Raw genomic sequence first — 60,948 nt, 5'->3', positions numbered from 1 at the left:
TACCTCAGCGACTTCCTTAGTGGTGTAGGGATGCTGTAATGTGACGAAATGGCTATATTTCGAGAGACGATCGACCACCACTAGGATAGTATCTACCCCTCTAGCCTTCGGAAGCCTTGAAATGAAATCCATAGATATATCCTCCCAAACTTGATTTGGAATGGGTAGTGGTTGCAACAATCCTGCAGGACTCAAGGCCTCGTATTTGTTCTGTTGGCAGACCATATAAGCTTCCACAAAATTCTTGATATCCTTTCTCATTCCCTCCCAATAAACCACATTGCCAATGCGTTTGTAGGTTCTAAAAAACCCGGAATGCCGCCCCATAGGTGAAGTATGAAACTCATGTCGAAGGTTTTGTATGTGAGGGCCTATTTTAGGGACTACTAACCTGCCCTGATAGAGTAAGTGGTGGCCCACCAGTTTGGAAGGGAGGTCGGCCCTTTGGATCAATCAGAAGTTGTTGAATAATGTGACTCATTTTCTTATCCTTCTGAATAGCTTCTTCTAAGTCTTTCATACCTGCAACAAAACCCACAGTTATGGCATTATGTTTTGCCTCTTCTTCCTTATGAGACAGTGCATCAGCAGCCCTATTTTATACTTTGGATCGATATTGTATGACAAAATTCAATCCTAGCAGCTTGATGGCCCATTTCTGTTGACTTTCACTCAACAATTTTTGGTTAGTCAGGAAGTGTAGGCTCCGTTGGTCTGTTCGGATAACAAACTGCTGTCCCAAGAGGTAATGATGCCACTTTTAAGTAGCTAGAACCACGGCCATGAGTTCCCATTCATAGACTAACTTTAACTGAGACTTTATCGACAATCCTTTACTTATTACGCGAGTGGCCGTCCTTCTTGCATCAAAACTGCCCCTAATCCATTACCCGAAGCATCTGTTTCTATCACAAACTTTTTGGAAAAATCAAGCATAGCTAGAATCGGAACGCTAGTCATAATCCTCTTCAACTCTTCGAACGCGGTTTGGGCTGCTTTGTTCCATTCGAAAGCATCTTTTTTAAGTAAAGCTGTTAGGGGTACTGCGGTCTTATCGTAATCTTGGACAAAACATCGATAGTAGCCTATTAAACCGAGAAACCCGTGGAGGGCTCTCACATTCTTTGGTACTAGCCACTTGATGATGCTCTCTATCTTGGATGGGTCAACGGCTATGCCTTCGGTTGAGATGACATGCCCCAAATACTCTATCTGTCGCTGCCCGAACAAACATTTTTTTCTGTTCACTATCAACTAATGTTCCAGTAGAATCTGAAGGATGGTTGCCAAATGTCCCGAGTGCTCGTTCATCCCCTTACTATAGATAAGTATGTCATTAAAGAAAACAAGTATAAACCTACGCAAATGCGGCCTAAAAATTTCATTCATCAATGCTTGGAAAGTGGAAGGTGCGATTGTTAATCCGAAGGGCATAACCAAAAATTCATAATGTCCTTCGTGAGTCTGGAATGTCGTCTTGTGGGTGTCTTCAGGAAGGACTCGTATCTGGTGGTAACCGGACTTCAAGTCCAGTTTAGAGAATACCGATGCTTCTCCTAGTTCATCAAACAATTCATCAATTGTCGAAATTGGAAACTTATCTGGTACTATAATTTTATTCACGGCCCTGTAGTCAACACAAAACCTCTATCCACCATCTTTCTTTTTCACTAGCAACACGGGACTTGAAAACGGACTCACACTGGGTTTCATGATCCCGGAAGCCATCATCTCTTTAATAATACGCTCTATCTTATTATTTTGATTGTATGGGTATTTATACAGTCGAAGATTTGGGGGTTGGGTTCCTGGCACTAATGGAATTGAATGGTCTTGAGTTCTGACGGGGTGGTAATTTGGCCAAGGGTTCAAACACCTATCTAAACTTATCTAGCACCTCCACCAATTTTTTGTCAATTCTTTCTTCGTTTCCCGTTTGTCTCTGAGTCTCCCCAAACTCAATTAACACTCCTTGTCCTTCCCTCTATACAATCTTAATCATGGCCTTCAAAGGCACTAGTGTTTTGCTTAAGGAAAGATCCCCTCGTAGTTGTACCATTCGCTCTCTTGATCTGAACTTCATAGTCTGCTTCTTCTAATTAATTACTGTTTCCCCTAAAGTCTCCAACCATGCCATCCCGAGTACTACATCAGTGCTCCTCATTTCAAAAGGAAAAAAATCTTGAACCACAACCATTCCTTGCAATTCCAGCGGAACCGCTTTACATTCCCCCTAACATGTCACCCAATAACCATCTCCCATTCTGACTCTGAAAGACAAGGTCGTAACCACTGGTAATTCTAACCTACCCACTACCTCTAAACCAATGAAATTGTGGGAAGCTTCACTATCAATCAACACAATTAATTCCTTACCGTGGACACTCCCTTTAAGCTTTATCGTTTTTGGCCCCTGTATTCCTACCACCGAGCTGATGGATAGCTCCACATGGCTTTGATTTTGTTCAACTACAACTTCCTCTTTTTCCTCTTCTTCCTCTTCTTTCTGTAGCTCTAGATTGTCATCTTCTCCCTTAAGCAAAACAATCTAAAACTGTTTCTCACTGCACCTATGCCTAGGTGAAAATTTTGCATCACATCTATAACATAATCCCTTTTCTCTCTTTCTCTGGATCTCAGATTCTATCAACCTCTGGAAAGGAAAATCTCGTCGAAAGTTGGAAGATCTGAAGGTGTCTGCTAGAGTTGACACGTAACTGGAGTTGTTCTCGATGGAAGCACGCCTGAAGTTTGTGTTTTAGGGCTGAATCTTTGTATTGTATATTGAATGTGTTTGGGTGGTTCTGGGTTGGGTTATGTGGGTTTTGTAAAACCCCCCTCCAGTCAAGTATCCTCTGAATATCCCTCAATGAGAATCCCGAGGATACATGTCTGGAGAATGAGTTGTATTTAGAAAAAATCTGTGTAAGGATAATAATAATAATATCCAAAACATGCATATAAAATGTCACGCAGGATCCAAACTTATAATTTACAAACTTTAAGAAATTATACAATCAAAACATATTTATAGGGTGGAAGCTTCCAAAGGTATTTCACAAATATTTATCATTTACATTATTTACATCAAGATAAAAACATCGAGATGACAATAAATCATCTCCCCTCACGTGTAGTCCCGCTGTCTCTAGCATCCCTCGCTTCTAGTCTACCTGCAAAGCAATCAACAATGAAAGGGTGAGCGCTAATCGCTCAGTAAGGAATGATCCGTTTCATTCTGAATGTACTATTTGATCTTTATTTAAACATATTTATTAACACATCACTTATCTTTTACATCTAGGGATACTTCCCCTTTTATTACTAATTCATATGCTTTTCATCATTTTATCCCATGGCTATATAAACATCAATGTGTACACATACAAATAAGTATGTAAACATAGTACACACACATCACATGTCATGACATAACATCTAAAATCATCTAACATGAGTATAAATCATCTCATGATGTAAATAACATCATAACTCATGTAATGCAACTAAATGCATATGAAACATTTAACGTCTAGCCGATCGGACCTTTCTTAGCATCTTAAGCACTTCATATCATCTAGCCTCAAATTTCATCTAGAGCTCATATCATCGGGAGGCGTGCTTACGCGTTATTTAGCATCTAAAGCATATATTCATCTTTCCTCAACCGATATACGAGGATATGCTTACGCGTTTTCCATCATGTCTATATGCATCTCTATCATGTCTATTTGCATCTCTAACATCTTATGGCATGTAAATACATATTTTGGTGAGCTTAATACTTTTAATTCATCTATGGATTATCAATCCATTTACATTACCTCTTGCTCACATACATCATCTTAAAACATGTATTACATTGCATCTTCATGCCATTTCATAACATTAATCATGCATTGACATCATGACCATGTATATCTTTCAAAGATCATCTAACTAATGGGTAAACATTAGTACATGGCATAATTACAATAATACATTAATAATCAATTCATAATCATAAGAATTGATTATGTTAAATCTTAAACTTTAATAACCAGTTTATGCTTCAGGCCATTTTCCATCCTTTTCTCAAACGAATTGGCTCTTGGCATAAACATAAAAGTTATAGGTCTGTGTCTTAGCTTTCTAATGCTTCAAGAATCATCTCATTTCGATTTTTATAACTCAAGTTATGGTCGAAATACAGAAGCAGGGTTAACAAAACCCCTAAGCCCATTAAATCCGAATTTTCATATTAACTATGCCACATCAATTCCTATTGACATTAACCAATAGGTTAACTTATGGATCAAATAAACCTCCCCTTAATAGTCTTTAACATCTTAAAGGAAGTGTAAAATCTCATTTCCATAATCATCCATTATTGCTATAACATTGTAAGCTAATGCAAACAACACATCAACACTTCTAATAGCAACCATTCAACACCATGTGGCCTCCAATACTACAATTTTTGCCACAATCAGTATCCACACTTCATTTTCTTCAATCAAACATAACAACTCATAAAACATAAAGAGCAATAACTTCATGTATAATGAATTCAAGGCAATAAGTAGAATAAATGAGTTCAACTACACTTGCCATCAACTAATTCTATGCCTTAAAGCCTTAATTTAAGGTTTCATAAAAATCTACAAACCCTAGCATAAACCCTAAAGTCATGGGAGGTTCTTCCTTACCTTTTTAAAGACTTCCTCCAACAAATCCTTTGCCTTTGACTTCTTTTACACCTTAATCCTACATATATAACATTATACCTCAACATCTACCTCAAATCTTCAAATCACATCAAAACTAAAGTTTTTAATCCTTACCTTAAACCCTTCAAATTGAAGATCCAAGGCTCCTATCTTGTTCTCCTTGAAAAATTAAGCAAAACTCCTTTAAAACTTAGAGAAAGAAAGCTTGTTTCATGGAAGATTTGAGAGAAAATGGAAGAAATGTTGAAGAAAGGCTCTCTCCTTTGGCTTGAACGAATTTCATCTCATTTATAGGAAAATATTTCATTTATTTTCCAAAATTATGCAATTGGCCCAATTATTTTAATTGTATAACTCATAAGTCCTTAATTCTTCATATAAGGGCATTTTGGTCATTTCACACTAGACATAATTATTACTTAATTAATGCCATTAAATGCAATGAAGCCTACTCATCCTTGACTTTTTCAATGCTTATCCATAGGCAAAATAACCATTTTTCCCTAAGCCTCTCTATGGATAATTAATTCATACCGTTGCAAATGAATTGACTATTTTGCCCCTAGTTAGATTTTATGCTTTTTAACATAAAATTAACATCTAAAGGACTATTTTGAGTTAGGAACATACCTTTGATATCTTGGGTATTACAGGTTTGGGTTATGTGTGTTTAGGCTCTTTTTTGTTCTTCCATTCCAGTTGGGTTTAAGTTAAAACATGGGCCATGATTAATTTCCCCAAATTTTCCTTGTCGGCCCAACCCTCATTTGTCCTCTTCCAAGATTGAATTTCTTTCTTCCACTCTTTGGGCTAGAACTGAAATTTGAGTTAAAGAATTTGGCTGACCCAAAATTTCTGGTTGCTAGAGCTTTACTTCAGCTCTGATCTCAGGTCGTGACCCATTCAAAAACGCTGCAGAAAGCATATCCTCCCTTTCTCCTACTGTCATTGCCACAATTTCTTCAAACCGCCGGCGATAATCCAGCATAGTTCTCATCTGCCTCGTCGACATAAGCAGTTCCAGCGGGCTGATTTCTTTTGCCTGCTAAATCTTTGCAGGAAAGCTACCTTGAACGCAGCCCACGTCAGTCCCGGTGTCCTGGATTTGTTCCATTGATACTAATGGAGGGCCTCCCCTTCCATGCATAATGCCGTGGAGAGGACCTTGTTCTCGTCGGCAACTTGGTTAAGGGCGAAGTACCTTTCCACGCGAAAAACCCAGCCATACTGATCTTCGTCGGAAAAAAGTGGGAGCTCCAATTTTCTACCTCCCCACTCTCGTCGGTTTCCTCCTTCGTGGTGGTGATAGCCTCCGTGGTAAAGAGAAAGTGGTGGTGGTGGTTCATCGAGGTGGTTGCCCGTGCCTGAGTTGTTGTCTTCTTCTTGCCCCGCCATCCTCCGGTGAGTCTCTTCCTCAACCTTCCATCGTCTTTCTTCTTCTGCTCTATGGTGAGCTTCATCCTGTTCATTCTTACGCCTCATCCAGTTTTGCACATCCATCATTATCTCCCTCTTGGATGCCACTGTTTCTGTCAACTTAGAAATGTCTCTCTTCACCCCAATAACTTCCTTCTCAACAACATCCATTCTATTTTCCATTCGAGTACTAACCATACCCTAGTGAGCAACCTCGCTCTGATACCAATTGATAGGATTCAGCAACTCAACAAACCCAACAATGAAATATAACAATTAAAAAAGAGAAATGTAACAGAAAATTCAAGAACTGAAGGTTGTATTTGAATGATCCAGACTGTGTATTACACTTTTGGAAATGCAAACAAAAACCAGAATAAAAGCTTACTACGTACTCAAAATCAAGGACTCAAAATACTCAAACAGATTCAAAGAAAAAAAGATAACACTGCTGTGCTTCGAGGACCAGCTGCCTCCCAAAATTCCTTGTGCCTCACTATCTGCTCTCTTTTTGTAATGCCTAGTATAACAGAATGTTGTACTACTCCTCTCCCATATTGCCATCTGTCTAGTATTCCAATAACAGAATGTTGTACAGCTCCTCTCCTATAGTGTCATTTGTCTTGTGCTGACTATCCTTTGTCCTGTTGCCTTCTGTCCTGTACTGTTTTGCTAGCCCAGCTTGTGATCCTCTGCTATGCTTCCTTTGCCTATTGTAGACCTGCATTGCATGTGATCTATCAAAATCCCTAAGTGAAACAATGTGGCATAGTAAATTTGAAAGAATCAAGACTTTTCAAAAATTTAGTCAACACATAAAGTGCAGTAAGATCAGCATCTTAACTGTCAGAAGAGAAAGCATCCTTAATTGGCGCAAGTGTACATTTGTAAACAAGCAATAAAACTGTTAAGCATTCTAGCCCAGATTTACCGTTACAACAAATAGTACAACAAAGTATCAATAAATGGAAGTTTAAACTATTAAATGCGGATGATCACATTTTATCCAAAACCATCCATCCTTATCTAAGAGCCTATAAGAACCCGCTATCAATATCTCCCAGCAGGATAGAAAACTTCCAATACAATGCATAACACTAATTTAAGTTTGATACATCATATAAGCATATTTTCTTACAAAAACTAACATAACACAGATAGATTCTGACTAAAAAGATCTTATTTGATGCATCTTGATAGAAAGGATACAGAGAACTTAACTCCTCATATTCAAAGTTGAAATGTGAATATACAAGAAATTGAATTAGTCAATTGAAACAGTTTAGAAGAACTAATAAAACGCCAATAAAATCAAGTACCCCATATAAGTTTTTGTAACCAATAGGGAATTTGCTCTTTCTTCTTTGTAAAATGTGTGTCATTGAAGAAGACACATACTTATTGCGATTTTCTATATGCAACTTTCTCCACTTCAATTCTCTTAAATGCTTCCTTTATTTCCCCTCACTTTCTTTCTCTCCAAATATTCCAAACTAGAACAAAACCAAGAAAATAATTTAATGAATTTAACATCCTTCCCATGCCAACAATGCAATATATCAAACACATAATTTGCAACCATACTTAATAAAATAAAATAAAAATAAAAAAAAGTGGGTATTGAGTCAAATGAGAGAAAAAGAAGACCTTCGAAGAGATGAAGCCAAGTCAGAGGATTTTTGAACTTGAAGAACAACGGATTTTCTAGATAAGTAAAGTTGGATTTGTGGTTTTTTCAAGATTTGAGTGTAGTAGCTGGCGTTTGTTCTTTGACAACAATTTTTTTTTTTTTTTTGTTGTTGTAGCGGCAGTTGCAGAGTCATAGGATGGTCTTAAAGTGGGAAGAGACGACATAGCCGAAAAAGAGAAGGGCAATGGAGAAGATAATACATGAGGAAATCTTGTGCTAAGGTTTACAGATATCTCCATTTCTGAGCTCCAAAAGACTGGAGAGTTGTTTCATTCACTTGAGTTTGGGTTTAGATTGCTACTTTCAAAGCCTCAAGATAATTTGTTTGATAAAATCTATCAGGGTAATACAGTCTATAGATAGGAGCAATTTCACCTAGCACCCTCAATGTCTTGAAAAAATTGGATAAAGCTTTTCAAATTATGTTACTAAATCGCCCTTCAAGTTTCAAGAAACAGTTAAAACTACCCCTGATCCTAATGCGGTAAACTTGTAACTAACTTTGGAGGGATAAAGTAGTAGTTTAATACTTTTTATAGGGTAAATATACCAAGGCTAAAATGGTAAAATTACATGGGCCTTACTAAGTCCATCATGTTAAAAAAAGGTCCAGTGAAGAGTAAGAGTCCAAAACAAGACAAAAGGTAAGCCCAATGTAAGTTTGACCTGGCCTAGGAACCATAAGGTGACCAAAGAGTTAAGGTAAGGCTCGATAAGCTAAGACCCCATGAATTGTGATAAAAAATGTTAAGTCTACAATCTTATCTCACAACTTTCTCTTATAACTTCTATATGACAGTTTGTCATTAGTCAGATTGTAAAATGGGTTCCATCCACTTGTATGAGTCCCGTTTGCCTAGTTGTGAGCTAACCAATGACGAACTGTCACGTCGAGGATCATAAAAAAAAGTTATAAGAGAAGATTGTGAATCTAGCATTACTCAATTATGATAGGTAGCTTGCCCCAAATTGACAAACTCAATATGTTAAAAGGAAAGCATTAAGATGGTTCTAAAAACATGCAATTTGCCTCTCCTGGAAAAAGAGTAACCACCAATCCAGGAGTAACCTCCACTCCGAGCCCGAGGGCACAAAGTTATAACAAAAGAGATCATTAAAGGGCAAGAGGCTAATTGATGCCTGTTTTACTACAACATGCAAAACTAGCAAGTGCACTAGTCGCTCAAGTAATAGAGTGATGGGTAGGATATCGTTCCCATGAGGACTGGTAGCAAAGCACTAAGTTTCCTAACGTTAACAAGTTGAAGCAACCGAAAATCTTGGATTTGTGGGAACAATTTACTATTAAACGAAAACAAAATAAAATTTAACAAAGAAGTAATTCTTAAAAGGAAAGCAAATGAAACACAGAAATTCAATTTAAGTAAAACGGGTAGGGTTTTGACTTCGTTTGGATTATTTATGGGTTAAACCTAAGAGTTACACTATTTTCACATTCACGTGCAATGGTTGTAAATCGGATTCACTACTATGATAACATACCCTCTCGGGCTATGTTTTCCTATTCATCATTATTAACATTCCGCACCCAACAAATTGAAGGTTAATAATTCTAAATCATGAAGCACAAGAATCCTAAATTGATTTCATTAATTCTTGAATCTATCTCTAGCATCCAATACTATAATGGTTATTACCCATGAAGCTTAACATGAATTATTTCTCAATCTCATCATGTTCATCACATACAACAATTAATTTCAGAGTAACACACAACCACAGCTTATTCACATGGAAATAGCACAATCACATACTCAACCCATTCCAAATCCAAACTACAATCAAAACCCTAACCCATAGAAGATTAGTTCATAGCTAATTTAACAGAATAAAAACGGAAAATAAAAGTAAACAGAATAAACATAATGAAACTGAGATGAAAGAATAGAAATCTCCCCAAAAGATGAATCTTCCAGTCAAAATCTGAACCTTCTCTCTAACAATCCGAAAAACTCAAGCTTTTTCTCTAAGGAAAATGTAAAAGACGGCTAAACCTAACAGCTCGGAACCCCTTCTAAAAAGTTAAAGTTTTTCTTTTATACCTAGTCCTAAAAACCCAGTCAAAAACACGCACACACGAAACTGTGCGTTTACAAAACTGAAAATTTTGACTTTCGCCGCGGCGAAGAATGAAAAATCCAAATTCGACTCTGCCCAACTTCGCCGCGGCGAAGACAATTTCTTCGCCGGGGCGAAGCTTCTTCAAAAGTTCTGAAATTTACAGAACTGCCACTCTGCTTGCCTCTTCGTCCGATTCTTCGATTTTCGACTCTCCACCTTGGAAACAAGCTTCATCGTGCATTGTCCTACTCCGGAACTCTCCTATCTTCTGAAATCCTTCAATTCTGAGTCAAAACTGTCAAATTTTGTCTTTATTCGCTAAAAGAGTCCATTTTAACCTGAAACACGAAAAGTAGAGAATTACGCACCAATTCAGGTAAAAATGCACTAGAAAGTACCTGAAATCCGACAAAAAGATCATATAAAAACTGTATAATTTACGGATTATCACTAATCAACATTCAATTTTGACAATAAGTGTCTCATGGCACTACATTTATTATTCCACTGCATTTTAATTATTGTTGGAGTCTCACACCGACAAAGCACGCTCAAGTCGATTGGTTTATAAAAGGTGGTAATCTTTCCATTCAACAAGGCCTTATTGGGTGAGGAGTCAGGCCCACCTCAAATTTTATCATAGTAACACAACTATGCCTTGCTAAGCTGAATGGTTTACCAGCGGGTAAGGAGTTTGAGTCAGCAACTACCTCCATTAATAGGCATGACCCAATATATGGGCTTGACCGTGAGGAGGAGTGTTGGAGTCTCACACCGACTAAGCACGCTCAAGCCTACTGGTTTATAAGATAGATAATTTTTCCATTCAACCAAATTTTATTGGGTGAAGAGTCATGTCCAACTCAAATTCTATCAATAATGACTTCTATCAAAACTAGTACATTAAAGTTATTAAACATCTTTTTATGATTTTCCATTACCTTTAGTCCTTTACTAAGTTCAACATTTTAAATAACTTGTGTCCACCACATTTTTTTAGTCCACTGCATTTGGATAATGGCTTGAATCAAAACTAGTACATTAAACGTCATTAAGATTTTCCATTTTCCATTATTTTTCCCAACGTCAACATTTTCCATTGCTTCACATGTGTTCAGATCAAACAAACCTATAATTTTCGAAATCACAATGATGACCAAACCATACCCAGAACATGCACCGTCACAATAACCTACATTAGCCACCATAGAAAAACCACCAGTACCATACTGTCCCATAAGTTATTTTAAAACCCAACTAAACAAAATACAAGTACTATATCAATTTTTAAACACAGCTTGGGCTAAGCATCTAAACAATAACATTCTCATTAACATAAAATACAGTACATTTCCATTACAATACATCCCATTCCTATAGGCAAAAATTACAAATTAAATCCGGATAACAAAGGAGAAAGTGCTTATAGTGGAATATGTCTACCAAGTTCGTAGCCTCAGGTCCAAACATAAAGCCAACCTAATAGACCAGTGAATTGCACTATCAACAAGAGAAAAGTGAACTATATCCAATCGACAAGACTCACATGTCCTACAGCTACTCGGCCATTGTGTATAGTCATTTCTGCCTTCCCATATTATTCAAGGTAGAAATCATCATACCATGACCACTATAATATTCGTACACATATCATGTATAATTAACATCAATACAAAAGTAAAAATATGTTGCTTGCGCACACAAGAGACAAAAAGAAATAACTTGTTCAAGAATTACTGACCTTGAGGAGATACGGCTTCTGAGTTCGGCAGGCCGTAATAGACGATTCAAATACTTCGGGCATTGACTCTAGACTTCTTGCCTCTGTTCGAATGCAAAACTCCTCCTGACCTTGTTTTCCCTTCCATGCCATGTGATCAACAAAATATACATCTATGGGACATGTGGGAATGTAAACCCAATACCATTTCAGTAACAAACACAGCAAAAGATCTAAGGATTTATGTGTCCTTAGACAGCAAATATTCATATAATTACGAGACAAAAATATTTACAACCCGGTAAACTTTATTATTTTAGGGGTCAAAGGGTGGACGGTCACTCTTCAAGTATCCACAAGACATATTGCCTCCTAAGTGTCTCCGAAAACCCCATGAAAACATCAATTTTATGCTCATCCTTGCACATAGCATCAAAAATGTTAGAGTAGATGCCCTAGAGCCAATCAGTTATTGTAGAATTGACTCTTTGTAATAATGTTCATTAATCAATAAAAGGCATTTTATTCTATATCGCGTAAATCATTATTATTGCAATATGTATTGATATATGTCGTTAGAATGGTAGAACTGTAACAAGGGTATCAAGTGTTTCAAATCTTGATAGTGAGAACCCTATAAGCACATATGGTAGCCATTCTAGAAACGTCCGTAGCCCTAGTATTATTCTAAAGTAAGGGCACAAATAATACGGTAAGGCTATCATAGTGTTGAACGACCCTGTCGAAAGGCAGTCGATCTCACTTGTCAAGGTTGTTTGGTAAAAACCTAGTGCAACACATGGGTGCTTGCTGTAGGCGGATATACCACAGCAAGTTCACTGGACTGACCCACAAGAGGATTCCATATGGATGGTAACCCCAGTGTTTATGGAACAAATCCTCTAACGAATGGTGGTGTATGTGATCCTTAGACTTGAGATCACCGGAGTGCCTTGTGCATCTATTGGTGCAGTTTGACACGAGCCCAACGCAGTTCTATTCAGAGCTGTCAATACGATGGTGATTAGCTACATCAAGGAGTGTATCAAGACTATGGTGGATTGACAGACGATTGATCACTCCCGGGTATGGGAGAAGTTATCTCACGGCGCAATTCAGTACATGGCAATGACACTAAAACTGTGGCCGCAATGGGATGGAGTTGTTGCTCTATCCGGTTTATAATACAGGTCATTGGTCCAGAAACTGAATACATAATATCGAGAGTAACTGAAGGTTGACACTATTTCTATGCCTTTGTCTCATCGAGATAACGAATGATGAAAAGATCGAATTGTACGATAACCATATCGTTGACAGGTAGCTACTTTGCTGAATCCGAATCTATCGGGTGGCCATGATGCCTTGCTAGGGGCCAATCTTGGTCTGTGTATTAGTGAGACGATTAATTGGTATTAATCGCGATACTATACACTGCCCATATGATGAGGAGCCTATGGGTCACACACATAGAAGATAATTTAAGAGCCAGGAATAAAGAAGGGTGTTTTCGTCTTTTTGGGTGAAACGGTATTTTGGTAATTTCACAATGCAATTAAATTAGCTAAGGTCGTAGCCTTTATTTAATTTATTAGAAAAATTAAATAAGTGAAATTACATTTAAAAATGTGTTCGCATATATTTAAATAAATTATCATTATTGTTAAATATTAATATATATATTAAATATATATAAATTGATTTTAATTGAAGATAATGATGAATTAAAATAAATATCTAATTGGGAGTGTTTGGAAACATGGGGTGTTTGGTTGGAGCCCAAGCCTATTCCATAAGGGAATAGGGCAACTAAAATATGACTATAAAAGAAAAAGGTGTGTGTGTGTTTTAATTAATGATTCATTCTTTGATTGAGAAAGAAAAACACACAACCCCAAAAACACTCTCTCCCACGCCGCATTGCTTATTTGCTTTGAAATCAAATTCTTTTTTATTTTTCTTCTTTGTTCTTAAGGCTAAAGAGGATCTAGCAAATCCCTCTTTAGTTCCTTGCGATTGTGTTCATGTGGACTTCCTCGGTTCGATCCTACACTTGGGTCGCTAGCAAAACACGTTCAGAGACAAAATTGGAGGAGCCTCCAACATGGGTATGGTTCTTAAACCTTGAACTGATTTTTTTGCAGATTTGATTATTTTTGTATAAACTGTGATTTTGGTACCCGGATCTTGGTTCTAAGGAACGATCCATGTAGTTTATGTTTTTGTTTTTTGCTGTGTAACTGGGTCGTTCACTAACAAAAAACATCAATCATCTCTTTTGGGTTTAAAAGACCTAACCCTTCAAGAGCAGTAATCAAACGCTAACTTCGATCCTTTGCTTTGTCGAAATATGCGGCAATCTTTTCAATTCTCCGAGAAGCTACCTCATAAGTATCCCTCCACTTCCTAATTTCTTCCACCATTTCGGAGCAGCCCTCTTCACTTCTTTTTCTCTTTCTGCTACTGGAAGCCTTATGAGTTTCACTAGCTCTTGATCCGGCCACATCTTCCTTACCAGGAACATTACTTGCACCATCTACATCAGCATCAACATCAACATCCACTGATTCATTGTTGTTTTCAGGAATCTGTGAATCAAGATCTTCCACAGCATCAGCTAGGGTCTCCGCTCCAGCTCCACCTACCCTGCCTTGCCCTTACTGAAGACTGTGACTAACGTGTCATAGTAAGGAAAAGATATGTTCCTTAATCCTTTTGCATTTGGATGGCTCTGTAAAACAAAATAATAATAATAATAATAATGACATGAAAATATATAATTAATATCAAAATGATAAATGACAGTGTATAGAAGATAGGAACAAACTTACATTCTCCCATTCTTAGAAGACATTAGTAGCAGTCACACATTTATCAACATCGTTCCAACCAAATCCACTTCCATGGTTTAACATATCTGATATAGCATTGTATTGTCTTTTCCATAACTAACTCACGAATCAATGTGAGACGTTGCCTTCAACCCAGAAGATGGAAGTCTTTCTTCCATCATATTTCTAGTTGGGCAAGATACCCAACTTTGAATGTCCCATTGTCTGCCCTCCAATGTGGGTTATCCTTTAAAATGAGTGGACATTCAGCTAAGATTGTGTCCTCTTCCTTTATCCATTGTCTTTTAGAACCATTTCTTGTGGCTCTAGCCTTCCCTTTTTGTCCCATGCTAGGGTCATGCAGCGTTAAAGGCAAATCGTGACTTCTAGGAGCAGATGATGAGTTACTCATTCTGGAACAAACTAATAAGGAGAAGCAATGAAACATATAACAGCGAAATAAATAAAGCTTACATGATAGTACCCATTACAAATAAAATTAAGTCTCGAATATTGTTATACATTAGAAGATTCACAAACGAAATAAACATAATCCAAGGGCAAAAATGTACATACTAATGTCCAACATCAAAATGCCAAGTAAATTAAACATCAAGATTTCCAACACAATACAGAACACCAAAAGAAATGAATAAATACGGCAACTAATTATGACTACCGCGATCTTTGTCGACTGTCAAAACATCTGCTGCACTATACTATGGGGGTGTTTGTCTAAGCTTATAAGCTAGTCAAACTAGCTTATAAGTTCTAAAATTAAGTTGACCTGTTTGTTTATAACTTTTTTGAGCTTATAAGCAAAATAAATAAATAAATAAGATGGGGGGAGGTACTTTTTATTTTTTATTTTTTATTTTTTTGCTTATAAGCACTTTGCTTATAAGCTAGTTTGACAAAGTATATTACCACATTATCCTTGTTTAATTTTAAAATTCCATAGTATATCCTTTTTTAATGTATTTTCCTTTTTAGTCATTTTATAATAAAATGTACTTATAAGCCACATTTTACTAAACACGTCAATTACTTATTATTTTCTTATAAGTACTTTAACCAAACATGTAATTGCTTAAAATTTCAAATGCTTATAAGCTAAAATTAGCTTATAAGCACTTGTTGCTTATAAGGTAAAATTAGCTTATAAGCACTTGTTGCTTATAAGCTAATTTTCATAAGCTCAGACAAACACCCCTATAGTATGCTTCCATGCAGTCTAAGCATCACTTGGTTCCACATGCCTTATAAGTTCAGCTTCAGAACCGGCGTCCTGTGGGTTATTGTCCATCTCACCAGCCTAACTTTCAACAGGGTCAATAGGCATCTCTGATCTAATGTAATTACATAGAAGGTAACAAGTGGAAATTATTCTGCATTGCATTTTGATTGGGTAGAAAAATTTCTCCCTAAGGTTAGCTCACCTGGCTTTCAGGATGCCAAAACATCTCTCAATCCAATTTCTTGCTTGAGAGTGTTTCATGTTGAAAAATTCTTGTGACGTTGTTGGTTGGTGACCTTTTCTCCAATAATTCAAATGGTATCTTTAACCTCTATAACGTGTCAAAAACCTTTCCCCATCGGTGTATTTTGCATCACATAAACAGTAAAACTTTATCATGACAATTAAAATGTCAATTATGAAAAATTCATCTAATCTTTTACTCTAACCCATAGTATAATGGAAAAATTGGGTATAATAATTACCTTGAGGGATTTTTAATCCATTTCTCCTACTAATGGCATCTTTAAATACTTTGCCATTAACAGTTGAACCTTCCCACCCTAGTAGAATATAAATAAATTGCATGCTTGCTGTGTAAACACCAAGAACATTGGTTGCAATTTCATTTTTCCTAGTGCAATACCTAGGCTTATCACATGCATCCACTTGCACCCGTATATGTGTTCCATCTAATGCTCCCAAACAATTCTAACAGCAGGAGAACAATAATTAAATAACTTACTGTGGCATATAATGTACTAGCGCAAAGATAGGTAGAATAAACTTTGGAGGTCTTAATTATGTACCTTGAACCATTTCCACCTTTCATTTGTTGAATCCTCTGGGATAGGCTCAGGTTTTTTAAGTAAAATTGTGTGAAGTCATATCACAGCGTGCAATACTATAACGTCCACTTGATGTACGTAGTTAATGTATGTAGCATTGCCTAAATGTTCATTGATTTGCCTTTAATTGAGTTTACATGTTGTTAATATTGTTTGGTTGGCCCTTAGTTGAATTAGTATTTTGGTTTGGTTGAGTGGTTGCCCTGAAAATCCTAAAGACTTGGCAAAATCCTGGTGTTACAAACTTCACCGAGGCGAAGAATAATATTCGCCGCAGCGACGTAGATTCTGTAATTTTTCGTCGGGGTGAAGAAAGAGTATTCGTTGCGGTGAAGAGCTGGCTGAAATGTTGGTGAAGTTTCTAGAGAATTTTCCATAGGAGCAAAGTGACCATTATACCCCCAATTAGTAGCTAAAATGGGGAGTGAAATGTAAGAAAATTTTATGGAGAATGTATTAGAGTTGGGGGTGTGATTGCAATGAATTAAATGACAAAGATGGAATTTCCAACAAAGTGTAAAGGCAAAATGGGAAAGAATGTTTGTAAAAGGAGATATTAAGGACTTAGTCTTAGAACAACCCCTCATTTCTCTACTTCCACAGCCATTCCCATTCTTCATATTCTCTCAACTTCCCACTCAATTATCTAAGGACTTTTCGAGGGTTTTTTAGTGGTTTTGGTAAAGAGTTAAGCCAAAGCATACTAAGGTAAGATTTCTTGCTATATATGTGAGATTTATTTATAGAAGTATTGAAGTCTTATAGTATTATTGTTTAAGGTTTTAGAGAAAGGACTATCTACCAAGGGAAAAGAGATTCTAGTGGAGTCACTCAATCACAAGGTAAGTAAATCCAATTCAAGTTAAGGTTTAAGAAATCACTTGAGTTCTTTATGTATATATATATCTTATGCTTGTTGAGAAACATAGATGAGATGTGTACTTATTTATGGTTGTTGGATATGTTTAAAGTATGAGAAGTGTTTTTGGATGTGTGATGAGAGATTGAGGTTGGGTTGAAGTTGGAGGAGTTTTGAGTAAACTTTTTGGGAGTTTTTTCCTTGACAGGAATTATGATTATACAAGGGAGTTTCCTCCCATTTTGGATGGTTAAAGAGAGAAGTAGAGTTATAATTAAAGTAGAGTTTTTGTATGCACACTTATTGTTTGATGAAATGCCTAGGAGAAGCACAAGTATGAGTAGGGAACCTTAAATTCTTGCAACATTGCATATTTGCATTTCATGAGTGCGTTTAATGAGCATAAGCCATCCACATGCATATATTTTGCATTTGTGTAATAGCTTGAGAAATAGTATAGAATTCTAAGAATAAAGCACTTTAAGAGTAAAGAGAAAGAAAGAATAAAAGAAAGAGAAGTGCTAAAGAAAAGAATAGGTTATGCGATGGGGAACCCGTGAGTGATGGGTAGAGTATTCCCGCATGTACGCCGCATTGAGAGAGCAGCCTGAACATGAGAGAAAGAATTGGTATAGCCCGTAAGAGTACATGCGGATGAGGGCTATACCCGAGAGTATCCGAGAGAGAGAATACACTCACATGGCCAAGGGTTCTGAATCCATGCATAAACGAGTCCAATTGGCAAAGAGTAAGAGATCATGAGAAAGAACAGAGAGACAGAAAGAGAATTAGTAGAAAAGAAATTGTGAGAAACAGAGAAACCGAGATAGAGAATAGAAAGAATAAGAAGAGAAAGAAAATTAGAAGAGAGTAACGTAAGGAAAGAATTAAGAAAAGAGTTAAGGGGATAGAGGAGTAGAGGATTTACTTACTGAGCCCTGTTGTTTTCTGTGTTTTTGCAGGAAATAGGTGAGGATGCGGTCGGATGGACGTCGGCAATCGAAGAGCAATAGTTACACTGTCTACTATTTTTGATGGTTTTGGTACATGAGATTTTGTACTATGTAAAGAATGTATATATTTTAATAAAAGAAAAATTTGGGCCCAACTACTTTTGTTACTATACATGTATTTTATTATGTGTATTTTATGAGTATCTTTTTAGAAAGCAGTTATTACAAATACCACATGAAAATTTCTGCTAATTGTCTCACCGGACCTAGCTATTTGGCTTTTAAGCACCCTATTCTTGATATGGTACGAAATTATGTGAAGAAAACTACCCACCATTACTTCTACAAATGTATTTCTACTTGATTTTAGCCCGCTTCATTTTGTAGTAACTCACATAATTTGAAAAATGCTCTCCTATCCATTCTACAATTCTCTAAACAATGCCTATCACTTTCAAAAGAAAAAAAATTATGTAAATAGGGTCCTAATGTTCTGTTTACTACTAGATTCACTGACATATGATATGCCACGTCTATGTCTACTCCTATTCTTAAGCAGCATGGCAAATGCCATAAAAACTAGCATGGTGTTTAAGGTTTCCATCAAATGTAAATACAAAATCATAAGTGTGACCAAATGCTTCTACCTTTGAGGTAAATGAGCCATTGTTGTTACACATAAGCCATAAAGGAACAATGAATTACTGTCTTAATAAAAAGGAACAAGACATAACATTATGTTCAATACAAACCGCAACCCATATCTACACATGGGATGAACAATATACCCACTTTTGAAGCCAAACACTTTGCCTTTTCTTTCATCACCTACATCAAGCCTTATCCATTCAACCCAATTCTAAGCCATATCCTATAGCACTTGAGAATGCCAAAGTGATGAGACAAGTTAAGAAGGCTAAACTCCGTATAAAAAATATGGTGAGTACAATAGAAATGTTTGTTGTTTCTTCATTCAAAAGAGAGAGAGAGAGAGAGAGAGAGAGAGAGAGAGAGAGAGAGAGAAGAGAAAAAAAGTATAGCATCTTGGTCACCAAAATGAATTCAAGAAGGAGAGCTTGCCTTTCAATTACAAAGAAGAGGAAGCTTTGGTATGTTTCAAGCTTTAGTTTTCCCATTCCTTTCTCTCTTAACCCCAACCAAGCCTCACGTTACAACCATAATAAAGACCACTGATCTTTTGGGAAATCTTTCTTGGAGATAAGGAATGTATGTCTATTCCTTGTACTTGGTTCTTTTCATGAGACCTATTTTGTGAACGTATGAGCATTTATTGATTATACCCATATTCATGTTCGAGAATATTTTATTCACTATTCTTTGTCTATATAACTTATACTCCTATATGCTTGATGAGTGTGTAAGTCTAGGATCGGTGTGATATAATGAGTGAATCTTGTGACATCTAAAGTTAAAGCAAATTCCTATTCTTGACATTAAGTTTGGGGGAGATTGAGACAGATATGTTTTGAGCTTTGGAATATGGTAGTGTGGTGTATGGTATTTGCATAAAATGCTTTGTTGTGCTAAGATTTTGAATACAATTGCGTGAACATATTTAGTTGCTAATTATAGTGTACTTTAAGATTTGATGTTTTAGTTGAGTTTTTCTTTCTTTCCTTCATTGTTATTTTGCCCGAGGACAAGTAAAATCTAGGTTTGGGGAAATTTGATAAACCAATATTTTCCCAAGTATTTTTGTTCAGTTTTTGGCAGTTATATGCGTGTTTTACCTTAAGAATATGTTACTTTGAGGTGGTTTTTACTATTTTGAAGGTACATGATCTTTTGGGATGCATTTGGAAGAAATCATGTAAAATGGGTCGAGAATCGGAGTTGAAAAGAGGAAGAAAAATGCGAAGCAACTGGATGGTACTGCGACAAAGTTTTTTTGCACCGCGGTGTTAAAAAGTGACCTGGGTAGAAAGTTAATGCCACGGTGTGAAGAATTTGGTGCTGCAGCATGAAAGAGTTTAAGGTTTACGGATTTGGCATCGCAGCACCATAAAATCACACCGCGGCATAGATCGCGGAGAAAATAAAATTCTTACCTTTTCTAACTCCTACTTGAATTTGTGCTTTCCCAAAAATACCCCTAGCAAAGAAAAACTATAAATAGGACATTGTAATTTATTTTAGGAGAATTCTCTTTGACCTAAATTGAGGGTTTATATTTTTGAGAGTGTTGCTTCATTGAGAGAAATTATGAGTTTTCAACAAGGGAGAGAATGAAGAGGATCAATCTACTTCAATTCCTAGGCGATTTCTTTTTAGTTACATCTTATTTTGCAATATGATTAGTTTTTCATTCATTGAGTTCATTGGTTTGAGTTTGATTATGAACAACTAAATATATTGTGGGAGTTTAGTTTAACCATCATGACTGTATTGGGTATTGGGTATTTGGTGATTCGTTTTATGAAAATTTTAGATTGTTTCTTGTTTAATTGTTCTTCATAATATTAATTATAATTTGTTGACTGGCCAATTACTTTTTATAATTAAAATTGAGAATTAGGGTTCTAGCGATCATCTTGCCTTAATTAAGCTCTATTAAACAAGAGTTCAAATTGAATATATGATCATTGTTTTGATTTGGATGGTTGTGTGATTTCCTAGTGCAGATTACGATTAATTAGTTAACAACTTAACCATAGAAATTAATTAGTTAATTATGAATATAGAATAAACATGATCATTGGAATTCTCTATGGCTTAGTGGAAAAATCAACAATCTAAACTTAGGATTTAATTGTTTTATTTGCCAAATATTCCAATACATGATTGAGGAGTTAGCTAAATCCCCACTATCACTCTCATTGATTTAATTCACATTTAGCCAATTGCATTCGTTAATTTTAATTAATTTACAGTTTTATTTTCGATTAATCTCATCAAACTTTTGGTTAGAGTGTTTAGGATTTTATTAATTATTTAGTTCAGTTGTTAAAGATAATAAGTTAAGAATTTAGACCACTACAATTCCATGAGAGATCGACCTTAGGAGTATACTTATCGCTAGCTATTAGTGATTCGTGCGCTTGCAAGTATTAAATTTGCACATTAGAGCACCTACCTAATTAGCATCAGAATACACGAAAATCTGTGTGTGACCCCTGTTTTCATATAACAAACCTTTGCCGGATGCACCCTTGATATACCTTAGAATCCGAACAATTGTGTCCCAATGACTATCACATAGAGACTATAGGAATTGACTAGTGACACTGACAGAGAAGGAATATCACGTCGTGTGATGGTGAGATAATTAAGATTACCAATCAGTCTTCAGTATCTTCCAGGGTCAGCAAGAGGCTCTTCCTGTCCAAGTGAGAGCTTTCAATAGGATCCATAGGAGAGTCTATTGATCTGCAATTTGACATCCCTGTTTCTTCCAAAGTATCTAGTGCATACTTTCTTTGAGAGATAACAATACAATAGCTGAATTACACAACTTTTATACCAAGGAAGTATCTAAGTAATCCAAATCTTTGTCTGAAAGTGGCTGAACAAGTGTTTCTTCAACTATTCAATACCATCTTGATCACTTCCTATAATGACAATATCATTGACATAGACAACTAGATAGATACATTACTCTGGTGATGTATGTTTATAGAAAACCAAATGACCAAAGTCACACCGCACCATACCAAACTCTTGGATGACAATACTGAAGCATCCAAACTAGGCACAAGGAGACTGTTTTAAGCCATATAGTGAGTGACGAAGTTTACATACTAAGGCAAACTCCCCCTGAGCAACAAAACAAGGTGGTTGCTCCATATAGATTTCTTCCTGAAGCTCACCATGAAGAAATGCATTCTTAATGTCTAATTGGAATATATGCCACTAGCCATAGATAAGAACGAGCGCACAGAAGACATCTTAGCCGCAAGGGAAAATGTGTCATGATAATCCAACCCATAAGTCTGAGTGTACCCTTTTGCTGCCAAACGAGCCTTTAATCGATCAACCTGTCCATCCGAACCAATTTCGATAGTATAAATCCAGCAATAACCAATAGTAGAATGTCTTCGAGGCAAAGCAACCAATTCCCAAGTGTTATTATTATGCAAAGTAGTCATCTCTTTGATAATCCGTAAATTATACAGTTTTTATTTGATCTTTTTGTCGGATTTCAGGTACTTTCTAGTGCATTTTTACTTTTGTACTTAGATTCTGTTTTGTTTATATGTATAGTAAATTTCACTTGTTTGTTTAATTTCAGCAGGTTATCGAAAAACTATTTTAAATCCCACTGGATTGGTTCTGTATTATCCAGTATGTACAGCAATCAAGGGAAATTAAACAAACAAAATGAGTGATGTTCGAAAGGCTTGTTGAAAAAGTTATTTCTAGTGTGCAGTAACCTTCAGAAATCAAACGGCCTTTTTAGTTGTTTTAAGTACACTGACTTGAAATAGAATACAACTTTAACAGGAGGTGGTTTCAAAATCATGGGTTTCTTATTCTTTTTTATTCGGTGAAAGCCTTGAGATGACCTCAGACGCAAAGGTAAGAGACTAATTCTCAATCGGGGTTTGGGTAAATGCCCGTGATCACAAGTTGCTTCTAGTGAAATATGAATCATTGAGATTACAGGTAAAGTTTGGGTAAATGCCCGTGATCACAAGTTGCTTCTAGTGAAATTTGAATCATTGAGATTACAGGTAAAGTTTGTCTATTGGGAATCTAATTACCAGTTAGATCACAGCTCATGGGTTTCTTATTCTTCATTTGCATGTATTATGACATAGGAAGCAACTTCCAATTATAAATTTAAATTGACTGAAAAGAGAACAGTGCTAAAATGTAAAATCATTCCAACGAAAACCTATAACAGAAACCTTACCGCTTTATTTGGCAAAGAGCAAGAGCAAGAAGATTACTTTCACATAATGAACTTTATAAATCCAGACCAGATCCTTGAAACTTCTCTCGAGTAATGTCATCAAGTCGGTCTTTCATTTCAGGTGTTAAGCAGTTCTTCCAGTCCCCAACATTGCCAAGTCTGAAATATGTCTTGTAAGCTAATCCATCCCAAGGGTCTATCCCTGATTTGTTGACTTCCAAATTCTTCAGCCTTTCCAAGCTGCACCTCCATAATATCTCATCTACCTCTTCTTCATTAACAAAAGGCTTTCCAAGGTATGAAGCTAATTTCTTGACTTGTCCTCTTGTGTCTTTCTTCATCTCTTCATACTTTAAGAAGAGAATCTTCTCAGGTCTCTTTAGACTCTCATTCCAGTACCCTAAAACATGATCATGGAAAGGCCCGAAAGTATGAACCCCTTTGCAAAAGCTGTCGAAGGTGTCGCCTATAGAGTGTGGCTCTTGCCCTGCTGCTGCATTTGCGTTCATCAAGTGCCATAAGGAGACGAATGCGTCCTTTGGGTCTCGCGCAATATACACAATCTTGCAGCCGGATTTTTGGATGGTTTCTGGGAGTATTGAGTATGGCAAGTGAGTTCGGAATAGCCTTGGAGAGAGCATACCTGAAAGATCAGGATTTGGGTTTCCACTGTAAATTTTAATTTCCAAAGATGGCATCAAGGCGTTGGGGTGGTTTGTGACTAAAGGGTCATCTTCTTCTTCTCCTCCTCCAGTAGGATTGATGATGGATGGTATAAGAGCCTTGAGCCAAGTGGTGCCCGTCTTTGGACAAGAAGCAAGAATAATATCATCATCACGTGCCTTGAAGTGTGACCTTGCAGCCATGGCAGCTTCAAGATGAGGTGGGTAATACCAGAAACCTTCCCACTGATAATGCTCAAACATTCTCCAACATATCGCTCTTGGAAGTTCATCAAATAATACAGAAGAAGAAGAGGAAGAAGATTTCAGCGTACTAGAGGTTTCCATTGGAAGAGAATATGGATTGGAATTGGAGTCTTTCTCTTTTAGGTTTTAAAGGAATCACTGGCCAGTGGCCACCGCATTGAACGGCATTCTCTCGCTATTTACTTTGCATTACAGCTGGATTCCAGGACTTTGTCTCTGACTGCAACAAAATATAAGCAAAGCTGTTCATATATTAATTATATAGACTTCGAAACTTGAAAGATTGAATTGAGAGGTTGTCCTAATTATATATATATATATTTTTTTAGAAAGGTTAGTGCTACAAAAACTCTTTGTACGAAATGCCGTGGCAAGTCTAGACACATAACTTGCCCCGTCATCACTTTCCACATCACTATTTTATTAAATATTTAATAATTATTAATTATATTAATTAAAATATTTCAGTTTTCGCCAGCCGCCAAGCCACCCGAGGCCAAAGTGCGGCCAACTACCAATCCCTTGTCTTCCTCTTCCTGAAATTTTAGTTTTTTCTTCTGTTCTCTTTTTTTCTTACTGTCAATAAAAAATACATTATAAAACATAATTAATTATAAGCCTTCTATCTTCAAATTCACCTAATCCAATTTCTTAAGAAAAATTAATAATAAACTGAAGAAATAAAAAATTGAGCCAAACACCAGATCTGGGCCGTGAAGACTCTTATTTCTGAATTTTTTTTTTTTTTTTTTTTTTTCCTTGGAAAGACTTCTTATATTAGTATCGTAACTTCCTCCATCTTTCAAGCTAAGCAATCACGTTGAGTTAACAATTCAAGAATAAAATAAAGTGAACAAATTTCTTATTGCCATCAGAGTACTAAAAGTTGACAAGCAAATTAATTGCTCCAACAGTCGAGAGATACGAGAAAGAGGAACCACGTCATGCCGTGATGGGCAAAGCCCAGAATATCGGACTGGGATAATCATCTGCCCAAGTTTTTAGACCGTAGACTTATTGAATAGGTGAGCTCTCAGCTTCAAAAATTCCAAGTCAGGGCTTGATTAGTCAATAACATAAGAACAAAACTTTAACAGTACTGTATATTCCATATCACGGCTTTCTTATTCTTGAGTTACATGCATTACAATTAGACGAAAAGTATTATTCATGATAGAAAAGTTAATCTGTTAATTGAAAATTCTGCAGCTTGTATATAATATGTTCAAGTAATGATTACAAAGAAATACAAGTNCGCAGCCTTATTTTCTACTCCCGATCGATACTGTATGACAAAATTCAATCCCAGCAGCTTGATGACCCATTTCTGTTGACTTTCACTCAACAATTTTTGGTCAGTCAGGAAGTGCAGGCTCCGTTGGTCTGTTCGGATAACAAACTGCTGTCCTAGTAGGTAATGACGCCACTTTTGAGTAGCTAGGACCACGGCCATGAGTTCCCGTTCATAAACTGACTTTAACTGAGACTTCATCGACAACCCTTTACTTATGTATGTGAGTGGTCGTCCTTCTTGCATCAAAACTGCCCCTAATCCATTACCCGAAGCATCTGTTTCTATCACAAATGTTTTGGAAAAATCAGGCATAGCTAGAACCGGAATGCTAGTCATAATCCTCTTCAACTCTTCGAACCCTGTTTGGGCTGCTTCGTTCCATCCGAAGTCGTCTTTTTTAAGTAAAGCTGTTAGGGGTGCTACGATCTTACCGTAATCTTGGACAAAACGCCTATAGTAGCCTGTTAAACCGAGAAACCCACGGAGTGCTCTCACATTCTTCGGTACTGGCCACTTGATGATGCTCTCTATCTTGGATGGGTCGACTGCTATGCCTTCAGCTGAGATGACATGCCCCAAATATTCTATCTGTCGCTGCCGAACAAACTTTTTTTCTGTTCACTATCAACTGATGTTCCAGTAGAATCTGAAGGACGGTCGCCAAATGTCCCGAATGCTCGTTCATCCCCTTACTATAAACGAGTATGTCGTCAAAGAAAACAAGTATGAACCTGTGCAAGTGCGGCCTGAAAATTTCATTCATCAATGCTTGGAAAGTGGAAGGTGCGTTTGTTAATCCGAAAGGCATAACCAAAAATTCATAATGTCCTTCATGAGTTCGAAATGCCGTCTTGTGGGTGTCTTCAGGGANCTTATTGAATAGGTGAGCTCTCAGCTTCAAAAATTCCAAGTCAGGGCTTGATTAGTCAATAACATAAGAACAAAACTTTAACAGTACTGTATATTCCATATCACGGCTTTCTTATTCTTGAGTTACATGCATTACAATTAGACGAAAAGTATTATTCATGATAGAAAAGTTAATCTGTTAATTGAAAATTCTGCAGCTTGTATATAATATGTTCAAGTAATGATTACAAAGAAATACAAGTTAAATAGGTACAAGAGGCTAACATGATAAGCCTCAGTCTATACACAAAGTTAATCACCAAAAGGGTAAGTGTCAGTCAATACACAAAGCTAATCACCAAAATACACAAAGCTAATCACTGAGGGAAAGTACAAAAATACCCTATCTATAATATTATCTAATACTCCCCCGCAATTGAAGCAAGAGATCACGAAACTGCAATTGGAAACAGAGCGACTGAAAACGCTGACGAGAAAGGCCCTTAGTGAAAAGATCAAAAGTTGAGAGGCCGTGGGAACATGCCAAAGATGAAGAGCACCTCGTGCAACAAGCTCATGAATAAAGTGGAGGTCAATGTCAAGATGTCAAGTACGAGCATGAAAGACCGAATTCGTGGCCATGTGGAGAGCGGACTGATTGTCACAAAGCACTAACAGAAAAGAAGTCAAAGGTAAGCCAAGGTCTTGAAGATTGGGGTGAAAAAAAAATCGAAAACCAAACCGAACCAAAAAATTGGAACTAGACAGAACCAAAAATTAAATTTTTTATGAATTCGGTTCGGTTTAGAATAATGGGTAAACCGAATATTTGGTTTGATTTCGGTTTTTAAAAAAAAATAAACCGGTTAACCAAAACCGGATATGAAACCGATTTTTTCAAAAAAAATAATTATTTCCTTTCATTAAATCCCTCTCTCTTTCTGGTTTCTCCGCATTTTATTTTATTAAATACCACTCTCTCATTTCTCCACCTTTTTCTCTTATTAAATGCCTCTCTTTCTTTCCCTCGATTTCTCCATTTTCTCTTTTATTAAATGCCTCTCTCTCTCTTTCTCGATCTCTTCAATCTCCATATTTCACTTCCATTAAATACCTCTCTTTCTCCTTCTCATTTTTAAACTCTCTTTTATTAAATTCCTCTCTCTTTCCCTCTCTCTCTCACTCTCTTTGCAAATACGCATCCACCATTTCTCTATCTTTTCCTTCTCTACAACTTCAGTTTCAACTTTCAATGTTCCTTACTCTACATGATAAAACTTCATCATCAAAACCATAAGCCTATATACTTATATTCTTTACCACCAGCGGTTGTTTTTTTGTTTGAATTTTCAGCTGTCTTGATTGCCATATATAGTGGAAGGCTTACAGCTTTTGGAAGCTAAAAACTTACAAGGATGTTGAGCTTGCCATCAAACATCAAAGAGACAGTTTCCATCAGCTTCTCCCGCTCAGCTCTAATTTTATGTCACAAACTGAGCCGCTTACTTTTAGCCCCTTACTCTTCCATTCCTGAATTCTGGCATCGAGCTCTGTTTGGTTACGTGAACATGTGTGTACTATTGCTCCAAATCCTCCTAGTTCTTCCACTACAGCATATCTGGCAAATATCAACTAGATAGCAAAAACATAAATTGGGCCAAATTGGAAGGTTATATTGAATTTGGCTGACTGGTCCATACCGTTTTAAAAAACCGGTTTAAAACTAGACCGAATTTTCGGTTCAGTTATAAACCGGTTTAAGTAAAAAATCGGTTCGGTTTTTTACTTAAACCGGAATTCAGTTCGGTTCATATATAGGATAAATCGGTTCGGTTAACCGGTTTTTTCCACCCCTACCTGGAGAAGAAAACAAAACCACCGCAAATCAGCAGTAACATGACCAAGAGCACGATACTCAAATTCGGCACTAGAGCGAGACACAATAGCTTGCTTCTTGGTAGTCCAAGAGACGAGATTCCGACCAAGGAATGCACAGCCACTAGTAACAGAGCGTCAAGTAGACACATCAATGGCTCAGTCAAAATCAGAATATGCCAAGAGATGAAGGTCAGAGGCACAATAAAAAGTGAGACTACGAGTGAGAGTACCTTTGATATACCTGAAAATCCGTTTAAGTGCACGTAGATCATAGTGAGTAGGAGCAGACAACCGTTGAGCAACCTAATTTACAGCAAAAACAATATTAGGCCAAGTGAGAGTAGGGTACTGGAGACCCTAAACCATACTCCTATACAAAGTAACATCAAAGAGGAGATGCTCATCAGTAGGAAACACTAATTTAGATGGACTAATAGGCGTAGCACACGAGGCACAAGACTCAAGCTGAAAACGGCGAAGGAAATCCACCATATACCGACGTTGCGAGAGATATAGCATGTGCAGTTCTCGAGTAACCTCTAGACCCAAAAAGAAACCAAGAGAACCCAAATCACGGCAGGAGGTGGAACATAGGTCAGTGACAAAATCAGCAAGATCCGAGGATGACGACCTAATGAGAACCAAATCATCCACATAAACCAACTGAATAACCATGGAGGAAGAGGAGTGGTGGATGAAAAGCAAGGAGTCCAACCTACTATTAACAAAACCACAATCCAGGAGATGATGGTACCATGTCGGTGGAGCCAGTAGCGGATCTAGAAATTTCTATTAGGGTGGGCCAAAATAAAAACTAATTGCACATTAATATTTTTATCTATTAATATTTTTGTTTGGGTGGGCTAAAATCTAGAAATTATACATATTAGTATTTAAAAAAAAAAATTGAGAGTGCTAGGCTGGATCCGCCCCTGCGTGGAGCCTGCTTAAGACCATAAATGGCCTTAGTAAGGTGACAAACATGTGATGGCCGACAAGGATCTGTAAACCCTAGAGGCTACCCCATAAACCCTCCCTCAGTCAAGAAACCCTGAAGAAAGGCATTCTTGACATTAAGTTGACGCAGAGGCCAATCAAACATTGTGGCAAGAGCAAAGATCATCCTAAAGGTAGTGGGCTTGATCAGGACTAAAAGTGTCACCAAAATCGACCCCAGGTTGCTGATGAAATTCCTTAGCCACAAGACAAGCCTTGTAACAATCAACAGAGCCATCAACACATCGTTTGACCTTATACACCCAACAACACCAACAATATTCTGTGTAGAAGAGATTGGAACAAGAACCCAAGTTTGGTTATGAATCAGGACAGTGTACTCCTCAATCATCGCCTGCTGCCAGTGGGGAATAGATTGTGCTTGTTTGAAAGAAGTCGGCTTGTGCAACACAAGATTAGAGGTTTCAGCAATAAGGGCTTGTGGAATCTGATGAGATGAGGAGGCCAGGAGCTTAGAGAGAAGACAAAACCGCTAACAGCGTGGCAGAGTCCCAAACTGAGCAGACATTGGAGAGTCTGGGGTCGATGTGGCAGAAACTGGAGAGGACACTAATGGAATAAGAAGCAGTTGAGGTGAGTCAAGAGTGGAGCAAACTAGAACCAAAAATGGTGGAAAATTGAGCTGTAGTAGACGACAATCACAACTACTCGAAGGCAGCTGATGACAGTGGCGAGGAGGAGGCAATAGGGGCACCAGGAAATGTATCCTCATGAAACACCACGTGGCGTGAAATATACACCCGACCAGTAGGAACATGAAGACAACGATGGCCACGATGAGAAGCATCATACCTAAGGAAAATGCATGGGATAGACCTGGGAGCCAACTTGTGAGCAATAGTTGGAGTGAGTGAAGTAAAACAGGCACACCCGAAAGTTCGCAGGAAACTGTAGTTAGGAAGATGTGGAAGAAGAACCTCAAGAGGAGACTTGTCCTTCAGGAGATGCATAGGTGTTAGTAAACTGATTAATGAAGTTGTTAAAGCTGTTAATCAGTTTAAGAAGTCTGTTAGAAAAGTTGTTAAGTCAGTTTTACAGTTGTAACTTTGCAGTCTGTTTTACGTTCTGTTTTACGTCTCTTTGCAGTCTGTTTTTACGTTCTGTTTTACGTCTCTGTAACAGTTTTACATTCTGTTTCTGCTTTACGTCTTTTGCTCTGTTTTTACTATAAATGTCAGCTTGCTGTATTTCTCTAAATAATGAAAAAATACCGAAGTATTTCAGTTCTCCTTTTTCTTTGTTCTTCCCTGTTTTCGTCGTACCTTTCACATGGTATCAGAGCCATAAGACAAACATCATAAATGGTTGATCTCTCTCAATTCTCTCTCAATCAAAATACCTCAACTCATAAGTTGACTTCTGAAACCGAAAGTTCTTCAGTATCTCCAGCCATGGCTTCTTCAACCCTACCTGTTATCTCTCCCAAACTTACCAGAGATAATTATAGATTCTGGAAATCACAGATTCTATTTGCAGCAGGTTCTCATGATCTGGAGGAACATCTAACCGGGTTGATTTTTTTTTTTTTTTGTTGTGTCCACCCACTGTATCAAGATCCAAAGTGAAAGTTCTGATGGAGTTACAGAAAAGAAACCTAATCCAGCTTATGTTCAGTGGAAAAAGACAGACAAATCACTAGTAAGTTGGCTTCTTGGATCCATATCTGAATCAATGTTTTCTGTTGTATCAAAGTGTCAATTTTCTGCCGAGTGTGGATTGTTTTAGAAAAAGAGTTTCTTACTGAATCTAGATCTAAAACCTTACATGTCAAGAACTTACTACAAAATACAAGAAAGATAATCTAAGTATTCATGAACTTCATGAGAATGAAAGGATTTGTGAAGTTTTATCTTCAGTGGTATAATAGTCACTGATGAAGAATTGTTAAACTACATTCTTGATGGCCTAACTTCTGAATATGACGCGTTGCAGTAGTATATCACCACTAGACTTGAGTCTAGACTTGATCCACTTTCTGTACCGGAAGCACAGATAATTCTACAAAAGTATGAGTTAGGTTAGAAAAAGCTAATTTAGTGATGAAATCAATGGTAACACTGAATCCAAGGTGGATTAGTTAATCTTGCCAATCTTACAACTGGTGAGAATCACAAAAAAATATCATAGTGAAAATCACGCCTCAATGGTCAACAGTCTCGGTTTACACCTATGCCACCTCTTGGCTTTGCATCCCACAATCAAGTACTCCTCAAGTTATCATGGATCTGTCACTTTGTTCCTGGATCTAATCATCTTGTTAACATCAGTTCACAGCACCAGCTTTACTCACCACAAGTTTGGTGGCAGAGGGAGAGGCGTGGTTTGGTAGAGGCAGATTTATATGCCAAGTATGTGGAAAAAATGGACACTTGGCTCTCAATTGTTATCACAGGTTTGACACAAATATACAGGAGATAGCAATCCAATGATCAGACAGCTTTGTTCCTAATTACTCCAGACACCCTCCTGTTTATCAAGGATCACCATACTCCCCTCAGAGCACATCCCAGCCTACCTATAATCCAAACATATCGCTGGTGTCCACCCATTCACACTAATTCTACGCTCATAATGCAACATCAGCTCATTTTTCGTAGGATATCTGGGCAGATTCAAACAAATAATGAATCCTCTACAACTATCCACATACCTCTTCCAATCAGCATTTTTAACTCAAACACAGTCACCAAACTATACCAAACTCTATTGCCAATTATGTGTGCGACCATCCACTGTCAAGATGTCTCCTGGTACATGGACTCAGAGCTACAGATCATGTAACAGCTGATCTCTCTCAGTCACTGTCAATTCTAATTACACTGGAAATGAGCCACTCCAGGTTGGAAATGGTGAGCTTCTACCTATATCTCATACTGGTTTCACTTATTTTACCATGTCAATCTAAGTCTCTTTATCTTAAGCAGTCGTGTGTCCCTAGCATCACCAAAAATCTGTTAAGCATATCTAGATTACTAAAGATAAATGGTGTTATAGTGAATTCTTTGCTGACCATTGTGTTGTTAAGGACAACAAAATCCAGGTTGTTCTTCTTCAGGAAGACTTAGGATGGCCTTTACCAACTTCAAACTGAGCCACTCCAAAATTCCCTTTGCCGGATGTCTCTGCAAAACCTACAGCCACAGTCTTCAATCTCTCAACCAGAACACACACCAAGATCAATTTGTCCAAACCCAGCCTTCTTCTTCTGTAATTTCAGATTTTTGTGAACAACTTTAAGTTCTAATAATGAGTCTTTAGAGTTCTTGCAAATGTATTCTTGTGTAATTACTGTGATAATAATAAACACACATTTCAATCACTTGTTACTGTCAAAACCATGGAATGTTGTGGCACAAACGTTTAGGTCACCCCAATGCAAATGTTCTTTCCAAAATTCGATATTTTACAACTAAACAATATGTGTTCACACACCTTGATTTCGCATGCATGTCAATTTGGAAACTTCACAATCAGCTTTTCCTAGAACCAATTCAAGAGCCTCTCAACCCCTAGAATTGATTCATTCAGACCTTTGGGGACCTCTCCCATTCCCTCACCTGAAGGTTTTCGTTATTAAATTCAATTCCTAGATGACTATAGTCGATTCACTTGGATTTTCCCACTGAAAAATAAATCAGAAACTAACATATCTTCAAACAGTTTCATATTCTAGCAGAGAAAAACAATTTAACTCACCATAAAATTGTTTCAAACAGATGGGGAGGGGAATATAGGAGTTTAGTTCCATATTTTCTTGATCATGGGATTGTTTTTAGGCATCAAGTCCTTATACCCACAACAAAATGGAAGGGTTGAAAGAAAACATAGACAATTAGGAGAACAAGGTTAACTTTCGCTCAAGCTAATATGCCTTTAAAATTTGGTTGGCTTTCTTTCCAAAACCGCTGCTTACCTTACAAATAGGTGCCCCACGTCTGTATTATCTGGTTTGTCTCCATTTCAGATTTTGTTTAAACAAATTCCAGATTATAAGTGTATTAAAATCTTTGGTTGTGTGCAGTCTATCCTTACCTTAGACTTATAACTCATACAAATTTAATTTTCACACCACCACATGCACGTTTGAGGAATAGCATGCATCACAAAGGAACAATTGCATGGATTCTAAAGGCAAGATTAATATGTCAAAGTGCTAAATTTGATTGAAACCATTTCCTTTGAACCATGAAACTGTTGCATTCTATCCTAAAACAAGTCAATCACACACAGTTTCTCTCTTGATAAAAGCTCATTTAGAGTCATACCTTCTTGACCACTGCACCCGTGTCCTCTTCCTCTTCAACACCTTTTCCACAATTGGTCAGCAAAGGTCATCTATAGTCCACTATCAAAGTCTGTCCCCTTTCCAAGTCTCTTAAATTTCAGCTCCACCGTCTTCTAGAACCAACCTCCCTCACATAACACAACTGCGATCCTTAGAAGAACCTTCCTCACATTCACCTAGTACATTACCAAATTCACCTTTATAGAGTCTCTTCCAATCTGTAATAAGTCAGCTCTTGAACCTACTCAACACTTTGTACAGCCTTTACAAACTCTCCCACTACATTACCAAAAACTCTACTAGTTCTCCTGATCCATTCATCTTGTTGTAGATCTTCCCTTCCTAAACACAGTCCACTCTGCCACCATTGACTCCACTGCTCATAATTCACATCATTAAATACTCACCCCATGGTTACTCGGTTAAAGCTAAAATTCCTATCCATGTTAGTTTTTCTAGTTCGCACCTAGACACAAGTGAAAAAGAGTGTAGCTGAAGGTCTATCTCATCCATCCTGGAAAGTTGCATAGGAAAGTGAGTTCAAAGCCTTAATATCCAACCATACTGGGAACTTGTTCCAGCTGAATCAACACATGATATAGTTGGATGTAAATGGGTTTTTCGAGTAAAACAAAATTCTGATGGGTCTATTCAAAGGTTCAAAGCTAGACTTGTTGCAAAAGGTTTTCAACAAAACCCCGGGATTGATTATCTTGAAACCTTCAGCCCGTTATAAAGTCTTCTACCATTCGAGTTGTTCTAAGTTGGCTATCACATATGGCTGGGATATCAGCAAGTTGATGTAAATAACGCTTTTCTCAATGGAGAGCTTAGTGAGACAGTTTTTATGACTCAGCCACAAGGTTTCATTGATGATACAAAGCCTCTTCATTGTGTGTAAATTGGTAAGGCACTCTATGGACTTAACAGGCCCCTCGGGCATGGTTGAGAAGCTCAAAATGCTTCTTGCAGTGGGGGTTTCTCTGTTCAGTTGCGATCTAGTCTATTTATTTACAGACACCACAATCAGGTTATATGGTGGTGTGATATGTGATGACATATTATAACAGGGAGTGATGATAAGTAGTCAAGATATTGTGTGCAAACTGAATCTTGAGTTTGCCTTAAAAAACCTTGGGCTCTCTAAGTATTTTTTGGGATTTGAAGTTCAAAGAACAGATTCAGCAGTACATATGAGTCAAGATAAATATGCCGGGATTTACAGGTAAAAAACTGGAATGTCAGACTCCAAACCATGCTCCACTCCAATGGCATTAGAAAAAAACAGTTACATTGAGGATAGTGAGCCATTTGACAACCCACTCTCTACCGGAGTACCATTGGGTGCACTACAATATCTCACACTATCCCGGCCTGAGATTGCATTTTTGTCAACAAATTAAGTCAATTTCTAAAAGCTCCCACTCAACTTCATTGGCAAGCTTGCAAAAGACTTCTTCGATATATTAAAGGCACTTCAAATTTTGGTGTCAAGTTCACCAAAATACAAAGATTTCACCTTGAATGTTTCACTGACGCTGACTGGGCAGGAAGCATTCAGGACAGACGGTCAACCAGCGGTTGCTGCCTATTCCTTGGATCTAACTTGCTGCAATGGAGCTCCAGGAAACAAAAAGTAGTGGCCCTATCTTCTACTGAAGCTGAGTATAGAGCTCTTGCTCAAGGTGCAACAGAAATAGCCTGGTTTCATAGTTTATTCACTGAAATGGGTCTGCATCTTCCTGAAGTTCCTGTTATATGGTGTGATAATCAGAGTGCTAACTCACTTGCATCTAATCCAGTTTTCCATGCTCGAACCAAGCATATTGAGTTAGATATGCACTACATCAGAGAACAAATTGCAGCCAAAAAGTTAAAAGTCTGCTATGTTCCCACAGAGCACCAAACCGCAGACATCTTTACCAAATCCTTGTCCACTACGAGATTTGAAGCTCTCAGATATAAACTTACAGTTGTGTCCTCTCTTTCACAGGAAATCTCAGATTCTAAAGTCATCTCTCCTGACCAAGAAATCTGAGTTATTAACTCTCTCTGTTTCAGAATTGACTCTGATAAATCTATAAGATAATACTGGTGCTGCATCAGTCTAGTTAAATACTGAAGCTTCATCAGATCAGTTTACAAGAAGAACTACTGCATCAAGTTAATGAGAGTGTTGTTGCTAACATGGTTCAGAATTAGATGTTAAGTATGCATGACAAAAAGGGTGGCTTGATTTACGGAAGGATGTCAGTAAAACACTGAATGGTGATTAAGATAGTTTAGTTTAAGGGAGAATGTTAGTAAACTGATTAATGAAGTTGTTAAAGCTGTTAATCAGTTTAAGAAGTCTGTTAGAAAAGTTGTTAAGTCAGTTTTACCGTTGTAACTTTGCAGTCTGTTTTATGTTCTGTTTTACGTCTCTTTGCAGTCTGTTTTTACGTTCTGTTTTACGTCTCTGTAACAGTTTTACATTCTGTTTCTGCTTTACGTCTTTTGCTCTGTTTTTACTATAAATGTCAGCTTGCTGTATTTCTCTAAATAATGAAAAAATACCGAAGTATTTCAATTCTCCTTTTTCTTTGTTCTTCCTTGTTTTCGTCGTACCTTTCACAATAGGCAACCTATTAATAAGAAAAACAACAGTAGAAAATGCTTCCAACCAAAAGGATAGAGGCAAGTTAGCATGTAACAAAAGACAACGACCTTTTTCCACTATATCACGGTGTTTTTGCTCAAAGACACCATTTTGGGTAGGAGTGTAAGGACGCGACAATTAATGAGTAATCCCATGCAAAGACAAAAAAGAACGAAATAATTTATTATCAAATTCACCACCACCATCAGAACGCACAATTTTAATACGACAAGACAAAAGGTTTTCTATTATTAATTTAAACTGATGAAATACAGCAATAACATCTAATTTTTTAACAAGAGGATATAACCAAGTAAAACGACTAAAATAATCAACAATAGATAAATAATAACGAAAACCTGACAATGACAGAACAGGCACAGGACCCCAAACATCAAGGTGAAGAAGTTTGAGGGGAGACCGAGCAGTGTAAGTTCGTTTGGAAAAGGGTAAGCGACAATTGTTGCCAAGAGGACACAACAGACACACAACTGATTGCTCTGTAGACCGAACAGGAACAAACCTAGAGGAAAGGACAGTCTTAAGGACAGATGAAGACGGATGACCAAGACGACGATGCCAAACAGTGGATGATGCACAAACAAATGAAAAAGTAACTCACTTACTGGAAAGACTTGGAGTAGAGCCAAATTATGGACGGCTGGCACCAGGCAGTTGGGTATGAGATTTTTTTGAGTAAAGATGAGATTGAGATGTTTGTCAAGGTCTCCAAAAATTTGGACTGGTTGATGGGTCTAATACTATTGAATGTTATTTCATCTTAATTTAAGAGCTTAAAAGAGGAGACTTGACCAGCAACTCGTCTTCTCTGATTGTTCGAGGCTTCCACTACTAGCTACATAGTATTTGAATACATGGTTTTAACTTTTAACACTCAATTTTTGCATCTCAATTAATCTTTTGAGACTTTAAAACTATTGATCAGGTGATGATTGGGGGTGTTCGGGCCAACTTACACGCACCTCAACTAATTCTTTAGGACTTTAGAACTATTGACCAGATAAGAGTTCCAGTGGTTATCCTTATTAGAAACCAAGGAGAGACTCGAACTCAGAACCTCTTGAGTAATATACCCAAGAGTCCTTATCGAACCACTCGACTATCCAAAAGTAGTTAACACTTAAATATTATGGTAGTATTCATAGTTTTAAATTAATATTTTTTAAAAATAATTCCAACTTGAATCTCTTTACCTAAATTTTTGCGGAAAATAGATCAAATTTGTTCTTATAATTTAATCATATAATTCGATAATGTTGATGCTACTTATCCAACATAATTAGTGAGTGAAAGGAATATCATACTACTGACTAGTATGACTATAAAAATTCCAAGATCAAGTGACACAGGATGGGGCTGTGAAATTTCTCCCCACTTACATGTAAACTGAAGACTTAATCAACCGGCTGTGACTCAGTCACTTTAATGAAGTTTTTGCTGAATTTCTTATTCTATCATACCTCTTTGTGTTTTTCTGTATAAACAGAAAAAGAGATGCCATTTGAAGCAGGGTTCACCCATTTGCTATTAATTTTCTAGCTTGTTTAGCCCTTATTAATTTTCTTAGTGTCTATCTAATTCCCTCTCCAATGGCATCCTCTACACCATTGAATATTCTTGCTTCTGCTATGAAATTTTTACAAATATAACATTATTTGCAAAAAAACAAATGCAACTGAAATTTTTACAAAATGAAATATATGGTATCAGGTTTTTTTCCCCATATCTTTCACAATCTAGAATCTGAAATAAATACATGATGAGGAAACATAAACTTTGTGGTGGAAAATGAAACACAAATATGGAACATATGATGAAATGAAGTCATATGGCCCGACCTTGAGTGAGATTTACTATTCTGCACGATCTCCTCCTTGACCTGGTAGGGGAAAAGAAAAACATTTGAAAACGAGAGGTGAGCTAGAAATGCTCAGTGAGTGGGGAATAGGTTAGTATGCTATATAACATTTCAATATACAATAAAACATTCATGCTTATAAATTTTCATTTCCATCATTTTATAATATAAGCCATCTTTCATAACAAATGTTGAAGTCTCTCATTTCAAAACTTCTTTCTGAAAACTATTATGGTAAACAAATAAATACTCATGTTTATCTAAAAATATTTTTCAAAAAATATTTCATATACAGATAACATTTGCATTTATAAATTTCCATTTCAAATAAATGATATATATATCATCTCTCAATCACATGTGAAAACTCTCATCCAACTAGTATCTAGGGGTAAATCTGTCCAACCCGGCAAGATCTAACATCGCACGGGTTGAACCACTAAATCCATCCTGCTAGGCGAAATCGGTCACTGCTCAAGCCTTCGATCCAGTGAGACCAAGCATCACTCGGGCCGGCACAATCATATCCTATCTAGCGATATCTGCCTCGCTCGGGCCTTGACCCACTTGGGCCGGCAAACCAAATCATGTGTACTGATATCTACCTCACTTGGGCCTTCGACCCACTTGGGCCGGCAATATCAAATCTTGTGTAGCGATATCTACCTTGCTTGCGCCTTTGACCCACTTGGGCCGATAATATCAAATTATGTGTAACGATATCTGTCTTGCTCAGGCCTTTGACCCACTTAGGCCGACAATATCAAATCATACGCATGCGTAGAATCAAATCAATATCATGAGAAGGATGGGTACTATGTAGGGTGGTTTGAAAACCAATAAAATCTCATACATATTCTCAAAACATTTTTCTCATAAGCATATAATAAATTTCATAACACCTCATGTAACGTAAAAATATAAAATGCTAGTTCTTAGATATTTTCAAATCTAACAATTTCAACCCATTTTCATTTCTTTTCAAACTATTGCCCAAAAGCATCAAAACTCCATCTATCTCATGTCAATCAACAATTTCCATCAATAACATTGCAATAAACCTCATTTATATAAAGAAATCAAACATATTAGGTAATTTAAAACAATAAACAAGTATAAATAAGCATTTAAATATAACTTTTTTAAAATGAACGTTAAGGGTTTACATTTTTCCACTCACATTTTGGAGCTCAACCTTTCAGCTAGCCGAAAAAATGATTGAAATCCTCTAACAATGCCCTTGCTTGCCTCCCTATATACAAAATCCAAAAAAACCCTCCATACATAAGTCTCTCAAGGTAACACTTTAATATTAAAATCTTTGGACACTTCACACTCCAAAAGATTAACATAACTTATTCTTTAACAAAACTGTCTCATAACCGAACATCGGTCGCTCTCGGATTTTTCATAAAAATTTCATTAATCAATTCAAGCCATAATTTTAATTGGGCATTCTAGAGACACATAAGTTGTTCCCATAATTTTCTCAAGTCATTCTAGAATCAATAACTATTAAAACACAATTTTCTTTCAACTCATTCTAGAATCAATAACTATTAAAACACAATTTTCTTCCAACTCATTCAAATCTGCTAACTGTTTCCAGAATAGAGGTTTCTGACTTGTAAAATTCGTAACAATTTATCCTATGATCGAAACTCCACAAAACTCTTCAGAATTAAACTAGACACATATAGGATTCACCAGAATTTAAAATCGCTCAATTTGGACAAGAATAGATAGATAAAATCATTTTCCAAATATACATGTTCTGCAGAAAATGAAAATTCCAGAATTCATAAGGCAAATTCAAAAATCCATATAAAATTCAATCCTTCGAGTTTTTGAGTGACATAAATTTCTAAACACCCCTTAAGAATTCTACAACAACATATCTGAAATTCAGCTTAAAAGAAAAAAACCTAAAATACAAACAATTTTCGAAATTCCAGATAGTCAGATTTTTACACAGTGAACCCTTATATCAAAATCACATCTTTAACCAAATTTTGTTTTCAAAACACATATGTATTCTACTATTCTGTCACGTAATATTATTAAACTCAGTCTTCCAATATCTCATGTTATTACACTCAATTATAATCACCATAAATATGATGAACTAAAACTCATCAAAGAGGGAAATTTTAAGCTTTACTCACCTCCCATATGCTTGATCTTCCTCCACTCTCCGATCAGCGGAGTTTTGCTCGCCGGCGGCCACTTTTCCAGTCACCTCTGCCACCTTCTTCTCTCCTCTCTCTCTCTATTCTCAGTTTCATCTTTCTTTCCCTTCTTTCTTTTCTTCTTCCTCTTTCTCTCTTTTCTTTCTCTCTTTTCTCTCTCTCCTTTTTCTTCTCTATTTTTCCTCTCTCTTTTTCCTCTGTTTTCCTTCTTGTCCCTTTTTCTTTTCTTTGAATGGTCACTGTTCATCAAAATATCTGAATATTCTTTTAGCCTCCACTTGTTTCGGCTATATACTCTAGAAGTGTTCAAAAAAATGCAAAAACCGAACTGAACCGAAAAACCGGTTAACCGAAAAAACGTTTTAGTTACGGTTCGAAAAATTCAAAAAACCGAATTTCCAGTTCGGTTACCGGTTCGGAAAAAAATAAAAAGCGGTTAACCGAAATCGGTTTTTTGAACCGGTTATATATATATATAAAATAAAAATAAAAATATATATTATATATTAAATAATAAAATAATAAAATAATATATTATATATTAAATAAAAGAATGATAATATTTTTAATGTATTGTTAATAGTGGTCAATAGATATGTACGAATGTTTAATTTTTATTTGAATATGTATTATTTATATTTACAATTTAATTTAGGAAAAAATAAAAAAATATAAGTTTTATAAAAAAAAGGGAAAACCGGTTCAAAACTGGTTAACCGCTTTTTTTAAAGTAGTTAACCGGTTTTTCGGTTAACTGAAAAACCGGTTTTCCCTCCAAACCGGTTCGGGAATTTTCCCGAACTGAAAAAATGGTTCGGTTCAAAAAAGCGGTCCCCCAAAACTTTCAAATTCTTACATTTTACCCCCAGAATCATATAATAAAATTTAATAAAATTCCATACAAAAAAGTATGGGGTATTGCACTCAGACTGTATTGTTTTTAGACGAAATTCATCATGAGAATCAATTAGATTGGAAAAGATTTATGTGTCTTTATCCATGATTATTGTAGCATTAGCCCTGTTATGAGAGATAATGCAGTCAGAGGTTAGGAGGGTTTGGTCTACTGTTACAGTATTTATTGCTGAGCTTTTTGTTTTCAAACTTCATATCACAATCAACTAATTTATGAGCTTTTTTTTGTTATGAGAGATAAGCAAACTTTATTGGTAAACATCAACTTCATATCACAGTGATTATCAACAGAACTGCAATCTCAGCAGGTAGCAGCCCTTTATTATCAGGCAAACCAGATAAGGAACATCTTATTAATACATATCACAATCAACTACTTTATGACTTCTTATTACTTATATCTTACTGCAGACTTAATTATTATTCCCGAACTTTACTTGAAGATTTTTCACTACATTTGGATCCAGCTGGAATGCCCTGGCCAGAATGAAAGGATTAATGGGTGGATTCGATCCGAAGACTGCATCGGCTACTATAATGATACCAGGGTTCTGGCTTTCAAAATAAGCAAAGCCGACTGCATTAGTTTTGCCTAAGTTCACTTGGAAGTGAATTAATCCTTGTGGGAAGACAAATATGTCTCCCTTGTTGAGGACTTTTGTGAAGAGTTTATATTCTGGGAGCGAAGTGACAAATCCAGCTAAAGAGTGCCCTCCAGGACTAGAAAGAGTTTTGATGCTCGAGGGTGAAGGTGTGGTGGGTTTTCGCCACCATTTGGTGCGTAATCAATTCGATTTAAGGCTACGCTAACAGTGTTAAGTCCTGGGAATTGCTCAACATTTACAGGGGTAACTGTTGTACCAACTGTATTGTTTATGGGTCTTGGAATGTTAAGCCCTTGAAAGATGAAGTCATCTGCAGTTACAAGCATTGGGTCCTTGCAGAACTTCCCATTCACAAACACCAGAAGAAAAAAAAAAAAAAAAAAAAAAACTAGTCAAAATAATGTGTCAAATAGCAGAAACGTTTATGATTAATTGTTAAAGAAATTAAGATCATACACACCGCCATTCCCGGTGTTGTTGATTGCTACACAGAAATCCTGAAGAGGGCCAGGGTCTGAGGCAAAGGCCAGTGGTGAAGCCGAAGCTAAGAGAACAAAGGCTACAAGGAAATGAACAGTTTTCATGGTTATTGTGTAGGCTGGTTTAATTCTTTTGAATGTGCTACTGCATTGGTTGGATTATGTGTGAGATACCTTGCATGAGGAAATGTGTATTTATAGTGGAAGTGAGGGAGCCTGTGTGAGTGTTTCCCTTCAAAGCTACAAGCAATTGATGATTAATTCTTCGACCAGCAGCTCCTTTTTTAATTGTTGTTTAATTAGTATGCTTAAGTATAGTACATTTTTTTACATGGAATTGACCATTGAATTTTCGTATCTCACATGGGCTGAAAGTGCACGAAGATAAAACATGAATTCATCTAAACATGAAAGAGTAGCAAGCTATCTAGCTGTGTGGAAATAGACCTCAGAAATAAATAATAAAAGAGGGAAGTTACACCAAGAAAGGTGAGTAGTTCATATTTATTCAACGAAAACGATGGATTTCAAATTTTGAGTGAATTTTGGCCTGTAAACCTCGAAGTTTCTAATATAATTCTCATCTTTGTTTATATATTAACATAAGCTTTTAAGAGGGTTTATATTTTCGTGTACGCTATTTAGGTTCAAGATTGATGCGAGTAATTTTTTTTGGTGTAAAGTTAGCTAATGTATGTAAGTTAATTTCTCATCTTTGCTTGTATATTAACATAACTTCCAGGATGGTCTACATTTTAGTGTATGCTATTTGGGCTCAAGATTGATGCGAGTGATTTATTTTGTATAAGTTAACTAATTCATGTAAGTTAATTTCCTATTAGTTGTTTCTCATTGAATTACTGATTCAATTTATCTCTCTATAGTGGCCACTATAGTTGTCACTGGAAGCTAATTTGTGCTTTAGCCTTTACTTCTTTTGGTATACTCATTTTCACTTTTATTGCAAATTTGCAATTGACATAACAAACTACAATTAATTAATAGGAAGTAGAATAAATATTTGTAGAACCAATGTATAACAGGTAATTTGCATAAGAATTTCATTATGATCTTTTAAATGAATATGCTCAACTGGTGGTTTTGTCAAATTGATTTGTAATATTTTTGGTTTTCAAATTTCATTATTATTCTGTTAAATGAATTCCTATTCTCAACTGCACCACCGCAGTCTATCCTCTTCCACTAGCACTCGCAACCGCACTGCCACCATTCATAAGGCACTACCAAACTGCGGCCAACCACCAATCCCTTGCCTCCCACTACACTACCAGCCACACCACATGTGGCCACGGTTTCGCCAGCCGCCAAGCCACCCGATATTCCACATCACGGCTTTCTTATTCTTGAGTTACATGCATTACAATTAGCAGAAAAGTATTATTCATGATAGAAAAGTTAATCTGTTAATTGAAAATTCTGCAGCTTGTATATAATATGTTCAAGTAATGATTACAAAGAAATACAAGTTAAATAGGTACAAGAGGCTAACATGATAAGCTTCGGTCTATACACAAAGTTAATCACCAAAAGGATAAGTGTCAGTCTATACACAAAGCTAATCACCAAGGAAAAGTACTAAAATACTCTATCTATAATATTATCTAATATTAATCTGATAAATAATGTAATCCAGTCACATTAATTCAGATATTATTCATTCTGCTTGTAATTAACTCAATTTCCTCTTTGAATATGATTAAACTTTAGCAGCAAAGAGCCAAAAATGATAAATCTTTTTGACCCTTATGCTTTGTTGTACAGAATGGTTTTTCTTTGAAAATATGATGTATTGAATCATGTGTCTTTTGTAGTCTTTGGTTCCTGTCTTTCTGAGTGGATTTTTCATTATTGGCTTCTTCTTAATGTTAGGTTCATGTTTAATGCCCTTAGGAAAAGTTTTGAGTAATGACAGAAGCTCTTTCTGTTTGTAGTTCATTCTGTTAAGATCTGAAATGTTTCTAATCAAGTAANCATCACTATCAAATTTGATGAAACTCATGAACTGAAGTCATATCCACCAGTTTTGAATTAAAAACAGTCAATATTTTCATTGCAATCAAATATGGTTCAAATATCAAGAGAAACTTTCTGCATAAAATAAGGAATCCTAATCCTCAATGGTTAGTATTCTGGCTCCTCATCAAAGAGACTGAAACCCAGATTCTGCAAAGAGTAAAACAGAACAAAAGAAACATTAGACAAAATGTAGTTAATAAACTTTATGGTGTGTGCTGTGTGCTGTATGCTGTGTGGTGTTGCAGAATCAGGTTTGCTGTGAGTATTCTGCTGTGGGGTTAAAATGCTGTGTGGTGTTGCAGCACCAGTTCTTAAGTTGATTGATTGAAGGAGATATGTCTTTAGTGTTGAAATATCAGACTGCTGTGATTGTTTTCTGCTGTATGCTGAGTGGTGATTGCTGCATCAGGTCTGCTATGAGTATTCTGCTGTGTTGTTAAAATGCTGTGTGGTGTTGCAGCATCAGTTCTTAAGTTGATTGATTGAAGGAGATATGCCTTGGGTGTTGAAATATCAGACTACTGTTGCAAAGGAGATATGTTCGTGGTTGTATTTGAAATGCAGAAGTTAAGAAGTGTTTTTGATGTTGGTGTTTGAAATACAGAGTTAAGAAGTGTCTCTGCTGATTGACTGTTGCAGTATGGTGTTGGTGTATCAGTTCAGAACTGCTTAGCTTTCAGGAGATTAGTCAGATATATGTAGCTTGGTTTGAGGGGGCATGTTGACCAAATGTTGAAAAAGGGTAGTTTTGTAATTAGGCACAAAAGCTTGTTGTCATGCGGTGCCGTTTTACTCTTCTTTATATAACAGAAGAAACTGTAGCTCTCTCTTCAGTTAATGAAAAGCACAACTGAATCAGCTTACTCACTGATTCTTCTCTTTCGATTTTTCTTTCATTTTGACTGCTTCCACATATCAACGTAAAATCTGTGGACTCATTGTTGAGAAGAAAATTAGACTTGTTAAAGAGTTAGTTTGTGCCTGCCTGCCTTTGTAAAGTGTAAAATCTCAGGATGGGTAAAAGTGTAAAATACTATGCAGGTGTCAAAACACTGCGTTTTGGTTATAAAGGCTAAGTGTAAAATAGTCGTTCTTGTATTGTGTAGTCAATTCCTCTGTTTTTCTTATTTTTCTTGCGATTCTGGAAAACTCCTTTACTCATAATGTGAAATTTGTAAATCAATCACAAAGGACTTGTAAAATATACTTGAACAATTTTGTATAACAGTAATAGTACATATGGGTATTAGGAAATGAGTATACGTACTCAAAGACGCAGTCAATAAATTCAATAGCCTTAATTAAAAGGACGGTCAAGTGTTCATCTAATTTATTGGAACATAGAATTTGCTTTAAAGTTTACTTCTAGATAATGTTAGTACTTAGTCAATACAATTTTAAGAAAAAAAATAATACACCGTCTACCACCAGATCATCAGATATACGAAAGAAGACTACTTCTATGTCAAAAATGTGTTGACGCAAGCATCTGATGAAGAAAGAATTTACATGATTGAATCGGCCCTCAGTTGGCACTCGGCAGTTGCTAAAGATGACTGACTCCTCGTTGTAATTAACAAATGAATTCTAACTATAAATAGAGTAGCTCTGCTTTGCAGCATTTCTCACTACTCGCCAAGCAAATATTAATCCTTGAAGAACAGAGTTCATATCTAGCCTAATCACAATAAAAAACTTTCTTTTGGCTTGTGTCTTCTTGGCATTGGCTTCCTCTTTTGCCTCTGCTTTTGATCCCAGTCCTCTTCACGACTTCTGTGTAGCCATCGACGACCCCCTGCATGGTGGTACGTGCTCAATATTACCTTTTCTGTGTATTCACTGTTTTATTGATATATTTAGATTAGCAATAACAATATCTTACTTTTGCATGGCATCCACTATGACTTATTATAATGTTACTGGAAAATGTACAAAAATTAATAATGTGATTATTTGATGCAGTATTTGTGAATGGGAAGTTCTGCAAGGACCCAAAGCTTGTCAAAGCAGATGATTTCTCATTTTCAGTTAAAATGCCTGGAAACACTAATAACCCAGTTGGTTCAAATGTCACGGCTGTAAATGTACAACAAATCCCAGGACTCAACACTCTTGGCATATCAGCAGCCCGTATTGACTTCGCACCTTATGGCCAAAATCCACCTTACACTCACCCTCGTGCCACTGAGATTCTTGTTGTCCTAGAGGGTACTCTTCTTGTTGGTTTCGTCACATCCAATCCTAATAACACACTTATTAGCAAAGTTCTAAACAAAGGTGATGTGTTCGTGTTCCCCATTGGTCTCATTCACTTCCAATTCAACATCGGGAAGACAAACGCTATTGCCATTGCCGCTTTGAGTAGCCAGAATCCCGGTGTCATTACAATTGCAAATGCAGTATTTGGATCAGATCCTGCCATTGATCCTGGTTTTCTCGCCAGGCCCTTCCAGTTGGACAAATATGTTGTGAAAGGTCTCCAGGCCAAGTTCTGGATAGATGGCAATTAGAAAAACGTTGAATGCATTGAATGAGCCCCTAGCTCCTAATTCTTATTGTTATTCTGATCCTATAGTCAATTAACTAAAGACATTGCATGTATACTCATATGTACCTCGAAAGTCAAAAGTGTGTATAAATTATTTATTTTTAATTCTCTGCCCCAATCTCTCTCTATAACAGATAACATACAAATATACTGTTGCAGCTAATATACATTTGTTTTTTCAGCTGTTTATGTCCAACTCCTTTTGCTCTTTTGGAAGTCGATCTTTAATTTGCTTTACTTTTCCATAGTTAGGGCCAAAAGTACAGCCTAGCTAGAATTTGCTCACCTTAATTTGTCTCAAAATTAAAGAAACTTCCATGCCTTTCTATTAATATATACAACACCATCACTAAGTACTTTTTCAAAAATCTTTGTTATATTCTGTAACTAGTATAACATTGGAGGTACTATATAATATTTTATCAATATACGTACATTCAGTAGGGTCCTCCATATTTTTCGACAAAGTTAATTAAAGTTAAATCTTAAAGAGATCTCGTAATGATCAATAATATTTTTAAAGAGAGCATTACTTTTTAATTTTAAAGACAAAGGTGACGCCAGCAAAATTTATTAAATTTTTGTGCATTGGTTGCTCCAAGACTTTGAAACAATATTTACATCAGATGGATTGAAACAAATATAACCAAAGACCTAGGTTCTAACACATAGACTAGAAATTTATGTAGCATTTGTGATTGTTGATGCTTGATTTTGGACACCAATGACTCGCACGTGTAAAGTGTTAAAAGAGTCTTAGAAATTACACGTGATGGATTCATGAGATTTGAATATGGTGCTGAGATTATATATATTACAGAAAACATAAATAATAGACTGACAATAGAGGTTTTTACAGTGGTTCGGATGCTTAAAACAATCCTACATCCACTGTTATTTTATTGTTCTCTGACTATTTTTATGATATTACCCGTAAGACATACAAATATAAAGAAATATTTTACTTACAGAGAAAAAGAATGAAACTCAAATCTATGCCTAACTCTCATATGTCCAACACCCCTTTTCATGAAGAGAGTTGCTCATTTATACACCTTTTAGACCAATGTAATGACTGTTTTTGCAAGTTATCATGACGCGTGGAGACCCACTCCTTAATCCTTTTCTTTTTATTTTGATAAAATTAGGACAAGTGTGCGATCCTTATCTACTCATAGACAAAACTTGAATTTGTTGGGTTAGTGACAGTCGTATCCCTTTTGTTTTGGGGCGACGTGACAACTCCTGAATGGCATAAAACCTTCCTGAACTTTGATTCATTGGTGTTGACATCAGTGCGATTTTTTAGGCACAACAATAACTATGGGGAAAGAAGCAAAAATAGTTTTTTGAGCAATGGTTTTATTTACCATTTACCGAGTCCTTATCGAAACCAAGTCAATTCTCAACACCAAATTACTTCTAGAAGTAAGAATCTTGTTTAACCCTAATTCATGTACAAAAGAGTAAATGACTTTTTCCAACTCAAATAATGGCTTAATGATACTTTTTCACCCACAGATAGGGGTGTTAAAAAAAATGCAAAAACTGAACTGAATCGAACCATTAACAAAATTGAAAAACCGGTTAACCAAAAAAATGGGTTTGGTTACGGTTCAAAGAATTCAAAAAACCAGATTTAGATTCAATTGTCAATTCTGATAAAAATGAAAATTGGTTAACCGAAACCGGTTTTTTGAACCGGTTTACATAATATATATATATAATAAATAATCTTTATCCCTAAATTTGCACAAGTACTTTTCTTGTTTTCTATTGGGACTCATTTAGTTATTTTGTTGTTTTATTATGGACTTTAATTTCAGACTTTTATTTGTATCAATTTTTAATGTATTATTAGTTGTGATTAATAGATATGTATGAATGTTTAATTTTTATTTGGATATGTATTGTTGATGTTTACAATTTAATTTAGGAAAAATAATAAGTTTTATCCAATAAAAAGGGGAAAACCAGTTAACGGGTTTTTTCAAAGCGGTTAACTAGTTTTTCGATTAACCGAAAAATCGGTTTTCCCCCCAAACCAGTTTGGTTTCTGTTCATGAATTTTCTTAAATAAAAAAATCGGTTCGGTTCAAGAAAGCGGTTAACCGATTCAGTTAACCACTTTTGAACACCCCTACCCACAAACTTTTAAAATATTTCTTTCCTATCCAAATTTATATTTCGATAGAGAACAGAGAACAAAATCGGTCCTTTTTTAAGAGGGAAGACCGATGAGTCTTTTGGTGGTGGAAGGTTGAATTTTGGTGGTTGGGATTGATTAGAATTTGACTTGGAAGAGGCGGCTGTGCAGATCCTTATCGCTCGATTACAGACGATTAGCAGGGTCGACGAGAGTAGGGTTTGAGAGATTTTGGTGAGTGATGATCGGAGAAGAGAATGATAATGATGTGGGGTCGCAATGACACCGAAATAAAAAACGAAATATAAATTTGGATAATAAAATAATATTTTAAAAACTTGTTGGTGAAAAAGTGTGATTAAATCATTATTTGGTTGGAAAAAAGTCGTTTACTTTGTACAAAACCTTCGTAATGATTAAAACTCAATGAATCGGATTTCATCAAACAGCAGAAAGTGATGGTCATCCATTAATTAATTATCCCGGCCACTATTCTCATTTGTGTCTATAATGAGCATTTAAGAAATAGATTATTGGATAAGACTATTATGTGGCAGAGAGTCGAGAAAATAAATTGCTAGGACGAAATTTTCTTTATCGCATGAGGAAATGGTATAAACTTTGTTGACTGATTAAAACTGATGATCGCTTAATTGCCGTCCGATGAAGTTTATTAGAATTAATGCGTACCCATTCGGAGTTTATTAATAGCTGAGTTGAATGCAGGATCAAGACTTAGAGGATTTCCAAATGACTCTTTATATAACCCAAATTCTTTATTATAAAGAGTTTATCTATAGAAACAAGAGTCCAACAAGCTCTTTATTCTTTAAATATAAATTGAAGAGTGAGTTTGACTCTCCATATTTAAAGAATCAAATTTCACTCTCTATCTTAATTTTAAATAATAAATTGCAAGTTTCTATGCATCTTATTTGTGATTTACCTCTCATATTTAAGTTTCTTTCTTGAAAAAACATATTATCTCTCCTAAAATTTAAAGAGTCTATTGGATTTGAATAAAAATTTTGTTCTTTATATTTAAAAATTAATAAAAATACTCTTTATTTATATGAAAGATGCTCCTTATTTTAAAGAGCATTATTGGAGATACTCTTAAAATTCAAATTGGACTATGAAGAGTCAAGTTAATATCAAGTTGGGTTAGACTCGATTAATTTTCCAAAACATTTCTTTCAGAAATTGACCGAGCGCCTGCAAAAACAATCGACCCTCCATATAACTAATCTAGATCTTGATATATATACATGTGAATATAGGAATGTTGAATATTATTCTTGGTTTAGTTGGTTGTGGGAGAAGAAATAGATACGCACGCCTAATGTTCTTTGGTAAGATAGTGGTTCAAGTACCAAATTATTATTATTATTATTATTATTATTTTGATAACCGAGGGTGCCTGGGTCAGTTTACATGTATCTCAACTAATCCTCCGAAACCCTGGAGTTACTTGTTGGATAAGAGCTTAAATGATCACTCATATTAGGGGTTGAGGTGAATCAAATTCAGGACTTTTTTAATAATATACCCAAGAGTCCTAATTAATCACTCGACCACCCAGTGGTGATTAAAATATTATTATCTCTCATTATGTGGTGTGTTACTTATTTATTATGTAATTTTCTACATGTTTAATATGTTCCCTAAAACATAAGATGACTTAGATCTCGTGGTCCAGCTAGATAGTGGACTGGGTTTGGTTAGGTAATTAATATATTAGATTATGTTCAGTTAATTGTCAACTTTCATGGTGGACGAAGTTATGAAAGAGGTTGAAGCTATCTGCTAGATACATTTTGTCACATGTACTTCGTTTCTTCTTGGTATTTAGATATTATATATGTATTATATATGTATATAATATAAAATATATGTATTTTATGGATAAATATCAAATCTTCCACTAACGGATCACCTACCATCAATATTTGGTATGATGCTTCGATGCAACTTCTTGTACTAATTTTTTAAGTGTTTATATCGTTAATGCCAATATGCGATATGCATCTGGCCACACTGTCTTGAATATTTATATTTTCCCACTAATAGTTTCTAATATCTGCGTGACGGCTTTAAGGTTTGAAAAGTTTTGTTCAAGTTAATCATGATTGTCTTTGGTAATAATTTCAGTTCAGGATGAGACTAGTGATTGACGAAATGGAGATATAATCCATACAGGAGTTGAAAAAGCAAATCAAACCACCACCAATTGATGTTCGCTTTGATTTTAGGCAAATAGACAAGTTTATATATATATATATATATATATANTAACTTAAGTTCACCTCTAATTTGCCCTAACTCATTTTCAATATCTGAATTCGATACAAGTAAAGGAGAAGGACAGGGAACTTTACCAATGAGATGATCCTCCAATTCATGCGATCCTACAGCGAAGAGAACCTGTGAGCTCCAGAATCGATAGTTGTTTCTTGTGAGCTTTGGACTAATGGTTTGCAAACTGGAAGGTAAAACTGAAATTCCACGATTTGAAGATTCCTTGATCAAATGCGAAGTAGAACGATCGATTGACTCTCTTAGAAGCTCTTCTATGCTTTTAAGAGAGTTTGCCGAACCAGAATCAGTTGCCATTGACACTTAGTCAGTAGCTCTGATACCAAGTCAAAACAAACGAAAGAACTTGTAAAAGAAAGAAAAACCAGAGAGTAAAGCTGATTCAGTAGCTTAAAGTTTTCATTGATTAGAGTTTACAATTTCTTCTATTATATAAAGAAGAATGAAACTACACCGTATAACATCTGCGCCTAATTACTCAGCTGCGTCTAATTACACAAACAGCATAACATTTGTGTTTATTTACAAAACTGCCACTTTCAACATTTGGTCAACACTGACAAGCCTGATATGATAATTTACTAAATTATTGATAACAAAATGAGAAATTCAGGTTGAGAATATTCTCTTAAACAAAATGAGGAAAAAAATGGAAGAGAGCTGAGAATCTAATTTATCCTCTAGGATAAGAATATTCATGTTGCTCATTACTATAAGAAACATTTATCCTATTTTGTAAAAGGAATAGAGATATACGTTTGTCTAATTATAGATATTTTTATGATCAAGATCATATGGGGAACTATTTTGTTTATCAATTCTTTTTTTTATTTGGGTAAGTAAATTTTTTTTTTTTTTTTAATCAATTACAATAACAACTTTCCTGATAATTGAAAACTACTTTTGTATATTAAATTCAAGGGACTGTAAATAATTTAATATACATATGAAAAATGTATGCGAGTGGGGTCAAATCTGGAATTATAACTACAAATACAGTTTAGTCAAAACATAAAAATATGCTTAATTAATGAGTGTTTTCTGTTCATTAATTATGCATATTTTTTGTTTTCTAGGTCTGCCTATTATAGTTTGTATACATAGCGTTGTTCTTGCCAGTTATATATGTACGCTCCGATTTCCTAATTCTACTTTGAAACCAGATATAATTTGACTGTAACAAATTTACTATTATTTCTTTGACAAAAAAAATAAGAATTTTAAGAATTTATTTAATATTTTTAGTTTATTAATATTTATGCAGATTTGGTGAAGTTTTGATCGTCGAAAAAAATATGGAAAGAGCCAAAATATTTTTGAATGTAGCAGGTTACCCTTGAAATATTGGACAATTGAGGTAATACCATGTAAAAGTGGTGGGCATGTCATCTTATTTGTTTTTTTGAATAACATGATTCAGTACGTATTATCATGATCATATTGTCGTGTTTTAGAAGGAATAATCCAGCTATGCCTTATCAAGGAATAAATCTTTTTCATATAATGATGTAGAAATCCATTAGTAATTTATTCGACCATCTCAACCTATAAATTCAAGGTCTGCATGTAACGAAGATTATCAGTAAGAGATATTTGAATTAAAGAGAAGAGTGATCATCACAAGATGGCTTCATTGCAAGTTCAGCTTCCACACAACCTCGATGCCATTCTTCAAGAGGCAGATTCACAGATTAACAAGTCCTCCGACAATCTAATTGAGCAGCTACACGGTGGAATCTTCTTGAACCAAAACAAACTGGCAAGTCCACATATCTTACAGATTGTTTTTGGGATCATCTTCAAGTTTACTGTTTTTATTATTAAGCAGCAACTAAGTTCAATACTAAGTATTAAATTATATTACTGCAGAAGTTTTCGGTTGATAAGCTTTCTGGTGCGAACACCTTTGAGATTTATGCAAGGGGTCTCACAATTGCTTGGGGAAACGATGAACGTTATTGGAACTGGACTTACATGCAAGACACAAAAGAATATATAATTCTACTTAACTTTTTATGTTAATGAAGATTTCAAGTGTGTTTGGTTGGACTTTTCTATAGTTAAAAGAGTTTATTTAAAGTCATAAGCAGTTTTATTTTTAGGTTGTTTGATTGTATTTCAAAAGCGTTTATTGAATTTTAAATCAACTATTTTACGCACTTATAAGAATAGTTCAAAATTTGAGCTTCTCTCATAAACTCTTTTTGAGCTTATTTAAAGTTTTAAAATTTTGAAAATATATTGCCATAAAACAAATGGTCAGACGTCCCCGTTGGCGTGTTTTCGACTAATTGCGGTATGACTGGGGACATGGAAATCTCCATGTATGAGCACGGTTCACAGTGGAAGAAACGGATTGTTCATTCGCCCCCTGGTGCAGCCACGAAACTGAACATGAGGATAATCAACAATGGGACGTTTACAACTAAAAGTTTCTAGATCGATGATAAATAATTTAGTTGGCATGCGTCTCATGTTGTACCAGTAGATCTCACTATGATTTTGTAATAAATAAAAATGTGAGAGTAATATATGCGATAATAAACAGCAGCAATAATATGAGATTGCTTCATCAAAATTACCCTCACTCTAGTTTCTCCATGGATCTACTTCAAAATCTAAGCTAGTTTTGACACATTTTATGACGTGAAATCAGCCTTCAATTAAGTATACGATCAAGTTATGTTCTTGTAACTAAACGCGACATAAATGCTCCCAACGTTTAAAACTCGTTGGCTACTAAACTGAGTTACACAAGTCAACTAAAGTCAACATAAATAAGGGCATTTACGTAATCTTGGGAGACTAATTATCTAACCCATGAATCAAGGGGTATTAGGGCCTTTTTACTGCAACAAAATATTAAAATAAAATTATCTTTCTAAGCAATTAACAGTTTGGTAAATAATAAAAAGGGTAAAATGGACTATTTGTTTTTAATTAATATTAAATAAAAAATTGGACAGAATTGTTAAATTTAACTTAAGATAGGCGTCATTTTTTTCGTACTTTTGCAAAACCTTGTTGGTATTTAAAATTATCTTATCTCTCAGGGGGACGTCAGATGAAAACTCCTCATCCTTATGTGTCCAAAATTTTTTAGCTGGGGATGTTGAAAATCAGAGGATATATCGAGTTGACACAGGATCGCTATTGGATCCATATGTTGTGTTAGTACAGCGCTATGCCTAGTCGTCGCAAGCAATTGCCAATCCCATGACAATATACCAAGTAGGCAGGGAATGGATGTCGGCTCGATATACCGAGATGGTTGGGCTTTATGCCTAGCTACTATAGGTGGGTGTGATTACATGAGATTTGCTCGAAGGATGGTCTCGCTCTGATACCAATTTTAACAACCACGTATGGGTAGAGCTCACTTTAAAAACCGGTTTGTAAAGTGAGGCCACCCAAACAATTATTAACCAATATAGCAAGTTGTTACTTAGCCATGTAAGACTATTAAGATTGTTAGCATTAGTGAATAGGATAAAAGAAAAATAGCATTACACTTGCTTTTTCTGACATGTTGTGAACTAATAAATTAAAATCAACAAAGCCCCTCAAAACAGCTCGTAATCTCTGCACTTTGACATGAAAACCTAAGCTGTTAGGACCTGCAACGCCATGTTTTATACACACTCTGCTTTCTTCTAGTAATTACTGATGCGTTGCAACATTGACACACATAAACCAGAAAATACGTCTAACAACTCTGCATTTTTCTTTGTAACAAACCCACACTGCAAACAGTTCAACAAAACTGCAGAATATGACTTCTTAATCGCATCCCAGGAAAACACTCTTACAAACCCTGCAACACCAAACGATCACACTTAGATATCATCAACCTAACTGCAATATCAGCTTTCACAAATTAAACATCATCTGCAATCAGCACATCTCAGCATTTCAAACACTAACGCAATCCTGCACTACTTCAGATCCACGCAACTATCATTGTCGGAAACAAACCATTTTACAACCATATTGTCTGCAAACAACATTCTGCAACTCTTCGCATTTTGCAAAAAAAACCATTTCGTGCAACAAACCATTCGCTGCAATAGGCATTTGCCAACGCTTCAGCATTTTGTAAACACCATTTACAACCATCATTCTCTGCAATAAACAATTCTGGCAACTCTTCAGCATTTTGCAAACAACCAATTCTGCAACAACAACATTCTCTTGGCAAAGGCATGTCGTAACAGCATCCTGCAACTCTTCAGCATTTTGTAAAACAACCATTTTACAACCATCTTCTCTGCAATAAACATTCTGCAACTCTTCAGCATGTTTGCAAAACAACCATTCGCAACAAACATTCTCTGCAATAGGCATGCTGTAACAGATCACCTGAAACTCTCAGCATTTGTAAACAACCATGTTCAAACCATCATCTCTTGCAAACACATTCTGCCAAACTCTTCAGCCTTTGCAAACAACCATTCTGCAACAACATTCTCTGCAATAGGCATTCTGTAACAGATCCACTTTTGCAACTACACATAACACTCCATCTCTCCAACATTTTGTAAACAAACATACTAAACAAAAACTGCACTTATGATGCATGTCATTCCTTGCTGACTACATTAGTTTTTCACGTAATTCTGCAAAATGGGCAGCAGACGCGCCTGTCAACAGATCTGCAATTGGCAACTTAGACGGCACATATTGTATAGCACCTTATTAGCCAAACACCTGTTCTTAATATAATGGAGCATCTATTTTCTAGTGTTTAGTCGTGCATGAAATACCGGATTAGACGCAGCAGCAGCACTAACATTACGCCACAAATGACAGGTTTTAGAAGTTATGGAATACCACAATCAGCAAAAGACTTTGTAAAACCATGCACCTCTGTTCCAGTTTGAGCTAAAGCCCTGTAAATCATTCAGTAGAGGATAAGCAACTACTTTTTGCTCCTGGAGCTCCACTGTATTAAATTGGGACCCATGTACACACAAAACCACTCTGTGGATCCCTATCTTCCAAATGCTTCCCCAATCTGCATCAGCATAGCACTCAATCTGCAAGCTCCCTGCAGGCTTGAAATGCAAGCCATGATCTAATGCCCTTTACATATCTCAAAATTCTCTTGCAAGCCAAGCCAGTGTAATTGTAGGAGATGTAAGAATGACTTAATTTGTTAACGGGAAAAGCTGAGATCAGGCCTGGTAAGGGGAGGATATGAAGCGAGCCCCAATTGTACTACGTAAAGACTAGGTCTCAAACAGTTCATGTCATTGGAAGCTAATTTTGGTACCCACAGCCATAGGTGTTACAGCAAGAGTTTGCATCTAGCTGCTGGTCTTGTTAAACAGTCAGAGGCATACTTAGTTTGTTCAAATGGATACCTTTGCAAGTCTAGTAACTCTAATCCAAGGAAAAACTCAGGGAGCCAAGAGTTTGAGAGCAAAACTCTTCATTAAGTTCTTGCATTAGCTGTGAATATAAGCGGATTGGACCCTGTTAGGGAGGATATCATCAACATAAACTAACAAAAGTTAGACAAGAATCTTGCTTACATACCAAAACAGATAGAATCAGAAATAGGAATTCTGAAATCCTTTGCTAAGCAGGGTGTTTTCAACTTATAACCAAGCCCTTGGAGCTTGTTTAAGACCATATAAAGCTTTTTGTAACTTGCCATACAAAAGTAGGCTTGAGAAGAATCTTCAAACCCAATCGGCTGCTGCAATATACACTTCATCATAAGGTCCCATTCAAAATGCATTATGCACATCAACTTGGAATATCCCAACAATTTGTTACTGCCAAAGTCAGAATTATTCTGATTGGAGGACGGTTTAACCCACGGGACTAATGTTTCAAAAAGTCAAAACCAGGGGTTTGTTGGAAACCCCTTGGCAACCAACCTGCCTTGTACTTTTGGAGTGTCACCATCAGCATTAAATTTGGTTGCGAAACACCCATGTTTCCTACAACATTCCTATTAGGAGATTAGAGGTACAAGCACCCAAGTGGTCGTTATGAACAAGTGCATCAAACTCAGATTTCATGGCTGTTTTCCAATTAGGACTAGCTAATGCATCAAAAACTGAAGCTGGTCTGTTTAAACTTGGAGTTGTGAAGAAAACGACAGAGAAGCGAAGGTTTAGTAGGAAAAAACCAATGCTGAATCTGAGAAAATTATGTCCAGGATAGTAGCAAAAAATTAGGTACAACATCCACATTTGCTGTAGTAAGGCACGCAGTAGGATGATCAAAGATCAGCACTATGATCAACATCAGCATGGTCTGAACAGAGTTTATGCAGCAGATTTGCTCTTGTCCACATAGGGAGTGGATTTGGTTGCTGCTGAATGAGAAGACATTGAATCTTGGAGAATTTTGACAATGTAAGATCAACTTCAGTGAGCAAGGCGGAGGTATAAAAATGGGATGGTTATAATGCAGAGAGGAAATAACTAATGGATGGAGCAAGTATTAGTATGAGGAGACTATGTTTAGAGGTTGACTCAAAACTGAAGAAAGAGTATAGATGCAACAGGGAAGTGACATCAGAATTTGAGAGAGAGGTGCAGATGCACAGGTGAGTGGTACCGGAATTGAAGAAAAAAGGTGCAGACACAACAGGTGATTGAACACCAGATTTTGATTGACTCTTAGTAGTTGGTGAAATACCAGAATTAGAGTGACTCTTTGCGCAATCTGGAAACAGAGGTAGGACTTTAATGTAGTAACAGAGTTAGCAATGCTTTACTCCTGTACACCATGTCAGACTCGTTTGCGGGCTGAATAATGTAGGGAAAACAGAAGCTTGACCAGAAGAAGTTGGATAAACAGCAACAAATGGAAAGAAGAAGGAGTTTCAATGGAGTTTCTTGGGTAGTGGTGATGAGATGTAGAACAAAAATGGGCCTTGGCAAAAGGAACTCAACTCATTAAATTTGACACTTGGAGTTATTATAATTTTCCATCAGTTTAAACATCTATAACTTGTTGAAACAAGACTAGACCCAACACAAAACAATTTAACGGAATGAAAACCAAAACTTATTATCATTGTACCTTCGAAGAAAAGGGAAAGCAACGTACAACCAAACACTTTTAAGGAGTCATAAATAGGCATATGATTGAATAATTTCTGATAAAGGTGACATGAAATTAATAGTGCAGATAGGGATCCTATTTATGAGAAAAACAGCAGTTTCAAAAGCTAACCACCAAAAACATAAAGGCATAGAAGCATGGCAAGAAGATTAATCGGTTTCTACTAAATGCCTGTTTGCTTCACATCTTCCATTTTGGTGATGCAGTTGCACATGAAGTCTAAACCGAATACCTAATTCAGTGAGATAGGGTTGTAATGCAATGTACTCTCCAACCTTGATCAGATTGCAAAACTTGAGTTGTGACCAAATTGCCTTTCGGCAGATGGTGGAAACTTGTAAAAACAGATTTTACTTCTGCCTTTGGCGAGAGGAAACAACCAAGTGATCTACTAAAATCATCTAAGAATTGGTACATATAACGAAAACCCTCTGCAGAACGTGAGGGGTGCAGGACCCACCATCACTATGTACTAACTCTAAGGGAGCAGTGGTCATGGAAGAAGAAGAGATGGAAAGATGAAGATGCAGTTTTCCCATTTGACAGGCCATCACAAAATTGGTGCAGAAGTTAACTTAGATTGAGACTGATTAACAATGTTTTTAGGTAAAGTAGCAAGAATTTTATGTAGAACAAGTGAATGTGGGTGTCCTAGCTCATTGCCATGTCATATATCATTCTTAGTGTATCAGCAAGTAAACAATGATTTCAGAATTGGAATTAGAGTGAATCAGATTTATATTGAGACTTAGAAGATTAGAGGAACTGTCAGAATTTAACTGAACCATAGTAAAATCTTTATGCTGAAAGAATTATTACATGTCATAGGCCCCCAGAATACTATCATAACTGGAGTTACTAAATTTCATAAGACCATCAGTTACTATCATCACCAGATTAGTAACAAGATTATTTAACTCTACATCACGATGACAACCAGGACTATATGTAGAGCAGGATACACCAGGTTTACAGTTGCCTTGACTACATAACGTAAAACTGATTTATAGACTGAGAAGTTTCGGTGCTAGACTTATTTGAACTAGAAAATTGGAACAAAAACAAATAGATAAGGTGCATCAGAATTGGATAAACAGGGCACAGCAGACCTAGGTGAGATATTCAACTGGTACAAGCCTCCTTAAGTCCCTTGCAGCAAAGTAGCCCTGGTTAAATTGTCCTTAACAATGCAACAATCAGCATTAAACTCGACCACTACATCATATTCATGTAAACTTAGAGATACTTAGCAAATTTTTGTGATTTTAGGCACACATAGAATATTTTTGAGCATAAACATTTGGAATGAAGATGACTAGATAAAGGAGTAAAGCCATATGAGATATGTTAAGAAACACCACCATTCCCCACTTGAAGTTGATTTGCACCATCATAACATCTTGCAAGACTCATGTGACTCAAATAGCAGTGACATGATCTGTTGCGCCTGAATCCATGTACCCACAGGATCAGTAGGGGTGGAAGGGTAGCAAGAGCAGAATGTAAAGCTGGCTGAGGATGAGCAGGAAAATGGGACATCTGAAACTGGCCACAAAAGTTGACTATCCCTGTAGCTGCTGACTTGGAACATTTAACAGTGAACTTCCCGGATTATCAGCACTTGATGAAAAACTGTGACTGTTGTGTATTTGAGCAAAAGACCTATAGGACCAGCAGATTGTTCAACAAATGTGGGCTGCCCAAACTGGGGATTGAGAGTTCATAGGATTTAGTGAAGGCATTAAACCAGAAGAGTATCCTTGGTCACATATGACTGAGAGACAGACTGCTGTGGAGATAAGATTGTGATGGTTGTAAGTTAGAGTGTGGTGACTGTGAGTTGGTGTGGACACTGCAAGGTACCATTATAGGCAGCATTAAATCTGTGATAAACACTGCACAGCGGAAGTCTGCTTATTACCACCTGAACAGATTAGTCTGTTCCTCCCAAAATTTCTGCCTCTCCTCTGCCATACTGTTGAAAGGAAGGTCTTTGAGTGAAATGTTGGTGTGTAGGTAAATTGAGGTTGGTGTTCTAGTCCAGCATTGAAGCAGCAGCAACAGGTATGGCATAATTCTGTTGAAAATGTGGATTTCCTATGTGCACAAGTGAAGGAATTGGAATAGATTTGTGTTCAGATGTTTGTAGTGTGTAGGTAAGTTTTGTATGAATGTTGAGTGGAAGGAGAGTTGGTATTAGTGACATCAGTAGAGTTCCAGTGTGATGAAGTGATGATGCCACATTACAGAATTGTTATACAAATCTGTTGTATTAAGTTTTTCAACCTAAGCTCATATTTTTGCAACAGAAACTGAGCTTCCTGCAGAGACACGGTACAACTTTGGACTCAAGTCTGGAGGTTAAATTGACAATAACTGCATCATATTCTGGTCCTAAACCACTAATACGTACTGCAACAAATCTCATCAGCCACATCAATCCACTAGCCGATAAACTTCTGCTATTTCTTTCATCCTTTTAACATAATCAGAAATACTCATATTCCCTTTTTGAGTGGTTTGTAATAGGTTCTTAAGGTGTAAAGCTCTAGCCTTAGAATCATTTAGGAACTCAAGATGCAAGGTTCCAAATATCAGTTGATATCCTACATTTTGATATTACTCCAACATACTTTCAGAATG

General features: G+C 36.2%; 2 protein-coding genes and 1 pseudogene across 2 annotated transcripts; 1 reads left to right on the top strand and 2 right to left on the bottom strand.

Annotated features, from left to right (window-relative positions):
- Positions 1-23,219: 23,219 nt before the first annotated feature.
- On the bottom strand, positions 23,220-24,228 carry LOC116139302 (cytosolic sulfotransferase 5-like). The gene has a single exon (XM_031424980.1). The coding sequence runs from the start codon at positions 24,226-24,228 to the stop codon at positions 23,272-23,274; it is 957 nt and encodes a 318-aa protein (XP_031280840.1). The 3' UTR covers positions 23,220-23,271.
- Positions 24,229-41,504: 17,276 nt separating this feature from the next.
- LOC116139241 lies at positions 41,505-42,280 on the bottom strand (annotated as a pseudogene).
- Positions 42,281-45,764: 3,484 nt separating this feature from the next.
- On the top strand, positions 45,765-46,722 carry LOC116139301 (germin-like protein subfamily 1 member 17). The gene is made up of 3 exons (XM_031424979.1): positions 45,765-45,781; positions 45,872-46,017; positions 46,175-46,722. Exons 1-3 carry the CDS (start codon positions 45,765-45,767, stop codon positions 46,720-46,722), a joined length of 711 nt encoding a protein of 236 aa, XP_031280839.1.
- The last annotated feature ends 14,226 nt before the right edge of the window (positions 46,723-60,948 follow it).

This window comes from Pistacia vera, unplaced genomic scaffold (assembly GCF_008641045.1).
Source record: "Pistacia vera cultivar Batoury unplaced genomic scaffold, PisVer_v2 Contig35, whole genome shotgun sequence".
Taxonomy (NCBI): Eukaryota; Viridiplantae; Streptophyta; class Magnoliopsida; order Sapindales; family Anacardiaceae; genus Pistacia; species Pistacia vera.
The sequence above is the reverse complement of the archived record's forward strand: the minus strand, read 5'-3'. Positions and strand labels throughout refer to the sequence as shown.

Excerpts from the sequence above, each read along its gene's own strand:
- LOC116139302 (XM_031424980.1), bottom strand. The coding sequence starts at position 24,228 with ATGGAAACCTCTAGTACGCTGAAATCTTCTTCCTCTTCTTCTTCTGTA.
- LOC116139301 (XM_031424979.1), top strand. Across the intron at positions 46,018-46,174 it reads CGACGACCCCCTGCATGGTG|TATTTGTGAATGGGAAGTTC; the intron begins GTACGTGCTCAA and ends TATTTGATGCAG.